General features: G+C 35.8%; 3 protein-coding genes across 3 annotated transcripts; 1 reads left to right on the top strand and 2 right to left on the bottom strand.

Annotated features, from left to right (window-relative positions):
* The first annotated feature begins 5,441 nt into the window (after positions 1 to 5,441).
* LOC121420011 (zinc finger HIT domain-containing protein 2-like) lies at positions 5,442 to 17,080 on the top strand. Its single transcript, XM_041614529.1, has 10 exons — positions 5,442 to 5,557; positions 7,737 to 7,886; positions 8,389 to 8,525; positions 9,084 to 9,208; positions 11,331 to 11,494; positions 12,457 to 12,526; positions 13,107 to 13,199; positions 14,367 to 14,526; positions 15,102 to 15,245; positions 16,524 to 17,080. The coding sequence occupies exons 1-10, from the start codon at positions 5,457 to 5,459 to the stop codon at positions 16,634 to 16,636; spliced, it is 1,257 nt and encodes a 418-aa protein (XP_041470463.1). The 5' UTR covers positions 5,442 to 5,456; the 3' UTR covers positions 16,637 to 17,080.
* Positions 17,081 to 23,859: 6,779 nt separating this feature from the next.
* On the bottom strand, positions 23,860 to 50,607 carry LOC121420010 (NADH dehydrogenase [ubiquinone] iron-sulfur protein 2, mitochondrial-like). The gene is made up of 12 exons (XM_041614528.1): positions 50,467 to 50,607; positions 43,968 to 44,071; positions 39,778 to 39,887; positions 38,500 to 38,701; positions 36,469 to 36,581; positions 33,078 to 33,152; positions 31,596 to 31,673; positions 29,895 to 30,100; positions 28,820 to 28,949; positions 28,178 to 28,273; positions 26,983 to 27,124; positions 23,860 to 25,440 (listed from the first exon to the last, which is right to left on the bottom strand). The coding sequence occupies exons 1-12, from the start codon at positions 50,568 to 50,570 to the stop codon at positions 25,403 to 25,405; spliced, it is 1,398 nt and encodes a 465-aa protein (XP_041470462.1). The 5' UTR covers positions 50,571 to 50,607; the 3' UTR covers positions 23,860 to 25,402.
* Positions 50,608 to 57,180: 6,573 nt separating this feature from the next.
* Positions 57,181 to 67,655, bottom strand: LOC121420009. The gene is made up of 4 exons (XM_041614527.1): positions 67,588 to 67,655; positions 65,894 to 66,136; positions 64,126 to 64,353; positions 57,181 to 57,820 (listed from the first exon to the last, which is right to left on the bottom strand). The coding sequence occupies exons 1-4, from the start codon at positions 67,604 to 67,606 to the stop codon at positions 57,360 to 57,362; spliced, it is 951 nt and encodes a 316-aa protein (XP_041470461.1). The 5' UTR covers positions 67,607 to 67,655; the 3' UTR covers positions 57,181 to 57,359.
* Between the last annotated feature and the right edge of the window lie 4,434 nt (positions 67,656 to 72,089).

Below are 72,089 nucleotides of genomic sequence, written 5' to 3'. Positions count from 1 at the left end.
TGGTAATTTAGCAAGTCGATTGAAATTAGATTAATCTCTTGACATCAATAGTTAAAAAAAGCCTATCCTATAAAATACTATTTCCTTGATTTTTTTCAAGGATGAAAAAACCCCATAATTTTCCCATTACTTCACGCTTGACTGGTTGCCTTTCGATGGTACTGAATCAGATTCTAAATCATTTTATTACCAGCTTAATATAAGCATGATAGAGTTGAAATCGGATTTTTATTTGACAAAAGTGTGATCATTTTGTCTGAGCATAACAAAATGATAAGCAAATGACATAATAAATAACATAATGCATGCATACATTCCAATTGAAATATAATAATATATGATATTTTTGTATTATTACAAATGGAAATAGCAGTTATATATATATATATGTGTGTGTGTGTGTGTGTGTAAAGCTTTACATGTACAACAGCTTTTGGCAACTCTTTTTTATTTAAATATTGTAAAGAAATGGATGAAGAGAACAATGGTAGGCGTAGCTTAAATCAAGGTTCCCCAGAGCTATCTACCCTTTGGAAAAATTGGTGATGCCGAAAAAATGTCCCTGCCGGGAATCGAACCCGGGCCCCCAGCTTTGAACGCTGGTGCCTTAACCACTAGACCACAGAGACGGGTTAATGGTTAGGGCGAGCCAGATCCGATTGACCGTCAGATAGACAGATTTTCGACACTATACCAATTATATTTTCCTTTGTTGGGTGAAGGTGAGTTTTGAACAATGACAAGCCGCCATGCCTCAGCTGGATCGAAGCTATTGCTTTGATACAGTACACGTATGGGAGAAGAAATACAAATGTGTAAAGCTTTACATGTACAACAGCTTTTGGCAACTCTTTTTTATTTAAATATTGTAAAGAAATGGATGAAGAGAACAATGGTAGGCGTAGCTTAAATCAAGGTTCCCCAGAGCTATCTACCCTTTGGTAGATATATATATATATATATATATGTATATATTATAAAAAATAAGTCTATTAAGTCTTCTTTTGTTTCTATATATTATATATATCGACATAATACATTTTTAAATGTGGGAGACCTCTATCTTAAGCTTAGACCTTGACACTGCTAGAGGCCTCGTAAGAAAAGAGGAAAGAAAATCAGTGCAATACATGTCTGTCGATTAAAAGTATGTTTATTAATAGGCATATAAATGCAGGGTTTTTATGTCAACATCGAAAACATAAAAATGGGGTACATCATTTAATGTGAGAGCTGTCAAAGGCCGTGTGTTATGTCCATTTTTTTTTGTTTACATTAATTTCCAGGAACAATGGAATAAGTAATGACATGAAGCAAATTTTCATAGGAAACTTGACAATATACATATTAATAGCTCCATGTATTAACCATTCCAATGTAATGCCTGAGGAGTAGGCCTACCTGTCATCACTTCTGTTCACCGGCTGTTGTCAATTGCATTTTGTTACCCATGTACAAACACTGTAAAAAGCGGTGTGCTAATTTAGCACTTACAGTGCTTGTATAGTGACTGCACTACGAGTGCTGATTTTTTAGTTCAAATTTAAACTAGAAAATCAGCACTCGTAGTGCAGTCACTATACAAGCACTGTAAGTGATAAACTAGCACACCGTTTTTTTACGGTGAATGTATGCAACAAGATGGGTGATATATAACGTGGCAATTGTAAAGAGATGATTTTAAGAAACCTCAATGAAAAATACTGCACTTCCAAGCTGTCACCTAACAAAATAAACACCCCCTTCGAAAAAAAACCCCTAGGGTTGGGAACTACACTCTAAAAAATGAAGTGCTAATTTAGCTCTTAAAGAGCGTGTATAGTGACTGCACTTCGGAGTGCTGATTTGTCTAGTTCAAATTTGAATTAGACAAATCAGCACTCCGAAGTGCAGTCACTATACACGCTCTTTAAGAGCTAAATTAGCACTTCATTTTTTAAAGTGTACCTTTAAGAAATACCAATCATGATCAATATAAGTATTAATTATTTTGTGTGCGTTTGTTTCCATTATTCTAACTTTCTCGTACGGTGACTCTGGAAATTAGTATTGACATGATTTCAACAATAGAGAAATTAATATCTAATTTCCGTTGAATTCATAGGAAGATGAATCCTTTGTCACCGACCTAATTTACTTTCGTATATATGTAGTCACTAGTTATTGGTTTATTTATGTTTTTTATGGAACTTTGAATACGCGATGAATGGACAATCTATTACTCTCTACCTGCATACAAAATAAAAACGATTTTACCGTTATCGGACCATACAGTCACCATCAAATTTCAATTTTTTTTATAAATAGGAAATAAATTCAAGGGCGACGCTAATTGTAAGCAGGGGGCAACCATATCCAACCCATGATTCTTTAAATTGCGTGAACAGTGGAAAAAGAGAAGAAGGGACAAAGAAGAAAAAAGGGGATCATGAAAGAAAGATTGTCTTGTACCGCGATTTAAGTTATTCAATTGAAAAGAATGACGTCAATTACGTATACTATATCCAATATACTAGGGCGAAAACCGATTTTCAAAATTATCAAGGCTGGAAAGTACATGATGTATAAACTCTTGGAGTTCGTGTTATTTCTCGCGATAACGCCTCTGTATTTCAACCTTGACGCGGTAACTGCTATTGCCTGAATGACTGACGGAAGTTTATGAAAGCATGTAGGGCCTCTTGAGGAAATAGCCTCTTAGTTATTAATGATGAAACGACCATCTCATCCAGGGATTTTAATTTTTGTAGACTGAATCTTTCATCGTTCAGATAAAAAGAAAATAACTTTTGCTGATGGGCTTGTTCTAATTCACTTGCTATGTGTCGTAGCCATGCGTTAACAACGTGGAGGCCCTTTAAAGGCCTTCTGTAAGATAGAGTGAAGGTTAGGTTGAGGCGTCGACGATTATATCCCCATATCTTTCTGAGTCATAAAGATGAAAAACTATACAAATCGATGATACTTAAACGTTACTATGTTTATGCTAATAGGAAGGCATCGGATTCGAATCAGTCCTTTGCACGTATATTCGTTAAAGATTAAGAACGAAACTGGCGTGAAGCTACGTGGAGGTACTTAACCCATCCCCACAATAATAATAATGATGGTGATGATGAAGATGATGATGACAATGACAATGATGATGATGATGATAGTAATGATGATAATAATAATGATAATGATAATAATGATAACAAAAACAATAATAGTGATAGAATAAAAATAAATGACGAAATAATAAAGAATAAAAATATATCTATAAATAAACAAGAATTAAAAATACCGGTAGTTCAAATAATAATACATTGTAATAATATTAAGGATAATAGTAATAATAGCGATAATAATAACTGTGATAATTATAAATAATAAATAATTTCTTAATTATAAATAATTAAGAAATAATTTTCTAAAAGAAAATAATAGATTTATGAAATATAATTATCAAGTAAGAAATTTGGACACCACAGTTAAAGGGAAGCTACTTTCCTTATATAGTCAAACATGGATTGACACTCAGTTCTCCCCTCCCGTTCACTTCAGTGACCATTATGGTGACTGCTATTTCACTGAAGTATTTGCGAGGGGGCTTGAGGGAGTTAAAGTTTCGACTAATTTTGCACCGAGAAAAAAAAAAATTTCTCATTAATCATACTCACGTTCTGCATGCAGGAACCCAGCTAACAAATAGACGTTTTAAAAATCCTTTTTTAAACGTTACAAGTTGGTGTTTTGGACTTTTTGTGAAAATGTTTTATGAACGTAAAAATGCGGTAGGTTTTAGACGTTTCAAAAACATTTTATTCGACGTTTTAAAAAGTTTTTTAACGTTAAAAGAACCCACCCCCCCCCAAAAAAAAAAAAAATAATAATAACAATAATCAAAAACCCTTTCGGAAACTCCAGACGTCCATAAACCTTTTAAAAATTTTTAAAATATATTGTGGACATTGTTAGAACGTGCAAAAAACATTTAAAAACGTTTGGAACAGTCTTAAAACATTTGTAAAACCTTGAAATGCACTTAAAACGTTTAACAAACGCCTAAAACTTTTTAAAGCACTTTGGAACTTTTTAAAATTAAATGTCCAAATGTTCTTTACACATTTTAAGAGAGTTTAAAAAAATCTTTTTAAAACACGTCTGAAACGTTCATGAAACGTTTTCCAAAAGTTGATATCCTTTTTGAGACGTTTAAAGAATGTTTTGAAAACGTTATGAAATATGTTGGGCGTTCAGAAAACGTTTCAATTACGTTATGTTTTAATGTTAAAATGTTCTATAAACGTTCAGAAAAGTGTTAATATGTTCTACAAACGTTTAAGAATGTTCAGAACATCTATATACATGTAGAAATGTCTGCAAATGTCTCAGGCGTTGAAATAGCAAGCAACAAACATTTAAAGGCTGGAGAATCCAACCCAAATAAAAACTAATGGAAAAAGAAAATTCAGACCAGCTGATGGGTGAAAGTTTGAACAATATTGGACAAACTTAATAAGAAAGTTATGAATTTTAAAAAGATGTAGAAATTGGTAATCACCGTACCCATGGAGACTTCAATTTGGCCGCATATGTGATGTCATTGTGATGTAAGGCAAGGGCTTTACCACCTTAGTCTCCCAAGACCAAATTCAAAACAATATTTTGTGTAAATATATGGGCTGTACACTTTATAAACAATTACTAATTCATTTGTCGTCTAGTTTCAACGATCCATGTAAATCCAATAATCAATAGTCTATCTTGGTTTACATGTTGTTGCATTTTTTTTTAGATGGAAGGCGTGGGGTGATTGTCTTTGTATTTCTCATTGATGTGACAAGTGTTGTAATGTAGGCATAGGCGGCGGAAGCGAGGCGGGGGGGGGGGGGGGGAGGATGTGTCCCCCCTAAATTTGAAGTGGGGGAGGGACGACCCCCCTAATTTTTTTGTTGATAACCTTTTTTTTTGCTTGTCAAAAAATTTTGGCTTGTCAAAAAATTTTGGCTTCCACCGCCAATGAATTTAGGACCCCTTTTCGATTTGTAATTTTGCTTTTATATGCATGTATAAACCTTTATTAAAGGACCGCAGGGAAGTCAGTGGTATTTGTAAATAACGCTGAAATTGGGTATCCGCAGTGATTTGCTGAATTTGAATTTTATATGTACATTTTTTATGGAAAAAAAATCATCATTATCATTATCTTCATCATCATTACAAATACATTCACCATCTTTTTTTTTAATCATCACTGATGATGATGATGATCATCATCATCATTTTGATCATCATCGTCATCATCATCATCATCGTCGTCGTCATCATCATTGTCGTCATTGCCACTCTCAATCTCTCATGCATCTGGCATGCCTAAAAAATGAAATAATTGAAGAAAAAAAACCCCTTTTAAATGTATCATGAAAATCAATCTGATTGCCCTCCAGGTCGCTAGTTGGCGCTATTACAAGATGGCAGCGCCCATGAGCAAATATGAAGCTGGAGATCTGCGTTTGCGTGATGATATTCATGAAAATGAAACAATTTTGGCGCAGACCAGAGTGTGTAATTTGTAAGTCTCATCATATCTTGACAAAATTTGTCTTTCAATTCTTGATAGTCTAGGAATAAACTCTGAAAATGTTGACTTGCTTGAGCTTGATCAACGTTCTCGTTGAGGAGGTTTAGTCCCACGTGTGGAAATCTATGTATTCCTAAGTTCAATAAAGGATTGTCAATTTCAAATTCACTAGCTTAGAAACATGCTCAGTACTCCCCTAAATTTACATGAATTCTACCGTTTGAATCCACCTTAGAGTCTATATTTATATATAAATCTTTTTTTTTATTGAAATTCACTATTCTCACTGACTGAGTGAACCAGCGCGCCAGCATGACCAGCCAGCTGGGGATCAGGCCGGAGCTCCGGCCATTTGCGGGCTGGATGGAGGGAGTGGGGCTAGCCTGGACTGGAGGCATCTGGGAAGTAAATTCATCTATCTACGTAGGTTACTCCCCTATTGCCTGGCTTTGCTTTGTAAGCCTTTCTGTAGAGGAGAGGGTTACCCGTGTTGAACCTAGACCTAAATCACCAATTTGATTCTTTGTTTTTCGCCCAAAGTTATGTATGATGGGGTGTCCAAACTTCGCGCACTTTTCAAAAATATTCATCAGGCTTAATTTTGTCCACAAATTATTCATCATTTATACAAAACCAATTCAAGAAATAGTAACCACATTGACGGCAAGATCGTAAACTATAAAATCATGGACGAAAATGTAAAGTAGGTCACGGGGTTTCGCCGGTATTGCGATCTCAAAATTCTATTCCGATCGGCGAATGCGGGCTGTGCTGGAAAACCGTTCAGAAAAAGTGTGACCTAACTTCGCGCACCAAAGCTTTTGTGGAGATTTAAACAAAGACTCAAGCTCAAAAAGTGAAATATTTATATCAGATTGATGGCAAAATGCTATGGAATCGGTTAGTACCACATTTAACTCACATTTTTTATGATTTCTGCTTGCAAAATGGTGATATCGTGATGCTTGTTGCTTTCTTCAGAACGGACGCTAACAGTGACAAATTTGCCGATCTTTTGCCAATATTTTCATGAATACTGGACTAATCCTAAAGAAACTTTCAGCGAAGGGTAATTTTAGGTTGCTTTTCACATTGATGATGTCAGATTTTAAGGATATTGGCTAGTTTTGGAGATAATGACCGTCCGCAAAGTTTGGACTCACTGCCATACATCGGCAAGTTTTATGTTTACCCCCATTTTTTCGAGGCCTAGTTGCCCATACTATGGTTGGCAGACAATGGTACTCACCATGTTGGGGGTAGCAAAAATACCCCTAATCAAAGAAAAAAGAAAATTATGCACCCACCTCAATTGTATGGGTGAAGGTCTATCTTGAGGCAGAATCCTGACATCAGGCAGATACTGGAACCACCAAAAAGGGAAAGTTATGCCGCGTTCATTCTCTCGCTTTAAAAATTGCAAACAAAAATGGCCGACCGATACCGAGGCTAGGAAATGAATATTCATGATGTAGAGATAGGGAAATTCCCTTTTTTGTGCTCTGCACATGTGCCCTAGCCTTGGTATTGGAATTCCCTATCTCTACATCATGAATATTCATTTTCTAGCCTCGGTATCGGTTGACCAGCGTGTTGAACGTGGTAAAGAATGATGGATTTCCCTCAAAAATCCCCATATATTTTTTGAAAAAACAGAGAATTAGATCTAATTCCTTTTTTTTTACCTTATTGAATACACCTAATGCGTATAAAGGAATTACATTTTGAAATTAAAAAGAGGAAAATTGAGAGGTTTCTTACCAGATGGATTGCCTTCTTGTCTTCCCATTTTGTACAATGCAATGGGCTTGACCCTTGACTCACTTTGTGATGATGTATCTACTATGACATTCGCTTTGAGTATGAGGCACCGTTTGTTGAACAATTCATTACTTAACAAATATTAAATATTCATAGAAATCTTGCGTTTTATTTATAAATGATTACTATAATATGAATTTTAAAAATTAAGTTGGCAGAGCAGGATTCCAACTTGGACACATCACAGAGTATACTGGGCATATTACCTATAATATAGATCACTTTACACATAAGATTTCAGTTCAGTAGTCCCAAGATTAAAACATACGATGCTGGAACATGCATTGGAAGTTGGTTATTATGACATGAAAATTAAACAAAATCACCCATTTGTTTTTTTCTCACCAAGGTGCATGAAAGTCCAGGCATCATACACCTGCCCAAGATGCAACATTTCTTATTGCTCCCTCGCTTGTTACAAGAGTGAGAAACATGCCGAGTGCTCCGAGTCGTTCTACAAAAACAACTTCATCCAAGCGCTGAAGGAAACCAAAGGAAGGTATGTTGCTGCGCTAGGTATTCATATCACAGTGACAATTTATGACCATACTAGTAACAAAATTCCCAGAAATTGACAGTTATCCTTACATATGTTGGTATGATGTGATGAATCTAAAAGTGCTTCTCGATATGAATTAAAGAATGAATGTGAGTTTAGTCACAAGCTTATATCAAAATGATACAAAGTGCCATTTCCATGAGTGATGGTTTGGGTAACCCTAACAAAACAAGGCTTTTGAGAGGGGTTGGGAAGAACCAAATTTAAATGATAGATACAGGAGTGCATGTACACGATTAAAGTCGATAAAGCTTTATACTGTGATTTTAGTCCTGAAAGTCTAATAATTGATCTTGTATTTGTTCAGCCAATGCTTTCTTTTCAAGAAAGGCAATTCAAGAAAGCCAATCTTTTTGAATGACTAGATATTTATATAAATGAAAGTGTGACTTTGTAAACCACTGCGTTTGAAATTAAACTGTTATCGTATTCCTGCCAATAGCTCTGATGATAAGAAGGCCGTGCTGGAGATGCTTTCCAGGCTTGATGCAGAAGAAATTGCAGATGACAGCGATGATGATGCCGATGGCAGTGAAGGGACTGAAAGTCTGGAGAAGAGACTAGCTGGTCTAGATCTTGGTAAGAAAGGTTCCTCATCCCCTCTTGGCCCTGTAACACAAAGCTTTGCGATTGATCGTGGTGGGGATTTTTGATCAATGTTTGCAATGAAGTATTCAAATCAACAGTAAGAGCAATTTCTAATATGTGTGTTTTACAGGATGCAGGCTGTTAACTCTTTGCTCTCTCTAAAGGCTACTGGATTACTATCATTGGTAGTGTGGCCAACTATATATACAACTGAAGTGATACCCTATCAAAATAAGTTTATTTTCCTTGTTTTACTGGGAGCTACAACTGACAAGTTTTTATAAGGTTTTCAGGAGTTTTTGTGTTTCTCTTATACGTATCATTTTCATTTTTGTTGATGCTGTATATTGTATTGCATATTGAAAATAAATGAATTTGACTGAACTGATTTACTCAAAATGAACAATCATGGACCTGGGTAGTCCTTAGACTTATAGTGCATGTGATGTGTACCCCATCCCTCCCTTTGAACTGTTGAAGGTCGTACGTTTTTATCTTGTAATTACAGTAAGTCTATGACAATAATATGTTGTATTTTCAATTCTTCAGACAATGAGCCAGATAAAGTCTGGGAGAAGTTGACCAAGCAGGAGAGGCAAGAGTTTGAGGAGGTAGTGCGTGCAGGAGCTATGGGATCTATGCTGGAACAATGGACTCCCTGGTGGACCAAGCATGTAAGTAATCTGGGCCCCGTCTGTCAATGAGTTACGATTGATCCAATCAATGGTAACTCTGTGGAAATCCATCAGTGTCATAATTTTTTTCTACAGGTAATTTACACAACGTCCTTCGTAAACAAAGAGAAGCACAGTGAATTTTTAAGAAAACATTGAATGCATGATTATACATCATAGTTAGAAAATATTTCAGAACAAACATGCATAACATTGACATTTCTGGCCGGCCATAGTTGCAATTGATCAGATCAATCGTAACTCTTTGTAAGACGGGACCTGTTCTTAATACAAATAATGATAATAATTAAAGGGTTCTTGTATAGTGTATATCACACTGTGATGTAACGTTTCTATGCGCTTCTAAGGGACTTGGTCACTATATTACCCCGGCTTTTACCCTGAGGGGAGACCGGGGTTAGTTGGAACATGGGGTAAGTTGAAACATGGTAATTTTCTTTAAAGCCTGTAAAATAAATTTATGCAATACCGCCCTCAATTTATTGCTATTAATAATACAACAGTGTTGAATTATTATTGCAATAAATTGAAGGCAGTATTGCATAAATTTACTTTACAGGCGTTAAAGAAAATTACAATGTTTCAACTTACCCCATGTTCCAACTAACCCCGTTCTCCCCTACAGTGCACAAGCGTTTGAAGGAGTGAATTCCTGCCCATTACCCATTTTCCTATTGGGATGTGTGCAGCATAATGTGTATTAATTTCTCTTGCTGAAAGAAATAATGGCATGGCTCGGATTCGAACCCATGACACTCTGTTTCAAAGTTCAGGACTATCCACTGGGCCACAGTGCTCCAATTATGCAAGATACTTGGTGCATTGGGTCAAATAAAAGCTTCAATAACTTCCTGAAACCATGACGTGCAACATAAATTTTGACTGCATGCAGTTGAGAGTTCTTCTAGTTTTAATTTACCTGGACTATCTTGTGAGCTAAAGTACATAGGGGCCTCAAAGGCCCCTTCCCTTTAACCCTAAAAAGACTGGGCTATTTTGGAGGCTAGAAAAACTGGGGGGGGGGCCTTTTGGGCCCCCCCCTAAGATCTCGGCCGTTGGTCGTCCGATCGCAACCAAATTTGGCACACACATCCTTTGTCATGTCCTCTAAAAGAAAACATAGTCAAAATACTGATATTCATTGTATTTTTTAATATATGCATAATTAATTATGCGAATATGCAAATTTTTATCAAAAAATTGAATTTTTCATACTTTGGTACCTATTGCGGTCCATAAATTCCTGTTTCAAGGTTTTCAGCTGTAAGAAGAGGTTGTTTATCATGGAATTGTGTTGTTTCATGCTTGAATTATTAGATATGCTTATGCAAATTAGTAATTACTAAATATGCAAATAAGTACTTATTACTTTTCTTATGTTTTTCTTTGATTTTCATTTCTTATGTATTTCTTTATTTTGCATTTCTTATGTATTTCTTTATTTTTTTATGCAATGTTTTTCATTATTTTCATTTCCTAGAACTGCTACTTGAATTCACAAGTGACATAATATAGAAAGAAACATATAAAAATGTAGTTAGAAAACAATGTGTATAACTTTCATTCAAATACCATACACTTTACACACAAACGAATACAAATTTCAATTTCTTATGTGACATGTGATACGAAAATGTTACGTAACTCCGCAACCGCGGCATGGGGGTATACAAATTTGGTATCAAAAGTTGCGCAAAACTCAAGAGAAAAAAGTCATAAAATGGCGGCGCGAACGCTTCATGCGCAAAAAAGTTATCGCGATTTATGTACAGGGGGGGGGCCTAAAAGGCCCCCCCCCCAGTCTTTTTAGGGTTAAGATCTAGGCCGCATACCACATCAAAAGTTTGCACGAAGGTAGAGAATGACATAATCTACGCCATTGCATTCTAAATTGCAAAAAAAAAAATCATATGCTTTATTCATGAAATCATACGGTTTGCTCTATTTCACTAAACAATGCTCCTAGAAAGCTACTTACTTTGAGAATATTCTTTGTGGCATTCGTAACAACTACAAAAAAAAATCTACCAAAATCAATGTCTAATGTATTTCATTTTTACACTTTGTTTTGTATTTCTTCGTTTTTTCATCTTGTCTCTAGGATAGGGAACTCATCAGTGAGGTAGTAGAGGAAACACAGAGGAAGAAAGGGTCAAAGGTCACCACCTCTGACCCTCCAAAGCTGCTAGACTCTGTCCCCAGGCTTTCTGAGCTGCTCAAGACACCCCCTTCGCCTCTTATTGTCTTCAATATGATCAATGTGCTGTATCCTTTGATATTATTTTGAATTTAGTTTGCAAAATGCAGTCAAAATTAATGACTGAATTATTTAAGTCACATACTGTCATTTTACACATACCATCTTGTTCAAATAGACAATAAATGTATTCATGATAGATGCCCAAAGTTCTTAATCTTATCTTTAATTTGTATCCAAATTTTTTAGAGTTTGGGTTTAAAATCAAGAAACACAATCATTATGTCTATGAAATGTCTGGGTTTAAAATCAAGAAACACGATCATTATGTCTATGAAATAGCCATAGCGTCACTCTGTCTTGGAACTATCACTTCTGAGGAAGTAACTTTAGTTTAACTTGTTTGTTTGATATATTTCATTTCGTATTTATTTACTTGTAGGGGAGATCATTGCAGTTATGATTCAATAATTATTACATTTTAAACGTACAAAACTAATCACCTGTTTGCTCAACCCATTCACCCTTCCATTATGTATAATACTTTTGATCAGTAAATGAAAACAGTTTAACTCACAAAACTAATATTATTTCTACTACAATGTCTGAAGTTGTTTCACTTGAGTCGAAGTTGACGTGGGTTATATATGTCCTGGGGTGATAGATCTTTTTCCGTTGCTGGTCCCCGTTTGTGGAATTCAATCCCATCGGACATTAAGTTGTGCCAGTCAAGAGAGCTATTCCACAAAAAATTAAAGACTTTCCTCATGAGGGAAGCATTTCCTTAACTGTTGTGTGATAAGCCCGAATTGTTATTTTGACTACCAACTTTAACTGATTGTGTATTTTTCTTGTCAGTTTGTTCAATTTTTGTGTATTTATTAATTTCATTTCTGTTTTATATAAGTTAATTGTGCGCCTTGAGTGTCATCGACAGATATGTGCGCTATACAATTCTTTGATTATTATTATTATATATATAATTCAATGTGTATTATATAGCTGTTATCCTTAAGCCATCCTGATTCAGATATTGCTATGCCTTTGTCGTGAGATTCTACAATGGATCACATATGGACATACCGCTACATGCATGCCAGGTATTCAATCTTATTCGGTCTTGTCACTCTGTTAGTTGAAAATTATGGAGAGGCCAGTGAAATGCATGCTCTTTTCATCTTTCCAATGAGAGATGATATTTTTGGTCTCTCCTTATTCTCTTTCTGTTCTCCTTTTGGTTTTCTTTCTCCTCCTCCTTTTTCTTCTTCTTTTCTAATCTCCTCTCCTCTTCTTCCTCTTGTATTTCTTCTTCTTTTCTACTCTCCTCTCTTCCTCTCTTATTTCTTCTTCTTTTTCTTCTTTTTCTTCTTCTTTTCTACTCTCTCCTCTTTTTCCCCTCTTATTTCTTCTTTTTTTCCTCTCCCTTTTGATCTTCTTCCACAAGTTTCTTCGTTTTCTGCTTCTACATATTCTCTTTTCATGAGTTTAATTTTGTTTACTGAATACAATATTGTTTTGATGTATATACAGCTTAGCCATTATTTGCATACTCTTTTCTTTTGTCTCTATTTTCATTTTAGAATTGAAGTGGCAGCTCCCCTTCTTAAATTGCAACGTTGTCTTTACTTACAAATGCATTCAGATATTTCCACCTGTTTTTTCATCCCTGTATTTCTCCAGTGCTTTCTAGAAGTGTGCCCTGGATTGTCGGCTAATGTCAGTTTTTCATCGACAGAGGATGCGATTGAAAGTGCAATACAGACCATTACTCAGGCAAGCATAGGGGATAATATCTTAAAGTATCGATGACTTTTCTAAACTGAGGTTTTGTTACCTTAATTAATTGTATGTATCTGATAATAATCTTGGTTGGTTTGAAAATAATGATTTTATTTACATCAAGATTGTTACACCCCCTAAAAAAAATAAATAGATAAAATCTCTTGTATTGTAGCATATGTTTTTTTAGTATTATCAACCAGTTTAGCTAGAATCAAGTTTTGCTTTAAACAAACAAATAACGTATTGTTTCAATACTGAGGGACCGTATAACAAGCCTGGCTTCCAAAGGTCTCCTCGTCTTCCTTGTCTTTATATTACTTTCCTTAATTATCGATATTTGTTGCTTTTAAACGTTTTCGACATATGCGTTAGCATATAATTGTACATGTATCTTGTTATATGTTACTTTTTCAAGGAGGATCAAAAAAGTTCATTCATTTATTCATTCGTACATTCCTTCATTCATATATATTTTTGCAACTTCGCCCAAAGTTTGTATTTTACTTCAATAACAATATTTTTAGCCTGTCATAAGCTGTGTTAATTCTGTATATAACTATTCCAAATCATTACTAGATAATATGAATGTTTTCCCTAAAAAAGCTATGATGATGAATTATCAATTTTACATGAAAATTAATTTTGTTTGGGTGTCTGATTACAAGATTTATTTCTTTCTTTTCTCTTGATATAAAACCTTATCCAAAATTTGGAAAATATTTTGTCTGTAGCTTTCTGATATTTAGGCACTAAATGTGTTAGCCATGTATGGATTCCTTGTAGCTTTGGCGTAGACAAATTTTGCTTCATTATGATCTTGTGATGATTTGTTGTCTTGCAGCTGATAAAACAAGTCAAATTCTACATGTTTCTCGAAATCAAAGCAATTTTTTCATTCATAGTAGATTTTGCATTTAGAAAATAAGTTTGACTCCATTATTACTGATAAGAAAATGGAAATGTATTATGCCATTATTCACTTCGAATCACTAATTGTATGTAACGAACCTGTACTTACTTTGTTCTATATGCATTACTATGTGTAAACACAAAAAGTATGAATGTATCCTTATTAATCTGTATCATATGTTTTATTGGAAAGTATCAATAAAATACTATTGAAATATAAAAAAAAAATATGTTTTTGTTTTTTAACAGCTGAAATCTGTCTCAAGCGAAAGAAAGCATCTAGTGTCCCTCATGCAGGATGTTATCCATATCATGCTTGGTAGAAGCAAATCATCTCCATCTTTCTATGTAGAATCTGCACTATCAGACCTTCATCAGCTTATCAAACAAGCAAAACTGATATACAAAGGTATGTTGATTTGACTTGTAGGTGTAGTGGGGGTGTTGTGGTCTGGTGGTTTGGACTTGTCTTCCAATCAGAGGGTCGTTGGTTCGAATCCCAGCCATGGCGTGTTTTCCTTCAGCAAGAAATCTACTGCATTTCGCTGAAGACTGGCTAGGCCACTTCAGCTTGTATGAGCATGCTGGTTACACTATATACCGCCATCTTTAGTCCATCCAAGGAATCAATCCTGCCTGGTACCCAGTTAAATCCGCATGGGTTTATATTAAGCACAATATACGTAAATTTCTTGCTGAAGGAAGGCACGCCATGGCTAGGATTCGAACCAACGACCCTCTGATTTGAAGGCAAGTCAACTAATTGCCTTGCTCACGGGCACAGGTGCCGTGGCCGGGAATCGAACTCCGGACTTGCAAATGTCTAGTCGGCGCCTTAGACCACTCGGCCACAGCACCTCCACTTATTTTCTTTATGTTTTATTCTTGTACAAAAAAAACAACAAATTATTGTCAGAGTGAGCTTCGTGCATGTACTAGAAAAGTGTAGTGATCCTAGGTTTCATTTTTCTCTTTCATTCCTAGTGCCAGAAGCAAGTCGCTCTGATATCAAAAAATCAAAATCAGCGATGTTCCTAGCCAAGAAGAAGGTGACCTTTTATCTAGCTTGGGTGAGGGAGAACAGAGGAGTCATGAAATTGAAGGCTGCTGAAGTCAAATTACTGCATAGTAAGACACATGGTGGTTTTGATAACCATCGGTTGAACCCATGGTTTATGCAGATTTCCTGTTTAAAGTACGCCTACTTAACCGCGAATATTAAGAAATGGTCAGTGCTGATGCGTGATTTTGTCGCAGTGCACCAACTTGACGCCTGTTGCCGTGGATATCCATGCTATTTTATTCCCGAGTCTATTGTTTTTAATTAATGAGTCCACTCTTGAAACAGTGGACTCATGAATGAAATAGCGTACTTAACCATGGCAACAGGCGTCATTTTGTCGCACTATGACAAAAGCACGCATCGGCATTGGACATTGTTTTAATATATGCGGTAAATGAGCGTAATTCATACAGGAAATCTGCATAAACCGTGGACTCGACCAATTGTTTTCAAACCACCTTTGTGAATTCGGGCCATGATTCTTCTCCTGTGAATGATTGGATTGTCAACTTCGAGATCGAGAAGAAGATGGAGGATGGAAAGAAGAGGAGGAGTAGTGAGAAGAGGAATAGAGAGAGGAAAAAGAGAAGAGAGTAGTGAAAAGAAAGAGGAAAAGGCTAAAGTGAAGTAAGATGATGAGAAAGAAAAATTAACTCTGCCCGCCACGGATCTCAGAATCACTCCCTCCGCCACATTAATTTCAAGGAGAAACTTTAAGAGCAGTTTACATGGACTATGCTAATTTAGCTCACAAAAGCTTTTGATTGGTTTATTGTAAAGAAAAGCATTGTGTGTGCACAGTACAATGTGATGCACACATAACTATTGTGTATGTGTGTGTGAACAATATTACATGTACATGTAATGCACTCTATGGCCTGTATTCTGAGGGCAGGTTTAATTTAAGCTCTGGTTTTTAAGTTGTGGTTTTACTATGAAAAGCCAGTTGTTACGTAAATCTCTATAAAAACAATAAAGGTTCAATGTATCGGCTCATTCAACTTCCAAAACATTATTAACTGCCTGGGAAGGATAAGTATGACAATTGTCTTCACCATTAAATAATTAGTGCAGAGCACAGTTAACATGAGAAGCATTCACTGTAAACGAAATTTTGAAACATTTGGCTTTCCATAATTTTAGCACAGAGTTAGACCATGGTCTAAGTTTAACCCGACTTCAGAATACGGGCCTGTGTGTATAGTGAATAGAATGTGGCTCGAGTATAACTTGGCAGTTTGCTGTATGTGACTCCAGTCGAACGAAGCGGGCAAAGAGAAGAGTTAATCAATTTATTATTGTGTCAAAAAATATTAATGTTCTCTATTTCTCTCTGTTTGCAGAAACCATGGAGAGGGATTTAGAGAAACACGAGTTGGTGAAGGCTGGGGTAGAGAAAAATCTTGGAGCAGTGCAGCCTAGAAAAACCAGCAAGCTTATTGAAGAAATCAGCTGACCTCTCCATTAAACATTTGGCCACGATGATGAAGGAAGAACTTTTATCGAAATTAGTCATGAAATGTATGGAGTTTAACCTTGAAAGACCAGGCCATTTTGATGCCTATCAAGACTTAGGGGGTGCTGATTCAGCCCCCTCCCCTCAGAACATAGCCATCAACTGAGCAGTTTTGAAAAAAAATGGCATGCATGTTGACCAAGGCATAATCAAAACTGGTTATTCAAACTCACCATAGAATCTCTTTATGTAAACTTAGACATAAAATCATAGGCCCGAATTCACAAAGGTGGTTTTGAAAACCCACGGTTGAGTCCATGGTTTATGCAGATTTCTTGTATAAATTACGCTTAGTTTAGCGCTTATCGGGCGCGTATGTAAGAAATGTCCAATGCTGATGCGCGCTTTTGTCACAGTGCGCCAAATTGACGCCTGTTACCATGGTTAAATACGCTATCTTATTCATGAGTCCACTGTTTTTATTCATGAGTCCACTCTTCAAACAGTGGATTCATTAATAAAATAGCGCATCTAACCATGGTTACAGGCGTCAATTTGGCGCACTGTGACAAAAGCGCGCATCAGCATTGGACATTTCTTACATACGCGCCCGATAAGCGCTAAACTAAGCGTAATTTATACAAGAAATCTGCATAAACCATGGACTCAACCGTGGGTTTTCAAAACCACCTTTGTGAATTCGGGCCATTGGTTTGCTCAACATGTGAGTTATTAAAGCCTTGGAATTTTTTACCAACTCTTGCAGATTCTATTTAAATTTTCCTTTACTTTAGGAAAGATGTGTATCAATTTTTGCTAAACATCTTTGGGGGTGAATCAGACCCCAGTATTTTTAGGGGTAACTAATCTTTCATTGACATGTAAGAGTATCGAGTCCAAAAATTTAAAATTGGACATACCGTACTGCAAATGTTGTCCTTCCATTAGTCCACCTGCCACATGTTGAATATTCAGCCAAGTTGAGGTAATTATTTGTTTTTACCAAATTATGCGAAATGTGTGTTCCATACCTCAATTCAAATTTATTGTATATCAGACAGATTTCTGCTGACCTAAATGGTTGACTTCAGCAAATAACCTTTTTATCTTTGGGTTTGGGGCAGAACTCTAAATTCATATATAAGTAAGAAATAGCTTCATCAATGGAATCATGCATTTCTTCGAAAATTTAATTATGCATACCAGCATTTGTTGATTATGCCACAGGGGTCTGCCAATTCTCAGCACAATCGGGCTGGAAACAGCCAAGTTCCTGAGTTGTAGGTTATTTATTGTCTCAAACAGAATATTTTTTACATTAAACAAAAAATTGTTCAACGAAATGTGTGTCTTTGTTGGTGTACTTTGTCGTGAAAAACATCCACTAACAATAGGCAAGCTTTTGTGGAGGCGCTTAGTGCGACAGTAGTGCTACTTAACTTATACCCTTCATAGGGATCCCTAATGAGGCCCCGTTGGTCATAATGTAAAGCTTATTTTTAATTCCTTCCTGCTCCGGATTGTGCTTCTTCTGCTCGGATTATTTGTTTTCTCTTTCCCCACTCCTTTCTCACTTCAGTATCAGTGAACTTCTCTTTCTGCTCATCCTTCTTTCTTTTCTTTATCTCTCTCTCACCCTTTCTTGCTATTTGTACGAGCTGGTCATAAACGGTCATTAAATATGTATCGTTTTATTTCCCATAAAAAACAAAGACACAGGCCCGTATTCTGAAGTCGGTTTAACTTGGACCATGATCTAAAAACTCTGTGCTAAATTATTAAAGCTAAGTGTCAACATTTTTATCAATTTGTATGTATCTTATGTTTGCTGTTCTCTTTCCTGATTCATCGATGGTGAAGGGTCAATCTCAAAAAAATGATACAATTCACAAAAAACGTGTCTCGACTATCTTATGGCCGCTAGCTTCACAACCCTGAACATTTTCTACAAAATTTTTATCAAGAAAATGACAATAATAGACTAGTTTCACAAAGCATATGCGACCAGTGACTTGTAAAGCTCTAATTTTATTACAAAAGCCTTTTATTTTTGCTTTTTGTTAGAATAGACACTGTCTCGGGTCAGTTTTAGATTTTACTATCATTCTCTTTTATAAGTTCTCTGTATTTCTTACCTACATTGATGTCTGGTGAGGGCAGCATGGTGTAAACGTCTGACATACTGCGCTTATCCTAGTATTTGATGATCACTTTGTGATTAATTTCACTTTTAACTTTGTCCCAAATTTATTTTAACCTCCGTAATGAATACTGCCACAAGTTTTTTCTCCCTTTTAAACTGAATTATATTACATGATAATGTGTCTGCAAGTAGAGTTATAATCAATAATAAATAATTGATAGGGAATTATCATATGTGTTTCCTGTTTTACACGAAAATAAAGGACTGTTCTTACAAAATGAAATGTATGACTAAACAGATTTAACATCCGTAACGCACCTTAAGAAGATATGCACTTTAGCAGTTCTGTTGAGAATTCAGCATTATATAGAATAAGAGACACCTTTCATAATAAATACAGTTTGCAAAGTTAGGGCTGCTACATAAGGACCACGTTGGACCTTAAAGCATAAAGACATTAACTTCCGTAACGCATTAACTTCCGTAACATTTTTTCTTGAATATGCTACAAATTTATGCTTTAATGAATCACTCCGGATCATACAGATATAAATCATATAAGGTACCCTCCACCTACTCACCCATAAAAATGATAGCTATTCATCCTTGTAAAATTATTATTACACACCTTATTTTCGACATCACTTTGTAAAGAGGGAAAATTGCCAGCGAAAACAATTTCCCGCGAATTATATACGATATTTAATGCTTTTGGAATTTTAAATAATTCATACTACAAATTTGGAATATTGGCATCTTCTTTAGAACTTAACAATTTTAACTTCCTTTGCTATATAAAGTGCATTAACTTCCGTAACAATTATTGTTACGGAAGTTAATACACTTCTTTGATGTACTTTGCTGAGATTGATAGTACGATTCTAGTTCCAGAACATGTGACATGGCTTTGTCTAATGCTGAAGTCGGCAGAAACGGTGGAAAGAAAGGGAATAAGGAGAAACAATAAAACTTTCATAGACAAGGAAACAGAACGGAAAACTATTTGCAATGACTCATGAGCAATGATGAGGAGGGTTATTTCACCGATCAAAAATGTGAGCGCAAAGCGCGAGCTAAAACTTGTGTATAGTCTTACCTGAAAACTTGGGATTCTAAGCATTTTTTGTAAAAATGATCAGGAGGATATCTGAATAAACTATTAATGTGAGTACAAAGTGATAGCTGATTTTTTTTTAGTATTCCGACTGAAACCTTGACATTCTAAACAGTGTTTGTACCAATTACAAGGATGGGTATCTTAATTGATGCGACTGTAAATTTGTTAAGTTTTGATCTGAAAACAATCATTTTTGGACGTTTTAATTTGAGAACAAGATATATATCCAATAAACAATTATTGAAAAGGTAAAACGCGCGCTTTTTGAAGTTTAGAACCCAAAACGGGACATTCTATTAACTTTTTGTAATCATAAAAAGGATGGGTGTCTTGCTAAGGAACTGATGCGCAGCGAGTGCAAAGCGCTAGCTGAAAATGTGTCATTCCAATATAAAATACAGTCATTTTAAGCACACTTTCAAATAAAGAGGATATAAATTGAATAAAAAAATAATTTTATGCAATAGATTACAAAAGAACAAGTGGGGTTACATGTATGTACACCATCAATCAACTCTTTAGATATTCATGAAGATATGCATAGACCAAACTGTTCCCCTAAAATAATGCAAATCTTTAAAATGGCATAACTTCGTTATTCCTTGCTCGATTTTGATCATATTTGCAGTATTTTATTTTTCAGATTATTATCTGTTCAGAACATATTTTTTGAGCCTGGATGACCCCTTTAATGCGCATGAAAAGAGCTGAAATATTTGATACAGGTCTACCTACGTGAAATTGTGGAAAGGGGTATTCAAACACTCAAGGTTTGTTTGAATTTATTAATGAAATACGTATTTCGATAATCAAACATTTTGGCTATTCATAATTTTTGTAAATCATTTTTGTAACAGGATGCGTAATTGGGTATCTCGATGAAACAAAATAATGAAACGAAAATCGCGATTAGATCATATAGATTCCATTAATAATTTATGTATTTCTGATATCCTCTTGTTTCATTCACGTCATTTTATTATTATTCTTTTCCCCATGTCCTTTTAAACGTTTTTTTTTTCTCTCTCTATCTTTTTTGGCTATTGGCAAGCGGCGGGATTCCTCGTAACCCAGAGAACTCATCCTGGTTACGGGACTACGATTGTTGTATTTTGTTTATTGCCAGAAACTTTTAAGATGAACTGCAATTCTGTGGCCCTGTTATTCGGTTTTCTCATTCCAACTTTGAACAAGAACGACAATAAAGTTACAGTTTCCGTTTCATGTTATGTTTTCACATTTTTTTGGGGTGGCAAAAGTAAGCTATGCGCGCCACATTTATCTTTATTTATTAAAAAAAGGTAATACGAATACCTAAATATGGATTTTCCTAAGCTAACAATAAATATTGCAATTTGTAACTTGATTTAACTTCCGTAACGAAGATTGACAAGGGTAAAGGCCACTCGATGATTTGATGGTAAAGTATCTTGGGATTCCCAGAATTGGTTATGCATTTCTTAGGATCTTGCTTAGGATTACTTGAGGCCAGAAACTTCTAAGACGAACTACAATTCTGTGGCCCGGTTATTCTGTTTTCTCATTTTAACTGTGATCAAGAACGACAACAAAAATGACAGTTTTCTGTTTCCTGTTCTATTTTTAAAATTTTTTATTTGGGGGGGGGGGTGGGAAAATTAAGAAATGCGTTCCACATTAATCTTTAAAAAAATGATATACGAATACCTTGATATGAATGTTCCTAAGCTAACAAAATAAGTATTGCAACTTGTAACTTAATTTTAACTTCCGTAACGAAGATTGACAGAGTTAAATGCCATCGAGAGAATTTAATGGTAGACTATCTTTGGATTCCCAGCATTGGTCATGCATTGCTTAGGATCTCAGGTTATGGATGAAACTTATTTTAAGGTTCACTCATTCAAATTATGAACATTATACTGAACGAAAGATGTGCAATGATTTTTATGGTACTTTTTGTTATATGTTATTTGGTAAAATCCTAGTTCTGAAAAACAATATTGAATATTTTTCCATCTTTCAAACATTTTGGCTTCAGAGATAAAATTGTTGATACCACACTGAAACTAAATTGTGTGCATTTCAATTCCAATCATTTCAAAAGTGATTTAATCGAGTAACATAAGTGGGCAATGCTAACGATTAACCTCCGTAACGTTGATATACAGTGCTCGAGTTAATCCATTCAGTACTTCAAATTGACGCAACAGCGACTTGCCCCTTTTCTGTTTCCACTTTCTCATACATGGTACTTTCACAATATGCATCTTTCAACCCATTCTGTAGACTTCATTTTTACGATTTTTCCCCCCATCAATTGGTGCATTTTTCTGAGAATGACCCTGAAGACAATTATATAATATTGGATGGCCTTGAGGTTAATACAAGGAAATATTGGACGAGCTTTGCATAAATATTTTGTAAAGCGAGTCCTATATTTCCTTGTATTGACCGAAAAATGGGACATCCAGTATTATGACTATTATTCATACAGAGAATTTTAGCAAATAATTCTTAACTTATCCTCCCGCCCTGAGACTCTGACTCTACTGTATGATGGGGGGACCTAAAGCTACGCACTTTGTTTTCAAACAATAAAAACTGTCCCAATTTTAATATTTCAACAAATTATATTTCACTAATTTGTGGCAAACATTCTAAAGATCATTAACCAAGTAGAAAATACCACAAAACTCACTAATACGAAAATCCCGTCGTGTTTTTCGAAAACCTCTTAATTTCGCCGCCCGATGTAGAAGGGTCCTATTTAAAGCTACGCACTCGATTTATCATGCAAAAAAATAGTATTTCCTGTGCCTCAATTTCTAAAATATATTCAAATTATTATAGGATAAAATGAAATTAAAGCGAATATAACTCCAAACTTCCTAACAGTTGTTGGTTTTCTCTGCATTTAGAGATTTACTGCAGCCTCTGTAGAAAAAATTTAATAGGAATTGTTCATCACTCTGCAGTCACAGTTCCACACACAGTGCGCATTTGCCATTGAAAACTGCATGCGCGCGCGATGAGTGGTGCGTACACTTCGGGAATTTCCCTTCTAGTCGTCCAATATTTTCAATATTGTGTCACCTCGGAAAAAAATATTAGGCGAGTTCAACAAACTTTTTAAGTGGGTCGAGTGCACCAACAAAATAACACTTGTATTTGGGCTCTAAAATTGTCTGTATGAATAATAATCCTCTATATGATACTTCCTAGACAAATTATGAATGATTTGAGAGCCAAATGAGCTGAAATATTATATCTCTACCGTTAGTGATTTATGTAACAATTGGCTATCCATATTTAAACCACACCTTAAAACCTGAGTTATAGTTAAACCCGACTTCAGAATACGGGTCATAGCTTTAGCCTCCGCCTACATGCTGTTAAAGGGAAAGTTCACCCTGAAGAAGACTTTGTTGTAAAAATAGCAGAAAAAATAATAAAAAATATTGGTGAAGGTTTGAGGAAAATCCGTTACAGAGTAAGAAAGTTATTAGAGTTCAAAATTTTGGATTTGTGACGTCATAAACGAGCAGCTGCCCCATGTGTTATGTAATATAAAATGTATGAATTTCAAATTTTGTATGGTTCCTGATATCTTAATTTTGTTTTCTTTTCATGATCTGATGTGAAATGATTTGTCTATTGATATACAAAAGTTACAGTGAAAACCATTTTCTATTTTCTGAGAAAATGACATTTCATTGATTTTTTACCATTCGCTATGTAGGAATGCTGCTCGCATATGACGTCACAAATCAAATAATTGAAATTCTAATAACTTTTTAATTATTTGATGAATTTTTCTCAAACCTTTGGCAATATTTTTTATTTTTTGCTGCTATTTTTACAATAAACTTTTTGTCAGGGTGAACTTCCCCTTTAAGAGACAATGTATCATTTCTAAACTGTCCAAAACGAGCTTCATCATACTGTCATTACATTATAGAGATAAAAAAAACATGCACCATATCAATTCAGTTAAATTTATTTCTTCTTTCAAACAATGGTACTCGTAGCGCTCTGTTTACACTGGCCTGCTGTAATTTTTTTAGTAAACTTTTAACCTGTTAAACATGTTCTGATTTCAGTTTCAGATTACCCCAGATAGGCCGAGGGCTTAACAGGTCAAAGAAATCAGAAATTCAAGTAACATTCAGAAAGTCTCATCTGAAACACTTCTGTTTACTTCTGTATGAGCAAGCTATGTGCTCATGAAATGCAAAATGTTTTAATACTATAAATATTTTCAACACAGTTCATGGCACACACAAGGATGAGCATTGTGATTTCCTAAGAAATGCATTACATGTATATATTTAACATTTGTTTCTATTAATCTCTGTTCTTCAAATATTCTCTTTTGAGAAGTTTTACAGGATTCCAATTATCTATTGTTTGACTGATTAATTTATTTACAGAATATACATTAAACTTTAAAGTATGTGAAGTAAACATATCTTTCCCTTTAAAAAAAGTATTATTAGTCTGTCAGAGAACCAAACCCTATATTTGTTAACATTGATACCTGAAATGCGAGGTCTTTACCAAGAGAGAAGGTATTTTCTAACCCCCCAAATATGAAAATCAATAAACTCAAACTTTTTCAAGAATTGGAATTACAACTCATCATTATTTACAATATTAATACTTTGCTACCGACATCATTAACCAATTGCATACTGTAATTTGGTGTGGTAAATTGCCAACTGTTTCACTCATCACATGGTCTAATTTTGATTTAGTCTAATGCCATTCCATCCAACATTTTGTCAAACAACCATTTGGTCCAATCATCACTTTGTCTATGAGTATTTCGTCTCAAACCATATGGTCTAATATCCATTTCATTTTCTTTCATTTCGCCCAATTAACACTTATTCCAATAAGACCAAAAATGGTACAGTACATGGACTAAATGGCTACTGGACAAATTGGTTATTAGACGAAATGGTGAGTGGAAAAATGGCTATTAGACCATGTGGACAGTGGACGAACTGATGGTAGACCAAATGACAGTAAACGAGTTGGATGAATTGGAAGGCATTAGACCAACTGATAATGAACCATTTGGTGTTACCTTTCCAAAGCCAATGGAAATTCAAGAATTCAGAAGCGAATCAGCGTTTATTAGACTGTTACCTTTCAGAAAGGAGCTTACAGATTTCATAAGCAGTCCACCTGCTTGACCAACTACCCGTACACATGCAGATGGACCACCTTTGTTAGGACCGTTTCCCAAGAAGAGAGTTCATCATTGAACCGTGTATTAAAGGATCCTGTCCTAAAATTAAAAAACTGTATTTAAATACAGCTTTCTCTGTAACTGTGATATGATTTTAGACTGACCCACTTGTACTATCAGTTGGAGATGGGTATTTTCGGTAGATATAAATAAAATAATCTCTTCAGGAAAACTTGTGGATTTTGTAATCATATCTAACCCCCCCCCCACCCTCCCCGAAGATTACTTGAATTGATGAGTATGTGACGGTCTGAAGATATGAGGGTAGGTCTATCTGTCCACCTCTCCAAACACAACATCCAGTGTACCTGCAAACAAGAAAAAAAAAGTTGGGTTGACATGAAAATTATTATATCTGTTAAAGGTCAAGTCCACCTCAGAAAAATGTTGATTTGAATCAATAGAGAAAAATCAGACAAGCACAATGCTGAAGATTTCATCCAAATCGGAGGTAAAATAAGAAAGTTATGACATTTCAAAGTTTTGCTTATTTTCAACAAAATAGTTATATGAACTAGCCACTTACATCCAAATGAGAGAGTCGATGATGTCACTCACTATTTCTTTTGTTATTTATTGTTTGAATTATACAATATTTCAATTTTTACGAATTTGATGATTAGGACCTCCTTGCCTGAAGCACAAAATGTTAAAATAATGGAATTCCACGTGTTCAGGGAGGAATGAAACTTCATTTCACATGACAATGACGTGAAAATCAAAATATTTCATATTTCAAACAAAAAACAAAAATAGTGAGTGACATCATCGACTTTCTCATTTGGATGTAACTGGCTCGTTCATATAACTATATAAGCAAAACTTTAAAATGTCATAACTTTCTTATTTTACATCCGATTTTGATGAAATTTTCAGTGTTATGCTTGTTGAATTTTTCTCTTTTTATTCAAATCAAGTTTTTGTTGGGGTGGACTTGTCCTTTAAACAATGACACGACATTTGCTCCTACAACAATTACTCCGGTCTTAATATCTCAGAAGGCATAGGGTTAGAGATAGGATTGTAATAGAGGATTTGGTTCAGAATAATGTACATGTAAAGATAAGGATTAGGGTTGGGTTATGGTTGCCTTAATGTGAAGATTTTCCATTGTAGCAATTGCAGCCGGAGCAAATGTCATGGAACCTTGTTAAAAGTGTATGAGTAAGGAATCAGGAAAGACCCAATTTAAAGACAGACATTACAATCAACAAATATGATTCGATTACAAATTAGAGATTACAAAGAAAGAGTATCTTCTCTTTGACCTTTATACTAGATCACATGAAATTTGTATCTTGAGAATTTCATGTGAGTGTGGATGGAGAGAAGTGGGGATATGTCTTACAATCAGGTTGATCAGTTTATTGAGTCACTGTAGGGAATTTATCAACTGGCAGGGGCCCGTCTCACGAAGAATTATGATTGATCTGATTAAATGTAAATATGGAAATTAAGCAACGTCAACACTTAAAATACATGTTTTTTCAAAATATTTTCTAGAAATGATGTATAGATATACGTTGACTGTTTTCTTGACAATTAGATATGGTTCTCTTTCTTTTCAGAGGACATTGAGCACATTCCCAAAAGAAAAAAATATCACATTGATGGATTTCCACATACTTGATATTGATTAGATCAATCATAACTCTTTGTAAGACTGGGCCCATCTGAGGCCAATCTTTAACGTCGCCATCTGAAAGAAGTGACCAGTCGGGGCTCAAACTTTGAACGTCCGCATCAATTCATGACTTCTCAATGTATCTTGGATTACAAGCACATGCCACAACTCCCATAAAGCACTACAAACTTCTCATTCAATCAAAGGCAAAATGACAAGCACTCACCGATGATCGCTACGACATCGGCCAACATGTGACCCTTGCACACTTTGTCAAGTCCGGCGAGATGGAGGAATCCGGGAGCGCGGATCTTACACCGGTAGGGCTTGCTGGAGCCGTCGGACACCATGTAGACACCAAACTCACCCTGTCAGAGGAAATGATGATGATGAAAGTTAGGGGGGGGACAATGAAAAAAACAATAAAAACATTAGAGAATAAATATGGTGGAATAATCAGAGTAGGACACATACAGGAAATAGGGGAAAAGAAAGATTGCGAGGGAGAAAAAAGAAAAAAAGGTTATGGAGGAAAAAGCAATTAGAATAAGAGTATCAAGACAGAGAGGAAAGAGTAGAAAAGAGAAGTAAAATGAGAATATGAGATGGCCATGACATAACTTCCTTCAGCAAAAGAATGGATTCCGCCCCCCCCCACCCCCCGAGAACTCAGCCTTCAATCACGCAAGCGCCGCGAAAATTTGCGCAGTGGTAGTGTGCGATATAATCTACAAGGCTGTATGATTAATCTACAAGGCTGTATGGTTAATAAGATTTTTCATGAAATGAACTTAGTATGCTAATTTATTCATGAAATAAAACATTTGCTCTAATCAACTATCATACTGCCTCAACCTGTTCATTTTTTATTCCCAGACTCTTTGTAGGATCCCAATCAAATGTACTTTAAAAAAAATTGGTATCGCAATTTTTTTCTGACGTATCTTATTTAGCTTTATTTTTTTCTTATGTATTTCTTTGTTTTTCAAATATTTGTTTTGTACTGTTTCTTCGATGGTAACTGTTGCAGACTTAATTCTGATCATAAACAAGACAAAATTAATTAAGTTTAATCAGTGAAAGTAGAAATAATGATACATTAATGAATTTGGGCTAAATACACAATTTGCATTGGATTTGTACATGAATTCCCGTTTTTGAGCAGTTTTGGGTCTGACATGCACTTACATAACGTTGCGTACATGTAGTTTGGTAACCGTGTACCCGGCATCGCAAATTTGGTCTCAAAAGTTGCGCGGTTGAAAAATTTCATGCGGCGGATTTATCGTGAGAAATGTAGAGGGGGCCTTTTAGGGTCAATGGATTTTTCTCAAACCTTCACCCATACTTTTCATTATTTCATCTATTTTAACAAAAAAAAGTTTTCTTCAGGGTGAACTTCCCCTTATAGGATAACTCACCTTTGGTGCTTCAATGGCAGTGTATGTTGCTCCTGGAGGAACTTGGAAACCTTGAGTGAAATGCTTGAAATGATGGATTAGGGATTCCATAGAGTCCTGGAATGAGGAAAACATATGATCCAAGAGGTTAGGAATATGATTAATTATCACCATCATCATCATATCTGTCCTGATTGATGGACTCTTATTGTTATGTTAACATTAACCATCATCAAATTCTCATCATAATATTCATTATCTTTCAAAATCATCATTCTCCTCCTCATCACCATCTTCATCTTCACCATATGTCATGACCATCATCTTCACCATCACCACCACCATTATCACCATCACCACCATCATCATCATGATCATCTTCACCATCACTGTCATCATCATCTTAAAAACATCATCACCATCATTACCATCATCTTCACCATTAACATGACCACCATCATCATCATCATCATCATCATCATGGCCATCATCTTGACCATGAACATGACCACAACCACCATCATCATCATCATCATCATCATAATGGCCATCATCTTCACCATGACTATCATTATCATCATCATCATGACCACCATCTTCACCATCACTATCATCATCACCACCATCATCATCATCATCACCATCCTATCCTACCGTTCTCACCTTCATCTCAGCTCTGCTTGGTGGACTAATCTTATTATCATCCACCTTAATCTCGCCTTCTGGCATCTCATTCAGACACTGGTGGACAATCCTAAGACTCTGTCTCATCTCCTCTACTCGGCAAAGATACCTATGAAAAAGACATAAGTAAAATAAAATTGTAAAAAAAAAAATACAATCCTGAAATTCTTGTACTTAGTATTGCTCAAATTTATATAAAAAAAACATCCAGGAAGACATTGAAAAGAAATGTGGCGACACTCTCATGATACATGTATCTGTTATGACTGAAAATCAAAATTTAATTTATATCCATCTATGAAACAGGGGAGTGGCATGTAAACACACAGGCCAGTATTCTGAACTCGGGTTTAAATTAAACCCTGGTTTAAAATTGTGGTTTAACTATGGAGAGCTAATTGGGGTACAATTCCCTAACAGTACACATCCAATTTACTGAAGTACTTTGAAGTATTTTTCTTTATTATGAAAGCAAAAGGAAATAGAATGAAGAATATAAGAAATAAACAATATAAGCAGAAAATTTGGCTCCCCATAATTTTAGGCCATGCAGACTTAGACCATGGTTTAAGTTAAACCACACTTCAGAATACTGACCACAATGTAAATCACAAATTATGTCAGATGTTCCCTTTTTGGAGATGAAAAAAAAAATAAAAGTAAAAAAAGTCAAAGGAGGAAGGGAGATGAAATAGACCTAATGGTATTCCCCAAAGTACTTGAACTTCATCGAAGTTCAGATGGAGCGTTGTGGCCCAGTGGATTAGTCTTCTGACTTTAGAACAGAGGGTCATGCCGTAATTTCCTTCTGCAAGAAATTTATCCACATTGTGCAGCACTCAACCCAGGTGAAGTGAATGGGTACCCAATAGGAAGAAATACCTTGAATGCTTGAGCGCCTAAGCAGCTCAGCTAAAGCCGGGGTAATAACAATAGCAGGGCCCGCTGGGAGAACCGTTTTCAAAACTGAAGCCGCTTCCCCGGGTAAATATACCTATATTATTATTATTATCTGAACTTGATCAAACAATGAGATTAGGATTGCTACACCAACCTGTCGTAGCAGTCTCCCTTGGATCCTATAGGGATGTCAAAGTTCATCTTCTCGTAGCCGTCATACGGCTGGACCTTCCTCAAGTCCCACTTGATACCGGATCCACGCAGCAGAACCCCGCTGAATCCGTAGTTGAGGGCATCCTCGGCCGTTACCACACCAATGTCAACGGTACGGTCTTTCCAGATGCGATTGTTCGTCAACATCTGTGATAGGGAAATTATGTAACAAGGAAACATTACACACCAGGAAACGCTCCTGACCATAATCTTCATAATTTTCACTAATTTTAAGAATTCGTTCTTTATGTTATTTTTTTATAGGTAATTATTTGAAATCAATAAACGTAAAATTTAAAGAAACTGGCAGTCTACTAAAGGAATTATGAATACATACACTACCCACTTTAACTCATAATAGCACATGCATGAATCATACAGTTTTTATTCCTTTATCATTTGATGTTTTCGTCATTTGAAATACCGGTACCTCTTGCCAATTTGTTCAATGTTTCCTGTTTAATTTGTTAATTATTTCCCATTTTATTATAGTTGAATACTACATTACACATAACTATGGCAAAGAATATTGAGGGATTCTCGACTGCACACAGTTAAAATTCATCCCTCCGCCAATCAGGAGTATATTACACACCAACAGGTGCAGCTCCTGGGAGGTTTTTTTTTCACATGCTCTTCTGCGTTTCTTCACTTTTCTCCCGAAGACACAAAACTCTCATCTAATCAAGTTCACTCACACGCGCAAACTCAAGTCAAGATACCTTCTCTGTGAATAATCTTTCCCAATGTACTTGAACTCTTTACCTGCTTTGTTTGACTAGAGTAACATACAGGGGGCTGCCAACTTCAACTCAAGTCACAATTCATTCACAATCAAGCCAATTGTACTAACACACATACATAAAAAATAGTGATTCAGGCATCACAATGTTCAGTGTACACACAATCTTTTTTTACTCTCAAGCAGAGCAATTCCATAAAATATGTACATCCGACCCCCTTTATATATGGGACCTTCATGAAATTTTCTGTCGCTGATTTCTGGTTCTTATGACAGTCTGTAATGTTCTCCAAGGACTATGACTTGGTCAGTTAATGAAGTGAGGTGAGACTTGAGAAAACTGGGGAGTCTGTAATGTTCTCGAAGGACCATTGCTTGGTCAGTTAATGAAGTGAAGTAAGACTTGAGAAAAACGGGGGTCGGACGGACAAAAAGGTTGATCATTTTATGGAATTGCCTAGCAATCAAAAGCAATTGTGACTTGAATTACCATTACCATTGACCCTGCAAAACCCATCTTAAGGTTGCACCCTTAAATAAATGTGACACAGGAGGCATAGGCAGCAGAAGCGGGAGGGGGGACGGGGAACGTGTCCCCCTAAATTTTAGGTGGGGGGGACAAATTTTTTTTCGATAACCTTTTTTTGCTTGTCAAAAATTTTTGGTTAGCAACTCCTAAAATTTAGGTTGATAACCTTTCTTGGTTTTTACCCGTGTCCATCCCAAAATTTCAGGTGGACACCCCCTAAATTTTTTGGCTTCCGCCGCCAATGACAGGAGGGATTATGTCTGTGGCAGGCAAAGAATTAAGATGAGCATGTTCTGTGTCACTGTGTCTTAAAACAAATAATTCAAGGGCCCTTGATGATGCCTATATTTGCATCAATCGTCTTTACTTACCTCCTCCAGCTCATCAATACGTATCGAGAAGTTCTTGATGAAATCGTACATGTCATCTAGGTAGCCAAGAGGGAGATCCTAAAGGGATGTGAATAGAATGATCATAATTAGGATAACGTCTCTGAAATCAGACAATGAAATGGATGTGGTGATGGTGGTGATTTGATTACCTGATTGCTAAGAAGGCATGAATGCTTGTAAGCAATCAAACAGAGGAACCGAACCTGGGTCAACAGGTAACTTATACAAATTAAAGCTTGCCTTGCCTATTTAATTTAAATACCTGAGATGCTGTTTCATAAGCCAGTTCATAAGAACAATCTGAGCATGTGCAGCCAAAGGTCCCTATCGATACACACTCCTGCCTGACATAGCAACGGTTGATATGTACAGACGCCTTCAATTACATCCTGGTAGACATTACCAGTAAGGTAATCATATATCTCAAACAGAAAATATACGAAATTCAGGAGATGCCTAGGTTACTTAAGGCATGGTCACACCGCCCAAGCGTTGTTGGAGCGGTCGTGGAGCGGTAGGGAAAGAGGGCAGAATTTCGCTCACAAAATTGGGGAAAAAATCGAAAACCCCCAAAACAATCGAAATCGAAAATGGTGAACGGTGGCGAGCAGTGATGATTTTTTTTTTCCAACAACGCTCGGGCGGTGTGACCATGCCTTTACATTACGAGTCCCTGTTCTCATGGCAGAAAAATGACTTGTCCATGTATCCATGGACAAGCTCACAAGCCAATGGTGTGCGCCTCATTAGCACAGTACACCAAGTGAAGTGCTTACACATATATTCATATGAAAAATGTTCCACAAACCTATTTTAGCAATCCAGGGTTCCCAGCATTTAACCCTACGGAGACAAGGGGGGGGGGGGCTGATTCAGCCCTCCCCTGGACATTTAAAAATTATTTGACCGTGTCACTTATTTTCTCACGCAAGTTTTGAGACCAAAATTGCGACCCAGGGTACATGGTTCTGAAATTACGCAACATTTCGTAGGTGCATGTAGACCCTAAATTGCTCTTAAAAAATGAATTTGTTTACAAATCCAATGCAAATAGTGTTTTTAGGCAAAATTCATATTAATGTATTATTATTTTTCTTTTTACTGATTAAAAATGAATTTCATCCTGTTTAAAGTCAAAATAAAGTCCCTGACAATTTCCATTGAAAAAAACAATCAAAAATTGTTTTGAAGAGCATTTGATCAGATTCCTAGAATAAGTCAATGAACAAAAAATCAAATTTTAGGGAAGAAATCAGTACTTATTTTCATTGCATGTACCTTCCTATGTTTTGTTTTGAATAAAGGTGATAAAAAAAAATAAAATAAAATTATCATGATTTCCCTAATAAGCTGGAAATCCTGCCATTATAATGTACATTCCATGTATTGTAGGGAAAATAAAAAAGAAATTAATTTATAAAAAAGGTACTTCTAAATTTTAATCATGTTGTTGCTTCTTACCTGCGAGACGCCGCCAGGCCTGACGTAGGCTGCATGCATACGAGCTCCACATACACGCTCATACAACTCAAAGGTCTGGGGGAAAAGAAAAATAATGTTGAATTCAGGGTGCTACATAACTTTTTAAAAGTACTTGCCCGGTCGGCCAACTAAATTTTTAAAGAGTTGAAACATACTTGCCCCAAAATCTATTTGACTTGCCGAAAAAATCCTTGAAAAAATAGATTTACCTCTTCTAAAGCCATTGACCTTTTCTCTCTTTTGATATGAACTGATCTACCTTGTTAATGCATTTTTTTTCCACAGTGAGTTTATCTTGCCTGCCATGACCAATATTAGGGTCAATACCATATCATATCGACCCGTATTAGGGTCAATACCATATCCTATCGACCCTTATTTTGGTCATTCTACTGTGAGAATTTCGCCTGCCCAATTCGGGCAAGTAGTTTTGGTCTTTACTTCAAAACACTTGCCCGACTCTAACTTTTTACTTGCTTTTACTTGCTAATAAATGTAGCACCCTGTTTAACTGTCATACTACTAATGCTTCTAATAGTTACAACATTTGACAGTAAATTACTATTATTAAGACTTTTAAGATGATAAAGAACATCCGGGCGAGGAATCAAAATAAAACCTCCCTGATAAGCTAAACTTCCTTGAATGCTAAATCTGGTTGCAATTTGAATGGTAAATTGCTAATTTGTCTATTGCCAACTCGTCGACTCATCACATGGTCTACCTTCATTAATTAAGTCTAATGCCATTCTGTCCATCAACAACTATTCGGTCCAATCATCGCTTTGTCTAGTCTGTCTACGACCATTTCGTCTCTTAACCAGTTGATCTAATATTAGTGCTGCAAGTCAGGCGGCATGTTCGGGTTCGGTTCGGTTCGGTTCGGCAGGGTTCGGCAATTTTTTTCCGAACTTTGGTTCGGTTCGGGGTTCGGCAATAAATGCCAAATTAAATTTAACACATAAAAAATAAAGACCGCCGACCTACAAACAAGTAATCTCGTGGATGATCCGTCATGTATTAATAATAAATTTTGTTTCTAAAAAGAATAGTTAAGATAATTGTTGAACTTTCTTTTGTTTTAATTAACAAAAAATAAGTCATTTCTACTTTCATTTTTAAAATGAAAATAAAAAAATCAAAAGAAAAAAATATTGATAACGAGAGAATCAGGACAGAAACAGAATTACAAAGATCAGAATATTTTTTTCACGATTATTTCATGTAGCTATGATCATGATCGATTACGATGTCATTGCCAACGCAGCTTCTCAAATTGGAAAGTGTTGATCGGGAATGTCGAAATAGTAGACAAACAACCTCCACTCAACTGTTATTATACCGGTAAAATTCACATTCCAAAGAATACGAGTGTTTTAGAAAGTCCCTATTTTCTGAAAAGTGGTAAAATCTGGTCAATGAATTACTTTAAAAAGATAAATATCAGTCCATTCTTGGTCCAGAAAGATGGACGCTACATGACTTCAAACATATTTCTTAACACGAAAATGAGTACATGGGACTGTACTGCATATTTTAGTGTTGTGAAATCACTCGGCGTTGATCGTCAGAACTAAGACGGAACTGATAATTTATCATTTCATTCTCAGTAATTGGCCAGATTAAACCACTTTTAAGAAAATATTGACAATGGAAAAACGTTTCAAGTTTGGAATACGAATTTTACCTGTATAATAGCGACCGAGAGCGGGTTGTTTGGACTTCCTGTTTCAACTTTCCTTACCAACCATTTCCGGAACATCGATCAGGGAACATGCGTTGATTTGGTTTGAATTTTTATCTTTTTGGTTTTTTTCACCCTCATTCCTTCATCTCTTATTTATTTATCTTTTATATTAATATGGAAATTTCAGAAGGTGGAATATACCGGTACTTTACCATTACTTTGTCAGTCACAAGGAATTAATTTATGTCTTTTCAATTAAATGTACATCCGATTACAGCAATACGTAATTCAACTACACTTTTTAACTGAGTTAAGCTTAAAATGTCCCCACATTTTATAAGGAAAAAATATATTCATGTTTAGGCCTGGGACGATTGTCATTATTACCATTCGATTATTTCCTGGAAAAATAATTGAATGATTCGATTGTTCGTCGGGAATCACGTCTTTTAAGTCACAATAGTTGTCCTACTTTATGGTGACCCCCCCATGAAGAAATCTCCATCAAAGTCACATGTTTAGCATAAATGAGGCCCTTTTCCCCCTTCTCCATGATTTTTTTATATCAAAAGAAACTTCATGAAATGAGATTAAATCTTTCAGTTTATTGTCCCAATGAAAATCTTTCCTAAATTAATACTGGTACCCTGGTATTATGCATTCATCCCTCCAAGTGCCACACCCCTGCATATAAATGAATCAGCCCCGCCGAGTCCAAAGACGTAAACAACTCATTCATAGAGTATATTCTTTGAGACTGAGCCCAGGTGGAGCATTTCACTTGAAAATTTTCATCCCTTGCCCACACCATGTCCCCGCCTCCACTTGTGGCACTGCCCACGATGCTACACATGTATTAAAAAAAAATATTTCATGTGAAATACCTTTCAAAATAACAATTTTTTTATCATTTGAACCTACATGTATAACTGGGTCTATTTTTGGAGACTAGTCGAGAAAGTACTGGTGAAGGCGGGCGCGTGTTGGAATGTAGTTTTCATTGGTTGAGGGGGATATAAAAAAGGTTGCATTGTTCTGAAACATGAAAGAAATTCTCCGGCTCCCACCCCCTATCCTTCCCTCTCTCTTTCCCTCACACGCACACACACACACAGATGGGGGAGGGGTCAATTCATTTCTGAAGTCATGACCTTTCCTGATAAGGGAACCACATGCCTTCCGCTTCTTTGTTTCCCAAAGTTTCATTGGCTATCCGAAGGTCCAATCAGCTCAAGTGAGCTGGTTATGTGTTTACTTATTATTGTGCACGCACACAATGACTTATTTTGTGTATGAGGGCAAGGTCGGGTGGGATTAACATTTTCGGAGCGCTATCATGTTGGTATGTAACTGTGATACAATCATTGATAATTTTTGAAACATTACCTCGGTAACATAATTTTTAAACCTGTAAAAAACAGCTGTCATCACTATCTAATATCCACTTTATTTTCATTCATTTTGCCCAATCAACACTTTAAAGTCTAATTAGACAAAAGGTATATGGACTACATTAAATGGCTATTAGACCAACTGGTTATTAGACAAAATGGAGAGTGGGCGAATAAGAAATCACACCATGTGGAAAGTGGACGAACTGATGGTTGACCAAATGACAGTAGACGTGTTGGCAACTGGACTAATTGGCATTAGACGAATTGGAAGTAAACCATTTGGCCTTACCTTCTCTCTCTCCTCAAAAAGCCAGAAGAAAGGGGTCATGGCTCCAATGTCCAGGGCATGAGTTCCCACAGCCATGATGTGATTGGCAATTCTGGTCAGCTCACTCATCATGACTAAAGAACAAAAGAGATATAAAACGGATAACGCATTTTCTTCCCCGATATCTTTGAAGAAAAGGTGCTCAAGGGATGTTGGTATTATCATTTTTTATCTTCCTCCTTCATAACAGTTTACAATTTCATTTGGTATTGCATGTACAAAACAGTCATATGAATTCTAAACAAATGATTGGCTGAAATCTATCACATGACCAGTTATTTGAATTTGCTAATGGCTGGTACTGATGACTAGTTCTATTGACCAGTCATGGATTCAAGATGAGGATGGTTTATCAAATAAGAAGGATCCACCTCACTATCTAATTAAATATAAAATACATATCATTTATGCTCTCGGATTAGAATAACAACCCCCACTTGTTTCAAATAGCTCATATGCCATCAGCTATGCCTCTGCATAATATAACTGTACCAAAGCAGACCTTCATTTTTGAGGAGCGCGATCCCGCTGGCGCTCCTACCGCGCTCCTAGAAAAAAATAAGAACAAAAAGTGGCACTCCAAAAAAAAAAAAAAATGGCTAAAATTTCACATTTTACATCTTGAAATCCATGAAATGGCCATCTGTTTTCCATAATTCCTTTTTCCTTAACCCTATCTAGGCCGGGGTATTTGGGGAGTTCCTATGGCCGGGGGGGGGGGGGGGCATCTCAGGCCACCCCTAAGATCTCGGCTGTCAACCGCGCGATCGCGCCGAAATTTGGCTCGTGGGTTGTCTGGGACATAATCTACAAGATTGTATAGTAATTTATTTCATGCGAATCGCTTATTAAGTGATTATGCTAATTTATGCGTAATTAGTATGCGAAATCATACTTTTTCCTCTAACTCCCTAAATAAAGCTCCAAATGTACTAATTTTTGGTATAGAAACTCTTTGTGGTGTCCTTAGCAAGAGTACATGAAAAAAATTGTGATATCAAATCATTTTCTTATGTATTATATTGTTTTTTGCAATTTCTTATGTATTTCTTTGTTTTTTTGACCTTTTGTTTTTCATTGTTTTTTCAATGAAATTTGTTGAGGACTCTTCTGTGATCATAAAAATCATAAAATGAATACATTTAGACTTGCAAAACTAAAAATAATCATACATTTATGAATTTTGGTTGAAAACACAATTTGCATTGACTTTGTACACGAAATCACGTTTTTGAGCAATTTTCGGTCTGACATACACTTACATAATGTTGCGTAATTTCGGAACCACGTACCCGGGTGACGCAAAATTGGTCTCAAAAGTTGCGCAAGACTTGAAAGTAAAAACTCAGCAAGCAGCGCGGTCAAAAAATTTCGTACGGCGAAAATATCGCGCGATTTGTTGAGGGGGGGCCTCCGAGGCCCCCCCCCCCCCCCCCCGGCCTAGATAGGGTTAAAGCTATTTTGCTTTAGTTGAAAACTATCAGAAAAATGAAGAATGTTCACCTCTTTCCCGACTCTGATTTGGATTTTAACTTGGTAAATATTATAGTCCCATATGTAGATTTTCATGGCAACACCATGGAAGTCTACATGTGGGACTACAAGATTTACCAAGAGGAGAGCAATTTATTGAGCTCCACGAAATTATTAACGTGAAGGACTGCCAAAGGTATTAAACTCAGGTGTATAAATCTTACTATTGCCTAGATTATATGTAATATCTGTATACTACATATATACTTGCTCCTGGGGAGTGTTTCATGAAAGGACTTGTCGGACATTTTGTCCGACAAGTACTGTTTTATCCGACAGTTACTATGGTAACAGTGACTCTCGGCCGATCATTATCAAGGAAAGTTGTCAGATTTGACAACTTGTCGGACAAAAATGTTGATGAAACGCCCCCCTGATGCCTAAAAGGTACCTCATGTGTATAATTCTTACTATTGCCCTGGATGAGGTGTAATATCTGTAAACTACATGTATACTTACTCCTGATGTATTTAGCCCTCTCGGGGACAGTGATATTCAGCATCTTCTCAACGGCGAGGGAGTAGGCTTGCTCATTGCACATCATGGAGCAGTAGTCGAGACGATCGAAGTAAGGCAAGGCCTGCATATAAGTCTTGTATTCAATCAGTTTCTCCGTGCCACGGTGAAGGAGACCGATGTGGGGGTCACAGCGGACTATGCTCTATACAGAGTGAAAAGAGAATATTCTGATTTAAAGGATGGAAATCCATCCGCATGCAGGTGAAACTTATATTTCATGCTTTATATAATAAAATTACCACCGAATTTGTCCTATTTTTGTATATATTTTTCATAATACTGTAACGCGGAGAAATTAGCCAAATAAGCATAACATTTCCTAATTTCATGCTGGTAGGGACTTTTTTCCAAGCAATAACTCACTGTCCCACATGTGGTGTTCTGAGTTGGTGATGTTCAGTATACCACTTTCTTTAATAAATTACATCTCTGGCTCGTGGCAGTTATTCTTTTGACAGATTCTTCAAATCGTCAGAAGTATAACTTCTCAGGAAATCCATAGAAACCTATGTGAATGAATTAAAGGAATCGACCAACATTGATTTGACTTTTTACAAATCTGAGGTGCGAGGTCCCACTTGTCATCTGTGTCTGTGATAAACAAAAATGAAGCCCAGAATAAAATTACATCGGAAATCATTTTTTAGTGCTTCAAAAAGGTGAAATAGGAAGTGACCGGAAACACCATCTTAATTTCATCACATACACTTATGTGTTCTATTATTATCGGCACGATAGAAAATTACACAAAATCTTCAATTACAGTGTTAAATGCATCAAAAGCATTTCTTTTGATTTTTTGTTGGTTTCAGAGATTTTAGATTGATAGAAAGATATCCATGTACACATTCCTTCTCTCCTTTTTTTTATTACACTGTACATGCCTTTTACACATTTCATGTCCCATAAATAGTACAAGGATGGTTGTACAAAAACACCCCTGGGTCCCGTCTTACAAAGAGTTACGACTGATCCAATCAATCGTAACTATGGAAATCCATCAGCGTCATAATTTTTTCTACAGAAAATTTGCACAATTTCCTTTGTAAACAAAGAGAAACATAGTGAATTTTCAAGAAAATGTTGAATGCATGAATATACATCATAGTTAGAAAATATTTTGAAGAGTTATGCATAATCTATGCCGACGTTGCTGGCCGTCCATAGTTGTGATTGATCGGATCAATCGCAACTCTTTGTAAGATTCCTGGTTCTTACCTCTCCACTCAATTCCAGAACAAGACGAAGCACACCATGAGCAGCAGGATGCTGAGGACCAAAATTGATCACTAAATTGGCAACATCTTTCTCTGCTACAGGATCTCGATCTGCGAATGGGGGTAAAAAAAAAACTTTGATGGATTTGCATGGAAGAGAATGTGACCAACCATCCCCAAAATCACCAATACATGTACATGAAAGTCGCCAGGAACAATTAGACAAAGGAGTAAATTGGTCTTCAAAAGGCCAAAATTCAAAACTTAGCTTGTCTGAAGGAGTATTTCTTCATCTTAATACTGTAAAAAAAAATAGAGTTGTAAAGTTGAATAGAAAACAAAATACAAGGGGTTCTCTGACAGAAGTTTTTGCGGACTGCTGGAAGTTTCATTGATATTTCACAGTGTGCACGTCTCACGCTTGAGTGAACCGGAACTTCAAAGGTTGCTTTCTCCTCATTTTCTGAAGCTCTCGCTTTGTTTTCTCTCCATTCAATCAAAGTATTTGAGCGAGTTATTGGTGATCAAGTCTGACTAATTACCAATTATTTTAAAGCTTAGGATGTGCTTGTTCAATCTCAATAAAGGTCTCAAAATTCACTGTGGGTGACTTATTGTTGATTTGGGGGCGGCTAGTCATATATGCAGTTCTCATTTTTGGGGGACATATACGATTATAACATGGCCCTTTTTTAAAGGTCAAGTCCACCTCAGAAAAATGTTGATTAGAATAAATAGAGAAAAATCAGACAAGCACGATGCTGAAAATTTCATCAAATTCGGATGTAAAATAAGTTATGACATTTCAAAGTTTCCCTTATTTTTAACAAAATAGTTATATGAGCGAGCCAGTTACATCCAGATGAGAGAGTCAATGATGTCACTCACTCACTATTTCTTTTGTTTTTTATTGTTTGAATTATACAATATTTCAATTTTTACGAATTTGATGATTAGGACCTCCTTGCCCGAGGCACAAAATGTTAAAATAATGGTATTCCACGTGTTCGGGGAGGAATGAAACTTAATTTCACATGACAATGACAAGAAAATAAAATTATTTCTTATAATACAAAAGAATTAGTGAGAAATAGTGTCATCAGTTCCTCATTTGCATACCGACCGAGATGTGCATATAACTGTTTTGTGAAATGACGCAAAACTTTTAAATGCCATAACTTTCTTATTTTACATCCAATTTTGATGAAATTTTCAGTGTTATGCTTGTTGAATTATTCTCTTTTTACTCATTTTGTTAGGGTGGACTTGTCCTTTAAGTTGAGCAAGTGGAATGCCTCTGGCCATCTCACCTGCATCACGCAATTCAACATACAGGTAGCAGCAGTGCTGGCATTGAAAACTAATATAACTCACAAGATGCTCAGTGATACTTGGTTACTCTTATTTCCATTTTTTATGAATTAGACCAATACACTTACAGAGATAGGATGGTAATTCAACAAATACCCCCAGTGCGACCAAAGTTCATTGATCTCACATGACCTTTGACCTTCATCATGTGACCTGAAACTTGCACAGGATATTCAGTGATACTTGATTACACTTAGGTCCAAGTTTCAAAAGTCAGATCAATAAACTTTCAAAGTTATGATAGTAATTCAACAGATACCCCCATTATGGCCAAAGTTCATTGACCTTTGACCCTGGTCATGTGACCTAAAATGCGCACAGGATGTTCAGTGATACTTGATTACTCTTATGTTCAAGTTTTATGAACTAGACCAACATACTTACAAAGTTATGATGGTAATTCAACAAATACCCCAAAGTCGGCCAAAGTTCATTGACCCTAAATGACCTTTGACCTTGATCATGTGACCTGAAACTTGCACAGGATGTTCAGTGATACTTGATTACTATTATGTCCAAGTTTCATGAATCAGATCCAAAAACTTTTAAAGTTTTGATTGTAATTCAACAGATACCCCCAAATCGCCCAAAGTTCATTGACCCTAAATGACCTTTGACCTTGGTCATGTGACGTGAAACTCATGCAGGATGTTTGGTGATACTTGATTAACCTTATGTCCAAGTTTAATGAACTAGGTATATACATTTTCTAAGTTATGATGACATTTCAAAACTTAACCTCAGGTTAAGATTTTGATGTTGATTCCCCCAACATGGCCTAAGTTCATTGACTCTAAATGACCTTTGACCTTGGTCATGTGACATGAAACTCTAATCGGATGTTCAGTAATACTTGATTAACCTTATGGCCAAGTTTCATGAACTAGGTCCATATGCTTTCTAAGTTATGATGTCATTTCAAAAACTTAACCTCAGGATAAGATTTGATGTTGACGCAGCCGCCGTCGGAAAAGCGGCGCCTATAGTCTCACTCTGCTATGCAGGCGAGACAAAAAGCTGATATAAATAAACTCTGAAAGGAATCCTGCAGTTGAATTGCACTTGTTCCTTACAATTATCAATCTACATGTAACTTCAAAGAATACATATCAAAATGCTGCTTACCTTTAATTGGAGTGAAAATCAATGTTTGTATACAGTATGACTAATCCAAACGGGTAAAAAATGCTACGATTAGGAGTGGGCTATACATGGGTCAAAAATACTTTTTTTGTAATTTCAATATGGGAACAGTTTTTTTTTATTCCTTGTAATGTATCTCAACATGAAATGACAATATTTTTTGTCTTGGGTCCGAGAAAAAGTGTGCTGGGCCAAAATCCAAAATGGCCGCCAAAACCACCCGAAATCAGTTTTGGCCACAACTTCTTTATTTGGTGGTCTTTTTTTTTGGTTTTGGTGTCTATTCATATGTATTTGGGGGCAGGCAATTTGTTTTTCCTGTAATTAGTACTTTTAAACCATTATTTGTAGAGCTAAAAGGTAATTACACCTAAATTTTTCAATTTTTATAGCCTTTTTTCAGCCAAAAAGTAGACTTTATCGTCCAGGGGTTCTTGGATATTAGATGGTATGAGGTCAACAATAGCAAGCAGCTTCATAGAGCTATATCGCTTCTATTCCTCTACTATGGGTTTTACAGATATTTGTGAAATATATCTTAAATGAAAAAAATGTTAATTATCCATAGGAGCTATACAGTATACAATGCACTGTTCATACTGCACTGCATAAATGCATTGGCTATGTATAAACTATAGTGTTATACATGTACATGTAGAAATGAGCTCTTAGGTTTAGAATTAGATGCCTCAGAAATTGAAGAGGTTTTGTCTCAGAAACTGAGGACATGTTTTGTCAAATATGCTAATTCAGGGGGCGGAGAAAGGTAATTAACCCCACATCGTGGCATTTACACTGCAGATATACTGGGCCCCGTTGCATAAAAATTTACTATTACATGTATGTTAACTTAACCCTAAAAAGACTGGGGGGGGGGGCTGATTCAGCCCCCCCCCCTCGACATTTTTCGCGATAAATCCGCTGCGCGAAATTTTTTGAAGACTGGGGGGGGGCTGATTCAGCCCCCCCTTATGATCTCGGCCTTCGATCGCGACGAAAATTGGCACACGCGTTACCCATGGCATTATCTACAAAACTATAACATCAAATTCTGCAAAAATCTCATGTTTGATTAATTATGCTAATTTATGCGTAAAATCATAAGTTTGCTATAATTAATAAAATAATGCCCCTGAAATGCTAATTTTTGTTTCACATACTCTAGATAGACATCTGATCAAATTTATTTTAAAAAAATTTCAACATCACATTTATTTTCTTACGTATTCTATTGTTTTCTAAATTTCTTATGTATTTCTTTGTTTTTCGACTTTTTGTTTTTTATTGTTTTTTCAATGGAAATTGTCGGGGACTTTATTTGGACCATAAAAAAGATAAAATTAATTGATTTTAAGCAGTAAAAGGAAAAATAATGATAAATTTATGAATTTTGGTTAAAAACACTACTTGCATTGGATTTGTACACAAATTCAAATTTTTGAGTAATTTTGGGTGTGCATGCACTTACGAAATGTTGTGTAATTTCCGAACCGCGTACCCGGGGGTCACAATTTTGGTCTCAAAAGTTGCGCGAGTCTTGAAAGTAAAAAGTTAGTGAGCGACGCGGTCAAAAAAATTTGCGCGGCGGATTTATCGCGAAAAATGTCGAGGGGGGGGCTGAATCAGCCCCCCCCAGTCTTTTTAGGGTTAAAACAAGCAGCTGAACGACCCTCTTACCGTCCCATGGTGGCGATGGCCATTTGGCAGTGTTTTCATCGGGGTACATCACAGCCTTAGAATACTGCTCGATGTCCTTCACCTCCGGCTGCCATTGTTTACCTCTGTTATTGAATTGAAATCAAAACAATTTTTTTTTAGAGAGAGAAAAGGGAAATCACGAAATGCATTCAACTTCAGAACAATACAGTGTTCATGATTGAGGGTCATGTGATATGTAATGGAGTTGGTCAATAGAGTCGAGACGCGTCATCCAACTTAATTCGCTGAGCTTGCTGAGCGCATGTGTGTGGCTTTCGTGCACATATGTTTTACACAAATGCAAAATATATCACGGACACTTCCTAGTGATTTATGACTGTGTGTTCCAACACCAAACAATGTAATGGCGTGTAGATCGACATGTAAGTTTTGTGTGAGTCTGTGATCTGACGTTTCACCTTGGAGCATAGCCGGTGTGATGTGCGGGCAAACGCGGGAATAGGCAACGGAACGACCGTACCGTGCTGTCATATGCCCGCAATAGCAGCCACGAGCTAGCGCTAGCTGGGCGCCTTGCCACTTTCCTAGCCGTAGTAGGCCTGTACATGTAAGTGGTCTTAAGTTGGTGGGACTTCGGCGCAACCCGATGAAATGAAGTTGATATCACCAAGATGAGTTCATGGAGTGTATTATTTTCTTCTGAATATTTCCATTTAATTTTTCCACGCATGTCGCTGAAATTTTACGCATGGTTCCACTTGGTCTCCATTTCCGCACGCATGGTGTTTAAACCATGCATATTATACACTGGCGAGAACGCTGGTTAAGTAGAACGTAGAATTTAATATTAGGCCTAGGCTACACTAATCCCAGACCAAAAGCTTCGGTCTCCGTTTTGTTGGTTGTTCAGCTGAACTCCGTTGGCTTCACTCACCAAATACAGAGACCGAAGTTCTCTGTATTTGCTGAGTGTACAGGGGACTCTGTACAGGGGACTCAATCAGTAGAGGCGCACGGCCAATATTGGAGACTGTCTCCCATGAGAGAGATTATCTCCAATATCAGAGACTTTTATAAAGAATTTGGGTATCCAATTCCAGAGACACTCTCCAGTTTGGGAGACCAATTTTCTTTGTTTACATTTGCTTAAAAAGGATTACCTTGGTGGCAGATAAAAATGTGATAAGCAGATTCCTCATGAAATATTACCCCTTTTCACTGTCTACTTTAAAAATTCGCCGTCTACTTTTGTTTTTATAAGGATTTTTGTTGTCATCCAAACACAAAACAAATGGGCTTCTGACCTCAGTTGGACAAAAGTTTGGGTGGAAAAAATCATGCTTTTGTTGGTGTTGTTTCTTTTGTTCTTTTGCAAAGCAAGTCTCCAATATGGGAGATTGTCTCCTTTATCGGAGAGTCTCCCAAGTCCCATATGGCCGTGCGCCTCTTCTGTCAATGGCCATATGTTTATGTACTTAAAGGTAAATGCTAGTTTTGGTAACGATATCAAAATGAGTTCGTACAGAATCCAATGAAATGACCACCAAAGTGTCTGTTTGTATAAATGAAACGCATGTGCCAAAGAATTCTGGAAGAAATTGTGTAATTGCTGAGAAATCAGCAAATAAGCACAGGAATCAGGTAGGGCGTCGGGCCCGACGCCCTAAGCAATAATTATACATTGTCCCACGTGCGCTTATCTGTGTTGGGGATCTTCGGTGTGAACATTTTTCAGCGTAGATTTCAAGATTTCACAAAGTTCAGTTAATGTAACTGTACCAGATCTAGATCCTCGAGGATATACTGACAATTAAGCCTTGTTTTACAGACTTTCTCATGAAATCAGTGTTTACTGCAACTACTGGAATTTCTCTTTAAGATCGGATAAAACGGGGAGGTGAATTTGCGTGACAGACGAGGTAAGTCACTGTTTTAGTTCCTTTTAACTTCATTTTTCTCCGTTTTTTGGCAATTAATGCCAAGAGCAGTAGAGGCGCTGGTCGGAAAATTGGGATCGTCCCAGTTTACAGGGACTGTCTCAGTTTATAAGGATTTCTTCACACAAGAAATCTAGGAAAGTTCATTCACCTGTCAAGTGCCGACACCAATCAAGTGTGCTAGTCAATGTAAACATATATCAGGTTTCATAACAAGATTATTGGAAGACGGTAAGTCATGAAAAATAGATGGTGAACTGGGGGGAATTGAGGTCACTGAATCTATTTTTAGCACTCTCAAGAAACTTTCCGTAAAAGGGCAATTCCATGGTAACGGAATTACAAATCAGAGAAATTTTGCTGTTATTTTTGCTCACAGCATCCAGATATCTCAATATTTTCAAATTTTCTGAACCTAATACTATGCATGGCCACTAGTGCTATATACTGAACCAAGATTTTTAGAAAACCCCTCACACGTTCAGATGTGAATGACGGATATGTGCTATGGTAACGGAATTACCAGAGAAATGAGTCATTTTGCAACCCAAAGTTTAGTAAAAGTTTCTCTGAAATCTACAACACACTAGCTCCAAGTTAATGTCTGATTCAATTCATTATAGTGTCAACTTTATTTTGAAAGTAATTTATTCACAAATATCATCAACAAATTTTCATGATTGGTCTTTCTTTAGGGCAAGTACATGGTAACGGAATTACACAAAATGGTAACGGAATTACGCCTCTGACATTTGGGAAGGAAAATTATATTTTTAGGCATTTAGGACTGGTGAAATGCCTCAATAAAGCTTGTTTATACATTCTCTAATACTTAACACAATCTAAGTACTTCACGTCTCTAATATTAAATAAAATATAAGTATATAGTACGTAATAGGTGGCTCTACCATGAATAAACATGATTTTACAAAATATTAGGGATCAGTGGTAATTAAATTTTAGTTCATTTTCAAATTTAGGGGTATTAGGACTTATTAGCCACTTTTTGCCTCCTGTACTGATGGAAAGAATTATGTAAAGGCCAAAAATCATCACTAGTAATCATGGTAACGGAATTACATGGACTACAGCCATACGTATACACATTAGGAATTTTACAAAAACTGAGGAGAGCATGTTATCAGATCTGCATATTTAGTCAAAGATTTGTGTAGATGATAGTTTAAGATATTCTAAAGTATTTGAATACTCAAAAGAAACATAGTTTCACATACAATTGGCATCTTAAAACAGTTAAACTGAAAACTTACTATTTGGTTGTTCAATAAATGATTTGAAAACAAGAAACAATGCTGAAACCTCATGAAAATAGTGTTGACATTTACATCTTGAAAACATGTTGTGGACAACTAAGCAATAAATTGGTTCTTAATCAGTGCACCAATCTAATTTTTTTAAAGGTAAGGATTCATTTTCTGTCTATATGTAGCTCACTGAGGACTGCAATTATAGCAGATCTGAGTATAAAGTCAATATCGGACATCTTCCTGACAGATGTATTTCCCAAATGTGACCCTAAGAAGCTGCAGTGATTTGATGATCTTATGTCATATTCATGAAATTAGTTGGTTTTCTTGGGCCATGATTTTTTTATTATATTAAATTTTTTATCTTTTATATAAAATATGAAAATTTATCCGAGATGCATTTTTATCTTCCGTCTCTAAAGATATGTGACAAAGCAGTGCCTATCATATAGACATGTTTATCGCGTATCCAATCATTGCATCACAGATGATGTGCCTGCACCAGATTTCCTTTGAAGAAAAAAAAGAACTGCAAATAAGGTGGAGGCTACATGTATTCTCTCTATACATTTTCAATTTCAGCAATGTTTCTAGGTCAATTCGCTCAAGACTTTGAAATAAGAATAAAGGAAAATGATAAATCATTTAATCATTAGAGTACTACTCTAATATTATTCTTGTAGATTAAAGAAATATTTCAAATAATTTTATTGACTTACATGTATGTTGTTTATGAAATGAAATGAAGTACAAAATGATGTGATATTGACTTCATATTTTTGTTCATTTTTTTTCAATTAAATCCCTGTAGGCACAGAATTTGATTTAATGCCATCTCACTCATTTGCCAAAACTCATGGCAGAAAGGCTTTTAATTGGTTGAATGAGATGAGTGCTACAAAAAAACAGCCTTTCTCATTACAAATTGGTTCAAAAATAGGTTTGTGTCACAGAGATAAAACAAAGACAAAATGGTTATTGGAATACCATTTCGGAACGAATTTTAGGTGATTTTATATCACTTATTTTAATAGAGATAAAATATTTCATTTTATATCAGAATGTATATGAGAATACTACCACTGTCTCTTAGCATTTCTCTCACAGCAGAATGCTGTACATACATTTCTACCCAATTCAAACTGAGTTATGTTGCTGTTCTCAGATGTTGTGTTATTAATGACTTTGTTGGTCTCAATATTATCACCATCCTCTCCTTAGAGAAGTGTTCACATTCTGTGTATCATCCTCACTTGAAGGGTCATCGTCGTTACTCACTTTATCCGTGAAGCAGTGATTATTGGATGATGCTGACTTTGCATGTTTCTGAGCATCCATTGCATACAAGTAGGGGTGGAGAAAATTATTGGTTTGGTGCTAATTAAGGCATCATGATTCTTGAATATCTGTCAAATCCACCTTACTTTTGGAAATGTCATCTGTATAAAGATTTAGTATGATTTTTTGGCATGTGATTCTTGTAACATCTGTAAATTATGGATCTCACTTCAATCTTTTCCACTCATTACTTTTTACTGCTCGCTACACTGTTTGCCAATCAATGCCAGAGTCTGGTCCCTCACCATGGCTTGTTGCAAAGAATATCCAATCTTCCGTTGCAAGGACAGTTACACAGAAGATATCGCTTAAATTAGAAGGCGGTCCCTTCTGAAAACTATACCCATTTCTTTGAAGCAGAGAAATACTCCCAGCCGTCCCGGAATTTCTTTTACTGAAAAGTTCACTAAGTCTGTTGAGGGTGAATTGATCAGAGGCAATTACAAAAAAAAAGGAATGCCATTCTTTTCCGAGGCACACACAGTGAACATGGTCACTTCGTGATTGTGCGTCCAGTATTTTGGATCTCATTAGAAATGGTATTTGGCAATGACATTTTTTGCAAAATCAATCTGAATGAAATTTTTTTTAAGATCATCCTGCATAATCATTTTTCTACTCCTCCCCAAGAATTGATTGCCCATTAATCCTTTGTAAGGCATTCACCTACATTGTATGCTCCATCAATATACTTTATTGATGCTAATGTACATTATCTTCCCCTTTTTCTGAATGTTATACCCGGTACTCAGGCCATATTGAATGGGACTTGTTGTCAAGTAATTGTATAATTTCATCCTGATTTGGAGTGTAATTACTAATCAGAAGGCTTTTAATGTTTATAACTGTGATCTACAGCTAAGATATCAACATGCCATTGGAACAAAATTGGCTAACGCACACCCCTTTAAAGATATGATGATGGTAATTCCGTTACCATGTAATTCCGTTACCACAGTTACAGCAGAATTAGAAATGATATTTAAAAAAAATGTTGCTCAGTCTTTAGCAAGTCACATGAAATCAGAGAATTCAGAATTATATTAAATTCAAGCAAGTATTTAGTTCATAGGAAAAACTTTTCAGTTTCATGGTAACGGAATTACATCCGTTTTTGTAGTAGATTGCAAAATTTTCTCTGAGAAATTTGAAAATACCCATGATAAAGACACTTGCTACTGGTAATTATTACACCTTCACACACAACATTAGATGATTTTGAACCAAAATTGTAAAATATTTTTTTAGTTATAAAAATTTATCCAAAATAATGTAAAATACATGTTCTCTAATTGAAAATGGTCATCAAATTCAAAAGATTGCTCCGCAAAAACCATAACAGATATTTGAAAGAGATTTTCAGTTCCTTAAAATATAAGGTTTTGTGTAAAAAGGACATTCACATTCAGATGCATATTATTAATTTTGAATTTTACTGTTTTTACCCTCTCCCATGTGGACCTACCTAAAAGCTTTCTTTGTCCCGTAGGGGGAAGTGAAAAAAAAACGTCCCCATAAACAAGGACAGTCTCAATTTATCAAGACATGATTTGTCTTGGTTTATGAGGATATCCTTGTTTTCTGGGACAATCCCAATTTTTGGACCAGCGCCTCTACTGAAGAAGTGAAGAGGGAATATAATTAATTTGCATTTTTGGTTGCGTTAATTTTCAAAGTTTTTATTCATTAAAGACAAAAATTGAAGAGCCCCAACGGGGGGATTTTGAATTGCAAGTCCCCTAATGGTGGCTGCACGATAGCGAGCCGTCTGTGTACGAGGAGAAATAACAATAAAATGTTAGAAAACTCCTCGAAACAGACGGCTGCCAGCTGTCTACACTAATCCCAACGTAAATCACAACGTGTGGGACTACACATAACTTAATTATGCAATCAATGATCTTGACTAAAATTTTAAAAATATTGAAGGTTTTCATGACTACCAAGACGATTATTCAACCAAATTATCATTACCTTGTCGAAGATACAACTGGTGTTCTGCTCAAAGCAGGATTTGTAAGAACGGTTCTGAGATTTGACGCCAATTTGTGCGACGCTCGTCCCAGAATTGACGCCATGTTGGAAATTGCCGAAGCGGTGATCGGTACGGTCGATCAAGCGGCGCGCGCAGGCGCTAGCCGGAGATACTTGACGTGCATGACATAGTTGTATAACATTTATGTACGTACCGGTAACGTCACTGATCCGAGGTCCGCGGTTCGATCCTCGGCAATGAATGGCACATCTTTCTCTTCAAGAACGAGGCATATCTGTCATTTTCGGGGAATTTCATTGTTTTATTTTGTACTTAAGACCTCTCATTTAATACATTTTTCATGATTTATTTTTTTTCTTCTTTTACAGATTGCCTATTATAGCTTAATAGACAGGAATAACCGTCGTTTCTGGGGAGTTTATTCAACAATTTCTGACAGGTGAGTGGAGCCAACGTAGTTCAGCGGAACAACCAAAATACAGAGACTGAAGCTTTAGTCTAATTATAGCGTAAAATATCATTCCAAAAAAATATATAAACATATCTAACGTTAGAGATGAAGCAAAATGAATTGTACCACTATGGACACCAAATTATTTTAACAAATAATATCGGCAGGAGAATTAATTGTCAGCAGATGCAGATCGACTTGTATACCCCCCCCCCCCAAAGGTAATCTATCCTTACCTCTTTTTTATATCCTGCTGTATATGGAACAAGAAATTAATAAGATCAGCCCTATATGCGGGTAATATAAATGAAGTTTCCTTTTACCTTCGGGGGCTAGCTCGTACAATCCTGCAGTTAGCCACAGCGGCCGCACCACCCCCCCCCCCCACACACATTGCCGATCGACGCAAAGAAAAGAGAAATAAGAAAAATAGAAGAGGTAGGGCAGAAAAAGGCCCCGGGGCCCCCCAAAAAAAAAAAAAAATTTTAATCAACATTAAGCTGCCGCGATCGAGGAAATGTGGGTGATTTTTTCACCCCCATTGGCAAACTCTAATCCCCCCCCAAAAAAAATTAATATATAAATAAATAAAATAAAAATGTTTTCGCTCGTAGTGATCGTAACGTGGGGGAAAAGGTGAAACTGTTTTACGTCGAGTCAATATTTATGATTTCTAATTCAATCGAGACCTCTGTTTTAGAAAAATGTACATCCCCTTACTAAAATTACTTTAAAAAAAACTGATTGGATCAATCGTATCTCGTTGTAAGATGGGCCCAGGTGATTACGTGCACCCACTATTTACTTAGTGTATCATTACATGAAAAAAAAGGAGTATATTTATTTTTTTGCTAACCTGGCTATGAGGATAGCAGGGGCCGCGGAACGATTTTCAAAGTGTGGGGGGTGGGCTGATCATGCTAAAAATCACATTATGGTCAATTTTACGTTTTGTACTCGGTCTTGGAAAAAAGTGTGGGCTTCAGCCCCCCCCCCCCCCGGTTCCGCGGCCCCTGGATAGGTCTACTCACACGAAACGCTATAGCTGTTTCATAAAGGACTTGCAACTGTTGTTACTTTGCCATTATGGCAACTACCATGGTAACCTTAATTTTGATTGGCTTCCATGGCAACTGAGCCCCTTTATCATGCATGGTCATGATGGTAGTTGCCATTATCAGGATTATGGTAAAGTTACAATACAATTCCTTTATGAAACTGGCCCCAGGTTACGCAATAACACATGTTCAGGGAGGAATCACATAATAGGACCTATTTGTTTTCACCATATAAAAAAATATTCAACTTTGAACTCTAGCTGTCATTGGAGTGAAACTTAAACGAAATTCACCTCTGGAGTAAAATTTCAATTCGTGATTGCGATAGCGTTCGTGATTGGTGTTTTTGATACCAAGCTTTGCGACTGCAACAGACGCGTTTTTTGTTTGTTTTTTGTCACGCGTGTGTACAGCAATACATTTGACTGCCCCGGGGGGGGGGGGCAAAGCGGCCACTGATCCCGGTTGGCGACGCAGAAAGAGAAAGAAATGGGGGGGGGGTAGAAAAAGCTAAAATAAAGAAGAATAGAAGGAATGAAGAGATAAAGAAAACAAGAGGAAGACAAATAATCTAAAATGGAAGGAAGTGACGAAGATGAGAGGAGATAGATGGCAAAGATCACACCTTTCGCAGCACCAATGCATTTATGAATATTTGTCCTTTCCTACAATTGGCAAATTGAGCCAAAAATTTTGAAGCGGAGTGAGTAAAAGTTCCAAAAAAAGTAGACCTCTTCTAATAGATATTGTTTGTGTGATAAATTCAGCACCCTCTTTACTCTCTCATCCGTTCCCATTTTATTTCTCCCCTCCCCCGCCCCCCTTTTTCTTCTGTTTTTTTTTTCACTTTCTCCCTTCTTTTTCTTCTCTTTCCTTTCTTTTCTCTCCCACATGCCTTCCAATCTCTCCTTCGTTTTATTTATGATCCCATTCTTTCTTCTGTCTCTTATTTACTTTCTCCTTTGTCTTTCCTTCACCTTTCTCTTATTTTCCTCCTCCCTTTATTTGTCCCCCTACTCCCCCTATCCTTTATCGTCTTCTTCACCCTCTCCCTTTATTGCTCTCTCTTTCTTTTCCTCTCCCTTCTCCCTTTCTATTTCCCTCTTTTCCTTCCCTATTTTACTTTCTTACTCTCTCTGTAACTTTTTCTTTCCCCTCTCCCCATTTCCTTCTCCCTCTTTTCCACTTCCTTACAACATTAAGCATGGTTCACTAACCGTGGACGATTCTTGCAGCCCTATACACACATAACTTGATATTAATTGACCGACTGGTGCTGCTTAAAGGCTAAGTCCACCTCAGAAAAATGTTGATTTGAATTAATAGAGCAAAATCAATAAAGAATAACGCTGAAAATTTTCATCCAAATCATATACAAAAAAAGCAAAGTTATAGCATTTGATAAAAAAATCGCTCCCCCCCCCAAAAAAAAAAAGTTATGCACAACTCCGTGACATGCAAATGAGAGAATCGATAATGTTCCTCACTCACTATTTCTTTTGTTTGTTTTTTGTTTGAATTACACAATATTTCAATTTCGTATAGGTGTGATAAGGACCAACGTGATTGAACTAAAAATGTTAAAGGGGAAGTTCACCCTAAAGAAAACTTTGTTGTAAAAATAGCAGAAAAAATAGTAAAAAAATATTGGTGAAGGTTTGAGGAAAATCCGTTAAAGAATAAGAAAGTTATTAGAGTTCAAAGTTTTGGATTTGTGACGTCATAAACGAGCAGCTGCCCCATGTGGTATGTAATATAAAATGCATGAATTTCAAATTTTATATGGTTGCTGATGACTTAATTTTGTTTTCTATTCATGATCGGGTGTGAAATGATTTGTCTATTGATATACAAAAGGTACAGTAAACACCATTTTCAATTTTCTGAGAAAATGACATTTCATTGATTTTTTACCATTCGCCATGTAGGAATGCTGCTCGCATATGACGTCACAAATCAAATAATTGAAATTCTAATAACTTTTTAATTATTTGATGAATTTTTCTCAAACCTTCGTCAATATTTATTATTTTTTCTGCTATTTTTACAATAAAATTTTTGCCAGGGTGAACTTCCCCTTTAAGGCAGTGGTTAATACCACATGTTCAGGGAGAGGAAATGTTGTTTCACAGAGATAATGGCGAGGAAAATGATACTTCATATATTATATATAAAAAAAAGAAATAGTGAGTGGATGGCGTCGTCGCTCCCCCATTTGTGTTCCGACACGGATGTGCATAATAACTGTTTTTTGTGAAATTAATGAAACTTGAATATTTCATAAATTTCTTATTTTTCATCCACTTTTAGTGAAATTTTCAGTGTTATTTTTGGAAGATTTTTATATTGTTATTTCAAATCAACTTTTGTTGGGTTGGACTTGTCCTTTAACAAAACATCAGTCTATTACGATCTGAACGACATGAGGAAATTGAAAGGCATGGTATTCTGAACCTGGGACGTTCCCGGTTGATGGGTAAAACACCAGAAAATGCACTTAAAACTAGATAGTCACAAACCAACCTTAATACACACCCCACCCGTCCATCACAGAGACACACATGATACACTCTCACACACTCAATTCTCACCCCCGAAAAACGTATACACACTAAGAAATAAAGGTTCAAAGTTGAACCCCGAAAGGTTGATTCAAAATCAGCACCCTATATGGGTTCAAAAATTGAACCCTGATTGGGGTTCAAAAATTGAACCCCTGGTTGGGGTTCACTTTTGCAACCTGCGGGCTCAAAACTGCACCCCTAGGGGTTCAATTTAAAATTTAGGGATGCAGTTTTGAACCAGCAGGGTGAAAAAATGAACTCCAACCAGGGGTTCAATTTTTGAACCCCAATCAGGGGTTCAATTTTTGAACCCATAGGGTGCTGATTTTGCATCAACCTTTCAGGGTTTAATTTTGAACCATTACTAGTATTTGTTAGTGTGTAGTTCAATAGACATGACATATTAGAGTGATCAAAACCACGTTTTAAATATATTATATTTAATCTACTATAATTATTTAACGTATAACCATTATAAATAAAAATACATTTCTATCTTTTGTTCACGATTAAGGATAACCGCCTTAAGACAATATATTGTACAGGTCAACTTGCACTCATGCGCCAAACTGTTTTTCTAAAATCTTGTTATCATTTATTATTCATTTATTCATGTTTTCTTTATTATAAATGATAAAATAAGGTGTCTGGTAGTCCTGCTTAGCTAATACAAAAAACTGCTTTACAACGGAGCCCTCCACTTTTACAAATAGAATATATTAGAACATAAACATGATATTATATGCATAAATACAATGAAAATTAACATAAAGTAAAACAAAAGTTGTAATGTATAAAATAAACATAAAACAAACAAACCAAAATATTGGAGGAAGCAATAACAGCGTTTATGTTAAAATAAACGTTTGGACAATTAGCGTTCTCGTTGAAAAGAATTGATAAAATTGATGGATTGAAAAGAAAAAAAAGATTAATTGAATGGGGAGCTTGCTTTATACATGTAAGAGAAGGTCCTTCTTTTGAAGTCAATTTCAGGGAATAAAATGCCGAGGAGAGAATTTAGTGCATTGCAGGTACAATATTTTTGTTTGATATTGTCCCCACTATGCTTTAAAAAGGTGCGATGAGTAATGAGCGATTTGAAATAAATTGGGACTTTTATATTTATTATTTTGATTAGTTTTCCTATGCAGTGCAACGATAATCATTTTGTGGTAAAATTAAGGCAAAAATATAAATTTACAAGAGTTTTATAAGGCATTGCTTTATGCGGTGTTTCCATCCCATTGTCATGATTGTACGTGAAATAATAATTGATATGTTCAGACCACGTCAGTTGTGAGTCAAGTATAACCCCTAGATATATTATTTCATCAGTACACCGTAGGTTGTTGCTATATTATTTGATCGTGAATTGGTTATTCTCCAATTTTCTTTTTGTGCCGAAAGAAATGACCAGGCTTTTTTGTGGATGAGTATACTATCTTGTTTATATCACTGAACATATTTACATCTAAATAAAAAGAAAGAAAATCGCAAAGCAAAATGCTGAAAGTTTCATCAAAATCGGATAACAAATAGCGAAATTATTGAATCTTAAAGTTATCAATATTTTGTGAAAACAGTTATATGAATATCGTCATGAATATTCATAAGGTTGGCTGATGATGTAACATCCCCACTTTCATTTTTTCTTATGTCATTCCATGAAATCATAAATGTTTTTTCATTTTTTCATACATTGTGTAAATGATGTGTCTCCATGCGGCAATAAATGACTAATGCATTTAATAAGCTGTCAATCCAATTATTTTAGTTCTTGGTATAAAATTTTTGAATAAATCTAATTTCACATAATAAAATACAAAAGAACAAAATCATCAGCCCACCTAATGAATATTCACAAAGACATGCCTAAAACTGTTTCAACGAAATAATGCAAATCTTTAGAATTCAATAACTTTGTTATTTTGTTATCCGATTTTGATCAAATTTTCAGCATTTTGCTTTGTAAGATTTTACTGTATTTATTGAGATATAAATATTTCCAGCCTGGACGTCCCCTTAAAGATACGAATACAATCGTGTACTGCTTTCTCAAGGAATTTTTTTTACACAGAAGGCAGTACTGAAATGGGCCTTAAATTGTCAACACCGATCATAAATGAACACTAGCAACTCCGGTATTATAGTCCTAATTAAACATGCTTAAGTTATGCAAATAGCCCTTTGTTTTCATTGTTAGTTGAAATGGAAAGAGATTCTGCATTTACCTATTTTGATATCTCGAGTATGAGCCAATTGAGCAAAATAAACATATTTTATCAAGAAAATACGTTCATATCTTTTTAACATGTAAATGTTAGATGTATCCTGATTATTTGATCGGCCAGTTTATGGAGTCCCTTATCCTTCTTAAAATCCCTTTTTTTCTTTAATACTTGAAAAGACAAAACTCCTTGAAAATCCAGAAGTAATGAAATTAAAAAACGAGGGGGGGGGGTGCTAAATTGAACCCCCACAAACCGCCAAATGGAAAACTTTGCTATCCATCATGAAATAATCACCACAATTTAGTAACAAATCGTTCAAGTTTCCTTGTTTAATATGAAAGTGCAAGTGCAAATCATTTCTTCTTTAACCCTCTAGGTTTCTTCATCAATCCCTCGCTTTCAAATGTCTCTAAAATAGGCATATTCACCATACCCATTTCCCATTGGGAAAGTTCTTCGCATGACCCTAATCGCCTAATGTAATACGAGCCCCCCCGAATCAAGGGGAACTTCTGGCTGGAGAGTTTGCCTCCACCCCTAATCCAGAATTGCTCATATCATTATCTAGAGGGATTCTTGTACAATAACCATTTCCTTAATAGTACCATCATCAGAATCACACTTGGTGATCTTATACCCGTATCCTCCACCATCAATTTTCCATCCATCTAAGAGCTTTGCGATAGACCATTCCCCGAGTAATTTTTCCACATCTTCCTTTACGCTTTCGACCTGTGATTTCGTCGCCCAACTCCAATCCCGCGTGATGCCCTCGGCGATTTCAACCACACGAACATCCTTCACTGGCCTGACGACGGTGATCAACTGGTCTCCAAACTGTCTGTTGGGATCGTCATATTTCTCGACTTTGTTGCCATATCCACCACCGACAACTTGCCACCCATCTTCAAGTTTGGCGATGGTCCACTCATCAAGCAAATCTGTAACATCTTGCATGGAATCTTCTGCTTCCCAGTGCGTCGCCAACCTCCAGCCACTAGGCATCCCATCTTTGACTCTAGTGACTGAAACCAAACAATATGTTTTTATAAAACATTTGGGTAAGACTACAAACAAAAATTTGACAACATACATCTGAAGTAAGTCTTTGATTAAATTTAGATGTTTCATTTTTTAACCGTTTAAACAACGAATGTAACATTCATATACAAAATCAGCGTTGTTGCTTTTACTCTACAAATCATTTAAGGAAGGCTTTTTCAAATCTATATGATTTACAAATCAAATTTTTCTTGCATTTTTTTTAAATGTTTATATATATTTGCTTTAACTTTTATTCACTAAAATAAACTATTGTCATGCTGTTTATGTTCGGAACTGGACCGTCGACGAATTCCATCTTGAAATGGAAAAAATACAAAGAAAGACTACTGTAGAAATAGATAAAACAAAATAGCATTCTATTACAAAACTATTTGGATGAAGAATTGAAAACACCAAAAAATTTAACAAAAAAATAATAATGAAAAATAAAACAAGAGCAACAATAATATAGGTTTTCCCGCCAATGATCGTAGATCTATCATCGGAACAATTATTTCCGTTTTGATTATACGCGGAATTGTTTCGCAATTTGGATCAACAATTAGGAATAAATTTCTAATTTTATTTCTTTAGCATGTAATTGGTATATAATTTAAATTAAAAAATAAAAATACGAATTTATTTTATTCAGTTATCCTCGAACGTGGCATTCAATTTCGTTGAAACGTCAGTCCAAGTAAAACGTGATATGCCGTGTATGGGAGCAATCTACTTATTCAATAACACGATTTTAAATACGCTTTCGTAATATTTTATTTTATGCAATGTGACGAAGTGTATCCGTTGAAAGTCTGCATTACAAGCTCTCCTATAGAAAGAACACATGATCTACTGATAGATGTAATAAAAGAGGCAGTTTAAGTGAATATAAACTAAAGAAATGGGGAGGGTTGTGACATCACACATCTTTGTCGCACTGCCGATGTGAGGATCCTTATAGTATTAGTGATTGCAATATTCAAATGGTCATAACTTTCTCATTATTTGTCCTATTTTTCTCAATCTTTCGTTGATCTGTTTCTTTGATTTTTCTGTTTTCACACAGGCTATCTTGTTCCAAAGGTTTCATTCTCCTTTAATTTTACAACCCTCCCCTTTTATTCAAGAGCTGGTCCTTAACTTAGCGATTCATTGGAAGTTTATTTCCTGACACATTGCTTTCAATACATGGAATCCAGTATGCAACATTTCTATTTTGTATATATTTATGTGCCAAGAAGCCTCTCTCAAGATCTCAGATCGTCACGAAAATCGTTTTATGAATCGTATGCAAAAAAATGACTATGTTCAAACATGTCTAAAGGCTGTTGTACGAGATCGATATTCGAAAGAGGGATCATTGTGTCCTCCTCCCCCACCATTCTGTCTCGCTGGATTACCGCCCACGTCGAATGATTTTGTTTGTGAGCGTCGAAATAATAATAATGATATGCAGTTCTTGTATAGCGCGCATCACATCGTGAATAATGTATCTATGCGCTTCCAAAGTATTATTACCCCATACAGCTGTAGCTTGGGAGCCGTAATCACTCAGATTACAGCGCACACGCATTTCAAGAAATAAATTCCTGCCGGGTGCCCATTCACCTCACCTGGGTTGAGTGCATCACAATGTGGATGAATTACTTGCTGAAGGAAAATACGCCATGGCTGGGATTTGAACCCAGGACCCTCTGTTTCAAAGTCCGGAGACTAATCCACTTGGCCACAACGCTCCACGAAAGGACAAGATTAGTATTCGTGAGCATTTAGAGAATGGATCCAAAATATACAGTCGTCAGAGAAGGCTTGGTTTTTCTAAAGTTGCAATCACGGCAGCACGTAAACATTTACTACCATATTTTTTTTTATTTTGATCGACATTGCTTGCATGATAGGTTCACCCAGTGGTTCAACCATTTCAAGACGTCTTTTCCCAATTGGTTGAATAGGTATATAGACGAATGAGACAGACGAGAGACAAGCATTAGAAAAAAAATTGTTTGAACCAAATAAAGACGATATGAAGAATTAGACAAACGTCCTCATCTACACAGTTATGTAAAAATGCTGTTTAAGATTTTATACAACGCTGTTTACTATATGAACATTACTATAGTTGTTTAACAGTTTAAACAATCATGTTTAATCTACTGAAGATTAGATATTGAAATTTAAACTTTGTTGTTTAAGATTTAAACACTTGTTTAAACTGTTTAAACAATTAATGTAAGGTTCATACAGTAAACAGCGTTGTATAAGAATTTTAATCAGCGTTTTACTGTGTATGCAATTAAGGTTTTAATTCACAATTATCATGTAACAAGATAAAAATAATTAAGCCTTAAAACGAAATATGATGAATAAAATTCTAAAACACATTCTGTGATTGAGGTGATTAAAAAAATATACAGCAAAGATATAAAGTAAAAATAGAAGTGGAATGCCTCTGGCCGTCTCACCTGCATCACGCGGTTCAATATAGCAGCAGTGCTGACTTTGAATACTACTCTAACTCGCACAAGATGTTCAGTGAGTCTTATGTCCACTTTTTATGAACTAGACCAATAAACTTACAGAGATATGATGGTTATTCAACAAAAAACCCAACATGGCCAAAGTTCATTGACCTTTGACCTTGATCATGTGACCTGAAACTCGAACAGGATGTTCAGTGATACTTGATTACTCTTATGTACAAGTTTCATGAATCAGATCCATAAAAGTTCAAAGTTATGATGGTAATTCAACAGATACACCCAATTCGGCCAAAATTCATTGACCTTTGACCATGGTCATATGACCTGAAACGCGCACAGGATGTTCAGTGATACCTGATTACTCTAATGTCCAAGTTTAATGAACTAGACCAAGAAACTTTCAAAGTTATGATGGTAATTCAACAGATACCCCCAATTCGGCCAAAGTTCATTGACCCTAAATGACCTTTGACCTTGGTCATGTGACGTGAAACCCATGCAGGATGTTCAGAGATACTTGATTAACCTTATGTCCAAGTTTCACGAACATGACGAACTAGGTCCATATATTTTCTAAGTTATGATGACATTTCAAAAACTTAACCTCAGGTTAAGATTTCGATGTTGATTCCTCCAACATGGTCTAAGTTCATTGACCCTAAATGACCTTTGACCTTGGTCATGTGACGTGAAACTCATGTAGGATGTTCAGTGATACTTGATTAACCTAATGTCCAAGTTTCATGAACTAGGTCCATATATTTTCTAAGTTATGATGACATTTCAAAAACTTAACCTCAGGTTAAGATTTCGATGTTGATTCCTCCAACATGGTCTAAGTTCATTGACCCTAAATGACCTTTGACCTTGGTCATGTGACATGAAACTCTAATAGGATGTTTAGTAATACTTGATTAACCTTATGGCCAAGTTTTATTAACTAGGTCCATATACTTTCTAAGTTATGATGTCATTTCAAAAACTTAACCTCAGGTTAAGATTTGATGTTGACGCCGCCGCCGTCGGAAAAGCAGCGCCTATAGTCTCACTCTATAGGACACCACTTCATACGCTGGTTTATTTGACCAACGTCAGTGCGAAATTGATTTGTCTATAAATGAAAATGGAACTAACATCCAACACAAAATTATTTCTTCCGCTCATGCTTTGCGAATTGATGACGGTTTTCATATTGCCAAAACGAATCAAATAAAATCCATTTTGAATGATAAATTCGCCTTTTTCCAACTCAAAGACACCAAAATCATTAAAGGACAAATCCACCAAAACACAAAGTTGATTTGAATAAAAAGAGAAAAATCAAACAATAACACTGAAAATTTTATCAAAATTGGATGTAAAATAAGAAGATTGTGACATTTTAAAATTTCGTTTAATTTCACAAAACAGTTTTATGCACATCAAGGGGCCCGTTGCATAAAACTTTTTACCTGAGAAAACTAAGGTTGATTTTACCGGAGATTTTGCCCTGTGTTAAAGTCAATGGCAGAAATCAGTTTTTACCAGAGTTTTCTCAGGTAAAAAGTTTTATGCAACGGGCCCCTGGTCGGTTTGGAAACGAGGAGACTGATGACATCGCTCACTCACTATTTCTTTTGTATTTCATGATGTATGAAATATTTCCATTTTCTCTTTATTGTCATGAGCAACAAGTTCTTATTTCTGTGAAATTACCATTGTTTGAAAATTTTGCGGTTCAACCAAGAAGAACCTTTTTTGTCAAATCTGTGAAAATTGAAATATTGTATATAATAATTAAAAAAAGCACAAGAAAAAGTGAGTCAGTGAAATCATTAACTCTCATTTGCATGTCACTAAGTTGCGCATAAAACTGTTTTGTGAAAAATAAGCGAAACTTGAAAATGACATATCGTTTTTTTTTAATTTTATCTCCGATTTAAATAAATTGTCAGCATTGTTCTTGTATGATTTATCTCTTATGATTCAAATCATTTTTTTCTAGGGTGGTCTTGCCCTTTAAATTGAAACACGGGAAAAACGGTGGAGCACAATTTGAATGGTAAATTATCCAATCGAATGATATCTTGCCGAAATTGGCAGGGAAATCCTTTAATAACAACAATTATAATTATGATGATGATAATAATGGTAATAGTAATAGCGGTAGTAATAATAATAATAACAAAAGAAACAATGATGATAATAATAACATGTAATAACGGACTTTATTTCTCGGTTTACATCCAAATTCTTGAATTCGATTCTTGGTGAATTGCCATCGTTATGCTTGTTTGATTTTTATTATTGGTCGAAATCAACTTTTATGTGGTGAAAGTTGACCTTTAAAGGAGAATGAAACCTTTAGAACAAGATAGCCTGTGTGAAAACAGATCAACGAAAGTTTTAGAAAAATCAGACAAATAATGAGAAAGTATGAGCATTTGAATATTGCAATCACTAATGCTTTGGAGAACCTCACATTGGCATTGCTATTTGTGATGTCACTTGTGAACAACTCTCCCCATTATATATAATTTACTTAAACTGCCTCTTTTATCACATCTATCAGTAGATCATAAATTCTTTTTATGGGAGGACTTGTAATACATATTTCTAAAAAATACATCATCGATAAAGAGTTTGTATTACCAAAAAGAAAATAAAAAAAAAAAAAACATTGAGGGTATTTTATAGTCCATCAAGGGAAAGGTGTTCACATGTGACATCACACATCAATGTCACATTGCCAATAGGAGGATCTCCATGGAATTAGTGATTGCAATATACAAATACTCATAACTTTCTCATTAGTCCGATTTTTCTCAAACGTTCGTTGATCTGTATCTTTGATTTTTCTGTTTTCCCACAAGCTATCTTGTTCCAAAGGTTTCATTCTCCTTTAATCCTAAAAAGACTGGGGGGCTGATTCAGCCCCCCCCCCCCCCCCACTTTTCTCCATAAATCCGCCGCGCAAAATTTTTTGACCGCGTCGCCCGCGGCCTTTTTATTTTCAGGTCTCAAGCTACTTTTGAGACCAAAATTGTGGCCCCCGGGTACGCGGTTCTGAAAATACGCAACAATTCGTAAGTGCATGCAGACCCCAAATGACCCGAAAACGTGAATTTGTGTACAAATCCAATGCAAATAGTGTTTTTAGCCAAAATTCATAAATGCATCATTATTTTTCCTTTTACTGCTTAAAATCAATTAATTTTCTCGTTTTTATGGTCAAAATAAAGTCCCCGACAATTTCCATTGAAAAAACAATTAAAAACAAAAAGTCGAAAAACAAAGAAATAAAGTCCCCGACAATTTCCATTGAAAAAACAATTAAAAACAAAAAGTCGAAAAACAAAGAAATACATAAGAAATTAAAAAACAATAGAATACATGAAAAAATAATTGTGATATTGAAATTTTTTAAAAATAAATTTGATCAGATGCTTATCTAGAGTATGTGAAACAAAAATTAGCATTTCAGGGGCATTATTTTATTAGTTAGAGCAAACTTATGATTTTACGCATAAATTAGCACAATTTATGAGACATGAGATTTTTTGCAGAATTTGATGTTATAGTTTTGTAGATAATGCAATGGGTAACGTGTGTGCCAATTTTCGTCGTGATCGCGCGATCGACCGCCGAGACTAAGAGGGGGGGGGGGCTGAATCACCCCCCCCCCAGTAATCTTAGGCGTCAAAATAGCCCAGTCTATTTAGGGTTAAAGAGAACGAGGTATCCGGTAATCGTAAACTAGGAATATTGCAATCCACATAGGTACCAAAATGGGTTTTTTGTGTTATTTTTTTTAAAGATAATTTTACCTCTAAATTCTTTCTTAATCGAGTTGGTGATCACCTGGTCCCCGAAACTTTTGTTAGGATCAGCATATCTCTCGACTTTGTTGCCATATCCACCACCAGCAACTTGCCACCCATCTTCAAGTTTGGCGATGGTCCATTCATCAAGCAAATCTTTAACTGTTGAATCATTTGCCTCCATGTAAGTCGCCAACCTCCAACCACAAGGAATCCCATCTTTGACCTTAGTGACTGAAAGCAAATACGAATTGTTGTTAAAACAACTTTTAAGGAAAAGAGCACAAACAAAAATTAGAAAACATATATTCTTGAAGTATAACTGAAAGTGGACAGCCAAGGCACGTTGTTTTATGTAATCAGACATGACGAAAAAAAATAGTATATATGCCAGCGCGTATTGGGAGACCTATTTTTTTTTTTAAATCTAGACTTATACCTTTAAACGGAACATTCTAACCATGTTCAGTATTCATTACAATTTCTGGCTGAACATGTGAAATTACCATCGTTTGAGCATTTTGCTGTTCAACCAAGAATAACATTTTTTTGCGAAATCTGTGAAAATTGAAATATTGCAAAATAAAAAAAAGCACAAGAAATAGTGAGTCAGTGAAATCTTCAACTCTCATTTGCGTGTCACTGAGTTGCACATAAAACTGTTTTGTGAAAAATAAGCGAAACTTGAAAATGTCATATCGGTTTTTTATTTTATCTCCGATTTTGATAAAATTGTCAGCATTATTCTAGTATGATTTATCTCTTATGAGTCAAATCATTTTTTTCTAGGGTAGTCTTGCCCTTTAAATTAAAACACGGGGAAAAACGGTGGAGCATAATTTGAATGGTAAATTATCTAATCGAATGATATCTTGCCGAAATTGGCAGGGAAATCCTTAATAACAACAATTATAATTATGATGATAAAATTGGTAATAGTAATAGCGGTGATAATAATAACAAAAGCAACAATGATGATGATGATAATAACATGATAATAATGGACTATATTTCTCGGTTTACATCCCCATTCTAGAATTCGATTCTTGGGGAAATTGCCATCGTTATGCATGTTTGATTTTTATTATTGGTCGACAACAACTTTGAAAGTTGACCTTTAAAGGAAAATGAAACCTTTGGAACAAGATAGCTTGTGTGAAAACAGATCAACGAAAGTTTTAGAAAAATCAGACAAATAATGAGAAAGGTATGAGCATTTGAATATTGCAATCACTAATGCTATGGAGATCCTCACATTGGCATTGCGACAAGTATTTGTGATGTCACTTGAGAACAACTCTCCCCATTACTTTAGTATATGTTTTACTTAAACTGCTTCTTTTATCACATCTAACAGTTGATCATATATTCTTTTTATGGGAGGACATGTAATACATATTTCTAAAGAATACATCATGGATAAAGAGTTTGTATCACCAAAAAGAAAAAACAATTTCGAAGGTATGTATAGACCATCAAAGGGAAAGTTGTTCACTCAAGTGACATCACACATCAATGTCACATTGCCAATAGGAGGATCTCCATAGCATTAGTGATTGCAATATTCAAATGCTCATAACTTTCTCATTATTTGTCCGATTTTTCTCAAACGTTCGTTGATCTGTTTCTTTGATACTTCTGTTTTCCCACAAGCTATCTTGTTCATTCTCCTTTAAAGAGAACGGATATCCGGTTATCGTAAACTAGGAATATTGCAATCCACATATAGGTAACAAAATGGGTTTTTGTGGTAATATAAAAACGATAAGTTTACCTTTAAATTCTTTCTTAATCATGTTAATCGCGTTGGTGATCAACTGGTCCCCGAAAGTTTTGTTGGGATCATCATATTTCTCAACTTTGTTGCCGTATCCACCACCGGAAACTTGCCACCCATCTTGAAGTTTGGCGATAGTCCATTGATCAAGCAAATCTATAACGACTTGCATTGAATCATTTACTTCCTTGTAAGTCGCCAACCTCCAACCACAAGGAATCCCATCTTTGACTTTACTGACTGAAAGCAAATATGGATTGTTGTTAAAACAACTTTTAAGGAAAGAGTACAAACAGAAATTAGAAAACATATATTCTTGAAGTATAACTGAAAGTGGACAGCCAAGGCACGTTGTTTTATTTAATCAGACATGACGAAAAATAAAAAGTATATATGCCACCGCGTATTGGGAGAGCTATTTTTGTTTTAAATTTAGATTTAGCCCTATACTTTTAAACGGAACATTCTAACCATGTTCGGTATTCATTACAATGATTGGAGTCTAATAAAATAAATGACGAGAGCGTAGCCCCCCCCCCCCCCCGGGGGGGGGGAAGGCAGTCAAATGTATTGCTGTACACACGCGTGACCAAGTTTGTTTTCCAAACACTCCCTAAACGAGTTTTTCTCTGCGTGAAAAATAACCCCCTAAAGAAGTTTTTGCGGGCTTTATTTACATGTTTTGCTCCTAAACTAGTTGTCGCCAGAATATGACCCCGGTGGAAAAACTTGGGGAAAAAGCATAACGGAAATTTATATTCAAGCTGGCAGTTTCTTCAAGGAATAACAAATCAGAACTAACAGTTTCAGGGTAGACTTCATGTCAAAGCGTAGTTTATTTTCACCTGGAATCTTTTGAGAGAGGAATTATCATCAGGATCATCAACCTGTTCTGGAGAACAATGTTCCACCCATGGACTACTAATATCAATTGTTCAGCATCATCAACTTTGTCTTCACTGACATTTCAACTTGTTACAGCGACTCTAATCATCCATCGTTTTTCGACATCAATTTCATCGGTGACCAGCACTATTGACTTTAATCAAAGGAATCTTTGCCAGATAACTTGGATATGTTTATATATTTTTCGGATTAATCAGAACCGACTCTTCGAGGTATGTAACATAACTTATTATTTTGTTTGGTGTATGATATGTTTACCCGCAATTACAAAAATGCGAATCTATATGTATATATATAATAATCTAACTAAATTTCGTAACAATGTGAAAGATCAAAATCAGATTTTAAAGACTATGCGTTCCTTTAGGGGCAACCAGTGAAGAGTTTTTAGTATACGGGTGATGTGGTAATTTCCATGGTTCAAAATTTCAAAGATCCAATAAAAAGGGTCTTAATTGTCAAATCTGTAAACATTTAAATATTGCATAATTCATTCTTATAAAAACAAAATAAACAATGAGTGAGTGACACCACTGACACTCATTTGCATATCACTGTATTGTGCCTGTATCTATTTTGTAAAAGTTAGCGAAGCTTGAAAATTTTCCAATCGGTTTTGATGAAATTTTCGTCGCTGTTCTTGTTTGTTTGATTTTCCTCTATTGGTTGAAATCATTAGCCTTCAAGGAGAAAGAGGTATCAGATAAATCATAATCTAGGCTTATTACAATCCACATTGGCACCGAATGGGATATTTTTTTGTAATATAAATATGATCTCCTTACTTTTGAAAAATTTCTCCATATTGATGATCACTCGATGGCGCAGTTTTTTGGAAGGATCTGCAATGGATCTGAAAATGAATAAATAGATAGTGATGAGAAAGAGTTACGGGGTGTCTCAAAGCGTTACTTAGAGTCGCACTTTAATTCCCATTTGCGTGCGGTATAAAGGGCAGCATTGCATTGGTCTTAAAGTATTCTAAATGCGACCGCACACCTTATGATTGGTCTGCGACCCGATTTGAGAATAAAATTTAGTAGAGTTTGAAGCTAATATTGAGACCTGGAATATCTTACTGTATAATGTTCTGAATCATCGTACGAATTCCTATGTTCAAATCTGTGAGTATGCTATCACCCTTCTTAGAATAAAGCGAATTTAATATTTAGTCGTAATGACGTCATAGCAGTCGTACGATTGGCTACGATTTGAAACTAATGTGGCCTTTACTCCAAAAGAAAGGCTTGCAATCTTACAAATTGGTTATGTTAGTATTTTTTCAATTAACTTTAACCTCAAATAAAATGATATGTGCCATTCACATTTTCAGAAAATGAGCAAAATGCGATTTGTTCCAAAATCGGATCGCGAACAGTCGTAAGGTGTGCGGTGGCCTTAAAAGAACGCGCACTGCTGCTTATTGATTAAGAATACGCTTTACAATGTAGAGCGCGAATACACTACCGAATTGCTTGTTTGAATATGTAATATTGAAATACCGTCATAAAGCGTCCGAATGTTCGTTTTGTTTTAATTATTAAGTCAAAAGGGGCCTAAGCTTTCGATCCTAGCAGAATCTTCGTCGGTGGCAAAATGACAAACATAAAGAGTGGAACAACCATAATATAGACCACAGACAAGCTACAGCAACACTAGAAACAAGGAGACAAAAGGGTCATTATGTGAGTAGAGAAGACCAATCAGGTTAGTGAAGGGGATGAAAGAAAAGGAGTAGGCAGACACAAAGGGAAGTTGGTGTAAGTAAGGCCAATGAAAGACCTCAAGCAAAGAGGGATTAAGAAAATGAGGCAGGCAACATCAAACAGGATCTGGAACATAACAGTAGAGGGTATGAGGAAGAGATGAATACGAGAGTTAGTAAGAGGTGGGTCAAACAGGTTACAGGCATAATAAACTAGTGCATGAGAGTGGGGGAAAAGGTCTAAGTTCATTGACCCTAAATGACCTTTGACCTTGGTCATGTGACACGAAACTCTAATATGATGTTCAGTAATACTTGATTAACCGTATGGCAAAGTTTCATGAACTAGGTCCATATACTTTCTAAGTTATGTCATTTCAAAAACATAATCTTAGGTTAAGATTTGATGTATACACCACCGCCGCCGCCGTCGGAAAAGCGGCGCCTATAGTCTCACTCTGCTATGCAGGTGAGACAAAATTCAAATCAGGCGACTCTCTTTATTGTTTTAAACACTGGTCCTATTCATAATGTCTGTTGCCATGAGGTTAAATTATTTTGTTTTTGTTTTGATGTTATCGTTACATTTTTCTTTGTGTTTTTATGTATTTGTGATACTTGTGTATTTTGTGGGTTTCATTTTACTCATTTTTATTTCTCCTTGTATGCTATCTACTTTATGCCATTTTATATAAATAATTTTTTATTGTCTTTTAAATTGTCTATTTTATAACTTATTAATCAATTTTGCTTAGCTTTATTTTAGTCACATGTTTTTGAAAAAAAAAATCCTTTATTTCTATGATTTTCTTCGTCTTTTAAACCGTCTTTTGATTTTAATCTAGGTTTTTAAGTTTTTTTTATTCATTCAATGTGATAGCATTGATATGTCATGTAATTTTGATTGTGTACTATATTTTACTTTATATTAATCGTATTTCATTTATTTTGTAAATCTTTCTATGTCTACAGGGCCCTTTTGTAAAGCAGGCCTTTGGGCTATGAAAGGACTATACTGTTTTTAAATAAAACTTAATAAATGAATAAATAATTAAATGATAGAAATAATAGTGGTGACGAGAGCAGTGTCAAAGAGTATCATAATGGTACAAATGGTACAAGGCTAATTCTAATAATGATTAAAATATGAATGGTAAGAACAATGTTAATTATAATGACGATTTCATAAAGAAAGGTAATTACGATCAGATAACAAACCTTTATACATATAAAAGTTTTAAAGGACAAGTCCACCCAAAAAAAAGTTGATTCGAATAAAAAGAGAAAAAATCAATTGACAAGCATAGCATCGAAAATTTCATCAGAATCGGATGTAAAATAAGAAAGTTATGACATTTTAAAGTTTTGCTTGATTTCACAAAATAGTTATAATACACATCCTGGTCGGTATGCAAATGAGCAGACTGATATAATCCACTCACTTTTTCTTTTGTGTTTTATTCAATGACTTATGAAATATTCTAATTTTCTCCTCATTACCAAATGAAACAATTAATTTCTCTCTGAACATATGGAATTAGCCCTGTATAAGTACTATATGGTTTAGTCAAGTTGGTCCTTATTGTCAAATTTGTAAAAAAAAAATAATCTATAGTTCAAACAATGAAAAAAAAAATAAATAGTGAGGGACATCATCGACTGTCTCATTTGCATTTTACTGAGTTGTGCACATCACCATGATCACTGATTTGTGAAAAATAAATGAAACTTTAAAATGCCTTAACTTTCTTATTTTACATCCGATTTTGATGACCTTTTCAGCGTTATGCGAGTTTGATTTCTTTATTTATTCAAATCAATATTTTTCTTGGGCGGACTTGACCTTTAAGTAATACATTTAAGTAGAGGTGGGCTATACAGGGGTAAAAAATGGAAAATGTTAGGGCACCTGTATATTTGACTCAAGTTCATTTCCTGAGCATTTTGACACCATTTTTATGGAAATCGGCCAAAATATGAGAAGGTGCCGCCCCAAAAAATCTTATCTGGGGTGGGCGTGGCCCCAAATAGGCCAAATATGGAAGTGTCTGCGTGCATTTTCGTAATAACTTATGTGTTCCGTATCCGCTTTGGGTAATTTTAGTGTTGATGTAAATGTTTTTATAGACAAATAATCTAATGAATCTAATATCGAAGCCAGTGTTGATATTTTGGGTGATTTTTTTTATATCAAATTTGATCATTTAGTGGGCAACTAGATCAAGTGATCTTGAATATCAAACAGGTCATTTTTCTTAAACATTTACGTAAAAAACCCTCCGGATGTGATCCATGACTCAATTCAAGCTGGATCAGACAGCCATTCCATAAACATCCATGTACATTATGTATTTCTTTGTTTTTCTTTGTTTTTTCCAACGGAAATCATATCAGTGATACTTTTTCAGTCGTAGATAATATGAAATCAATTGCTTTTACTCAGCAAACGTAAAATAATGACATTTTTTTTATTTGTTGCTACATTAACAATCTACACTGGATTTGTACTCGAAACCATGTATTGGGCACTTTGGGCCCGACATTTATTTCCAAAATGTTGCACTAACTTTGGAACCGCGCACCCGAGTGTCGCAAATTCAGTCTCAAAAGTGGTGCGAGACTTGACAGTAAAAAGTCAGTGAGAGATGCGTTAATATATATATATATATATATATATATATATATACATGTACAGTATACGTATAATATATATACGCGCTGTGCATCTATCACCAAGAAATGTTACAACATATGCCAAAAAATGTATAATTTACACGTTTTCAATTGGGCGTGGTCCCATAGAGCCAAAATCGTTTATTGGGGCGGCACCTTCTCAATTTTTGACCGAACACCCTTCTCCATTTAAACGCCTGGTCACACCGCCCGAGCGTAGTTGGAGTGGTCGTGGAGCGGTAGGGAGAGAAGGTCGAATTTCGCTCACAAAATTTGGGGGAAAAAATCGGAAAAAAAAAAAAAACGAAAATGGTGAACGGTAGCGAGCGGCACTGATTTTTTCTCTCCGCTCCAACAACACTTGTGCGGTGTTAACAGGCCTTAAGCTGGTGCCGGTACCGTAGGCAAACTGAAACAACATTTTAAGGCCTGGTCACACCGCCCGAGCGTTGTTGGAGCGGTCGTGGAGCGGTAGGGAGAGAGGGTCGAATTTCGCTCACAAAATTGGGGAAAAAATCGAAAACAGAAACAATCGAAATCGAAAATGGTGAACGGTAGCGAGCGGTGATGAATTTTTCTTTCCGCTCCACGAGCGCTCCAACAACGCTTGGGTGGTGTGACCAGACCTTTATAGCCTACCTCTAATCTAAGCCATTATATCGAAAGCTAGACTACTAAAGGACGCTACAACTGGGCGTTGTGGCGTGCGCCTGTAATCCAAGCTGTGGGGAAGTTACAAATTGATGCAGAGGTTCGAGCCCTGGTCACGTCTTTCGGATGGTGACGTTAAAGGTCGGTCCGAGACGTAAATAATCATATCTGATTGATACACGTCTCACAAAACTCAAATACACACTCATATTCCATAGCCCATGTACACACACACACACATTGCGCTATGTGTAAATA

Source organism: Lytechinus variegatus, chromosome 8, assembly GCF_018143015.1.
Source record: "Lytechinus variegatus isolate NC3 chromosome 8, Lvar_3.0, whole genome shotgun sequence".
NCBI classification, from domain to species: domain Eukaryota; kingdom Metazoa; phylum Echinodermata; class Echinoidea; order Temnopleuroida; family Toxopneustidae; genus Lytechinus; species Lytechinus variegatus.
This window is presented reverse-complemented; position numbering and strand designations above follow the sequence as displayed.

Bases quoted from the DNA above. Each gene is read 5' to 3' on its own strand.
- LOC121420011 (XM_041614529.1), top strand. From the start codon at position 5,457: ATGGCAGCGCCCATGAGCAAATATGAAGCTGGAGATCTGCGTTTGCGT. The intron at 5,558-7,736 runs GTAAGTCTCATC...TTTCTCACCAAG, and splicing joins CAGACCAGAGTGTGTAATTT to GTGCATGAAAGTCCAGGCAT. The intron at 13,200-14,366 runs GCAAGCATAGGG...GTTTTTTAACAG, and splicing joins CAATACAGACCATTACTCAG to CTGAAATCTGTCTCAAGCGA.
- LOC121420010 (XM_041614528.1), bottom strand. From the start codon at position 50,570: ATGGCGTCAATTCTGGGACGAGCGTCGCACAAATTGGCGTCAAATCTC. The intron at 33,153-36,468 runs GTAAGGCCAAAT...CTTTTCCCCCAG, and splicing joins TTTTTGAGGAGAGAGAGAAG to ACCTTTGAGTTGTATGAGCG. The intron at 28,950-29,894 runs GTTGGTGTAGCA...TCTTTTTCATAG, and splicing joins AAGGGAGACTGCTACGACAG to GTATCTTTGCCGAGTAGAGG.
- LOC121420009 (XM_041614527.1), bottom strand. The intron at 64,354-65,893 runs GTAAACTTATCG...ATTTGCTTTCAG, and splicing joins GATTAAGAAAGAATTTAAAG to TCACTAAGGTCAAAGATGGG. The intron at 57,821-64,125 runs GTAAAATTATCT...GTTTGGTTTCAG, and splicing joins GATTAAGAAAGAATTTAGAG to TCACTAGAGTCAAAGATGGG.